Source organism: Sus scrofa, chromosome 14 (genome assembly GCF_054392235.1).
Source record: "Sus scrofa isolate SSC_HxYL_T2T_F1_AM1 chromosome 14, Sscrofa_HxYL_maternal_Yorkshire_Landrace_v2.0, whole genome shotgun sequence".
NCBI lineage: Eukaryota > Metazoa > Chordata > Mammalia > Artiodactyla > Suidae > Sus > Sus scrofa.
In genome coordinates this window covers 72,910,098-72,979,422 of record NC_139396.1, presented here as the reverse complement: position 1 = coordinate 72,979,422, position 69,325 = coordinate 72,910,098, and the positions used below count along the sequence as shown (strand labels likewise).

At 58.2% G+C, this 69,325-nt stretch overlaps 2 protein-coding genes and 1 long non-coding RNA gene across 4 annotated transcripts; 1 reads left to right on the top strand and 2 right to left on the bottom strand.

The window, feature by feature from the left end:
- Nucleotides 1-30,820: 30,820 nt before the first annotated feature.
- Nucleotides 30,821-32,210, bottom strand: LOC146396689 (uncharacterized). The gene is made up of 2 exons (XR_014827782.1): nucleotides 32,036-32,210; nucleotides 30,821-31,938 (listed from the first exon to the last, which is right to left on the bottom strand). It is a non-coding gene; the product is annotated as an uncharacterized LOC146396689 (long non-coding RNA).
- Nucleotides 31,414-43,857, top strand: LOC110256627 (protein DGCR6). Of its 2 annotated transcripts, none has more exons than XM_021072536.2 (5): nucleotides 31,414-31,549; nucleotides 31,634-31,794; nucleotides 42,018-42,118; nucleotides 42,750-42,890; nucleotides 43,385-43,857. In XM_021072536.2, exons 1-5 carry the CDS (start codon nucleotides 31,440-31,442, stop codon nucleotides 43,466-43,468), a joined length of 597 nt encoding a protein of 198 aa, XP_020928195.1. In that variant the 5' UTR covers nucleotides 31,414-31,439; the 3' UTR covers nucleotides 43,469-43,857. The 2 variants fall into 2 exon arrangements, with proteins under 2 accessions (XP_020928195.1, XP_020928196.1); XM_021072537.2 differs by having other exon boundaries at nucleotides 43,228-43,857.
- Nucleotides 43,858-44,236: 379 nt separating this feature from the next.
- Nucleotides 44,237-63,757, bottom strand: PRODH (proline dehydrogenase 1). Its single transcript, XM_021072532.2, has 14 exons — nucleotides 63,481-63,757; nucleotides 59,444-59,652; nucleotides 55,515-55,549; nucleotides 54,988-55,137; nucleotides 53,340-53,404; nucleotides 53,023-53,139; nucleotides 52,592-52,671; nucleotides 51,522-51,603; nucleotides 50,393-50,485; nucleotides 50,155-50,301; nucleotides 49,462-49,637; nucleotides 48,430-48,528; nucleotides 44,836-44,924; nucleotides 44,237-44,763 (listed from the first exon to the last, which is right to left on the bottom strand). The coding sequence occupies exons 1-14, from the start codon at nucleotides 63,751-63,753 to the stop codon at nucleotides 44,576-44,578; spliced, it is 1,803 nt and encodes a 600-aa protein (XP_020928191.1). The 5' UTR covers nucleotides 63,754-63,757; the 3' UTR covers nucleotides 44,237-44,575.
- Between the last annotated feature and the right edge of the window lie 5,568 nt (nucleotides 63,758-69,325).

Genomic DNA, 69,325 nt, shown 5'->3' with positions numbered 1-69,325 from the left:
GAGGCCCTTTGGGCCACGGGGCGAGAGGCCCGTGTACCCAAATGCAAGTGTCTGGGAACCTCCCCGGGTTCCTTGCACGCAGCCACCTCCCGCTGGGCATCGCAGCCTGGAGACAGGGCGCCCTGGCACCTTCGTGCAGGCGATGGCTGTGACAGAGACCCTCGGCCATCCTCCGCCTCCCACGGCACAGGCCCGGCTCCAAACCGAGCCTGGGGCTCATGCCAGCGCGACCCCCTCACCCCTCTCCCGCTGCGCACTGAGGTGCGCTGCAACCGGGGCTGAACCGGCCCCTAGGTCAGCCGGGCCACGCACCCCACCCGACACCAGCCCACTTCCCGATACCAGCCACCCCACTCATTCGCCCATGCACACGCCGCCTTGGAATCAGCCCCCTTCATCGCTGTGACTCAGCTTGAAACGATGACCAGCCAGCCACGACCCCCCTTTCCTGGTTCCAGCGAGGTTCCTTCTGATGGGGGTCCCCGCCCAGGCTGAGGCGGCTCAGGCGCCGAAGGAAGGAGCGGGTTCGGCGAGCCCTGGCCACACAGAGCCAGGGGTGCCAGCACGGCCCGCGGCCCGCGGCCCGCGGCCCCCAACCGCATGGCCCCACCGCACTGACACACTGCATTCACCCCCTGAAGCCCGGCACTCCAGAGGCCCCACGCCCCGCCAGGCTGATTCTGGAAACCCTCACGCCCCACCTTCGACATCGGTGTTTCTTTCTGGGGCCAGACAGGCAAAGGGCACCCGGACCCCGCACAGCCTGTCAAACTCTCTCCCTCTCCTGTCCGGACGCGAACTGAACTGGCCCTGTGAGGCGGAACCATGTGCCCTCCCCGAGGGGAGCCAAACCGGCCCACCGGGCCGGCGGCACCACGTGCGCGGGCACCAGGCTCCGGGCACCTCCTGGGGGTTGCATCAGTCCAGGGCCAATCCCCTCCTCAGCCCAGAGGTGCAGCCAGGCAGGTGCGGAGGCAGCGCAGCTCCGCTGGCGCTTTGGCGCCGTCTGGCGGACATGTCCTGGGACAGCAACCCTCAGCCCTTCCTTCCTTTCACTCCTGGACTCAGACACCCCGCCCCACCCGCTTGTTAAGGCCAGAGACAGGGGGGCCCGGGCCTTCAGCACCCATCCGCCCTGGCCCCCAGCCGGAGATCCAGGACCTCCCGGGCCTTGCCCACTCGCCCCTGAGGCAGGTTAGGTTCCTTGACACACGTATGCAGCAGGGGAGGAACGGGCTCAGGGGGAGCGGGAAGCAGGAGGACGTGGGGACCTCTGGACGGAAGGAGCACAGGCACAGGCTCAGCCGGCCCTCCACACCGGCCCCCACCGCCCCCCACCCCCCACACCCCACCCCCACGAAAATACCGCCCCCGCGCCCGCACGCACGCACGCACGCACGCCCTGCGCTCACGACCAAGGGCCCAGCTCTCAGGAAGGCCAATGCCATGCCGGCCTGCTTGGGAAAACAGAAACAAAGAAACAAACCAAAAACGGCACGTCCAAGAGTCACGGCGGATAATCCCGGGCCCGGTGTCCTGCCTCCGACCACCACGAAAGCCGCCCTCGGGCCCCAGACCGCCCTTCAATCTCTGCAGGCATGCCACCTGCCCACCAGGCAGGAGGGGAAGCGCAGGGGCGCCGGCAGAACCTTGTCCCTGGTCTCCGTGGAGGCCCTTTGGGCCACGGGGCGAGAGGCCCGTGTACCCAAATGCAAGTGTCTGGGAACCTCCCCGGGTTCCTTGCACGCAGCCACCTCCCGCTGGGCATCGCAGCCTGGAGACAGGGCGCCCTGGCACCTTCGTGCAGGCGATGGCTGTGACAGAGACCCTCGGCCATCCTCCGCCTCCCACGGCACAGGCCCGGCTCCAAACCGAGCCTGGGGCTCATGCCAGCGCGACCCCCTCACCCCTCTCCCGCTGCGCACTGAGGTGCGCTGCAACCGGGGCTGAACCGGCCCCTAGGTCAGCCGGGCCACGCACCCCACCCGACACCAGCCCACTTCCCGATACCAGCCACCCCACTCATTCGCCCATGCACACGCCGCCTTGGAATCAGCCCCCTTCATCGCTGTGACTCAGCTTGAAACGATGACCAGCCAGCCACGACCCCCCTTTCCTGGTTCCAGCGAGGTTCCTTCTGATGGGGGTCCCCGCCCAGGCTGAGGCGGCTCAGGCGCCGAAGGAAGGAGCGGGTTCGGCGAGCCCTGGCCACACAGAGCCAGGGGTGCCAGCACGGCCCGCGGCCCGCGGCCCCCAACCGCATGGCCCCACCGCACTGACACACTGCATTCACCCCCTGAAGCCCAGCACTCCAGAGGCCCCACGCCCCGCCAGGCTGATTCTGGAAACCCTCACGCCCCACCTTCGACATCGGTGTTTCTTTCTGGGGCCAGACAGGCAAAGGGCACCCGGACCCCGCACAGCCTGTCAAACTCTCTCCCTCTCCTGTCCGGACGCGAACTGAACTGGCCCTGTGAGGCGGAACCATGTGCCCTCCCCGAGGGGAGCCAAACCGGCCCACCGGGCCGGCGGCACCACGTGCGCGGGCACCAGGCTCCGGGCACCTCCTGGGGGTTGCATCAGTCCAGGGCCAATCCCCTCCTCAGCCCAGAGGTGCAGCCAGGCAGGTGCGGAGGCAGCGCAGCTCCGCTGGCGCTTTGGCGCCGTCTGGCGGACATGTCCTGGGACAGCAACCCTCAGCCCTTCCTTCCTTTCACTCCTGGACTCAGACACCCCGCCCCACCCGCTTGTTAAGGCCAGAGACAGGGGGGCCCGGGCCTTCAGCACCCATCCGCCCTGGCCCCCAGCCGGAGATCCAGGACCTCCCAGGCCTTGCCCACTCGCCCCTGAGGCAGGTTAGGTTCCTTGACACACGTATGCAGCAGGGGAGGAACGGGCTCAGGGGGAGCGGGAAGCAGGAGGACGTGGGGACCTCTGGACGGAAGGAGCACAGGCACAGGCTCAGCCGGCCCTCCACACCGGCCCCCACCGCCCCCCACCCCCCACACCCCACCCCCACGAAAATACCGCCCCCGCGCCCGCACGCACGCACGCACGCACGCCCTGCGCTCACGACCAAGGGCCCAGCTCTCAGGAAGGCCAATGCCATGCCGGCCTGCTTGGGAAAACAGAAACAAAGAAACAAACCAAAAACGGCACGTCCAAGAGTCACGGCGGATAATCCCGGGCCCGGTGTCCTGCCTCCGACCACCACGAAAGCCGCCCTCGGGCCCCAGACCGCCCTTCAATCTCTGCAGGCATGCCACCTGCCCACCAGGCAGGAGGGGAAGCGCAGGGGCGCCGGCAGAACCTTGTCCCTGGTCTCCGTGGAGGCCCTTTGGGCCACGGGGCGAGAGGCCCGTGTACCCAAATGCAAGTGTCTGGGAACCTCCCCGGGTTCCTTGCACGCAGCCACCTCCCGCTGGGCATCGCAGCCTGGAGACAGGGCGCCCTGGCACCTTCGTGCAGGCGATGGCTGTGACAGAGACCCTCGGCCATCCTCCGCCTCCCACGGCACAGGCCCGGCTCCAAACCGAGCCTGGGGCTCATGCCAGCGCGACCCCCTCACCCCTCTCCCGCTGCGCACTGAGGTGCGCTGCAACCGGGGCTGAACCGGCCCCTAGGTCAGCCGGGCCACGCACCCCACCCGACACCAGCCCACTTCCCGATACCAGCCACCCCACTCATTCGCCCATGCACACGCCGCCTTGGAATCAGCCCCCTTCATCGCTGTGACTCAGCTTGAAACGATGACCAGCCAGCCACGACCCCCCTTTCCTGGTTCCAGCGAGGTTCCTTCTGATGGGGGTCCCCGCCCAGGCTGAGGCGGCTCAGGCGCCGAAGGAAGGAGCGGGTTCGGCGAGCCCTGGCCACACAGAGCCAGGGGTGCCAGCACGGCCCGCGGCCCGCGGCCCGCGGCCCCCAACCGCATGGCCCCACCGCACTGACACACTGCATTCACCCCCTGAAGCCCAGCACTCCAGAGGCCCCACGCCCCGCCAGGCTGATTCTGGAAACCCTCACGCCCCACCTTCGACATCGGTGTTTCTTTCTGGGGCCAGACAGGCAAAGGGCACCCGGACCCCGCACAGCCTGTCAAACTCTCTCCATCTCCTGTCCGGACGCGAACTGAACTGGCCCTGTGAGGCGGAACCATGTGCCCTCCCCGAGGGGAGCCAAACCGGCCCACCGGGCCGGCGGCACCACGTGCGCGGGCACCAGGCTCCGGGCACCTCCTGGGGGTTGCATCAGTCCAGGGCCAATCCCCTCCTCAGCCCAGAGGTGCAGCCAGGCAGGTGCGGAGGCAGCGCAGCTCCGCTGGCGCTTTGGCGCCGTCTGGCGGACATGTCCTGGGACAGCAACCCTCAGCCCTTCCTTCCTTTCACTCCTGGACTCAGACACCCCGCCCCACCCGCTTGTTAAGGCCAGAGACAGGGGGGCCCGGGCCTTCAGCACCCATCCGCCCTGGCCCCCAGCCGGAGATCCAGGACCTCCCAGGCCTTGCCCACTCGCCCCTGAGGCAGGTTAGGTTCCTTGACACACGTATGCAGCAGGGGAGGAACGGGCTCAGGGGGAGCGGGAAGCAGGAGGACGTGGGGACCTCTGGACGGAAGGAGCACAGGCACAGGCTCAGCCGGCCCTCCACACCGGCCCCCACCGCCCCCCACCCCCCACACCCCACCCCCACGAAAATACCGCCCCGCGCCCGCTCGCACGCACGCACGCACGCACGCCCTGCGCTCACGACCAAGGGCCCAGCTCTCAGGAAGGCCAATGCCATGCCGGCCTGCTTGGGAAAACAGAAACAAAGAAACAAACCAAAAACGGCACGTCCAAGAGTCACGGCGGATAATCCCGGGCCCGGTGTCCTGCCTCCGACCACCACGAAAGCCGCCCTCGGGCCCCAGACCGCCCTTCAATCTCTGCAGGCATGCCACCTGCCCACCAGGCAGGAGGGGAAGCGCAGGGGCGCCGGCAGAACCTTGTCCCTGGTCTCCGTGGAGGCCCTTTGGGCCACGGGGCGAGAGGCCCGTGTACCCAAATGCAAGTGTCTGGGAACCTCCCCGGGTTCCTTGCACGCAGCCACCTCCCGCTGGGCATCGCAGCCTGGAGACAGGGCGCCCTGGCACCTTCGTGCAGGCGATGGCTGTGACAGAGACCCTCGGCCATCCTCCGCCTCCCACGGCACAGGCCCGGCTCCAAACCGAGCCTGGGGCTCATGCCAGCGCGACCCCCTCACCCCTCTCCCGCTGCGCACTGAGGTGCGCTGCAACCGGGGCTGAACCGGCCCCTAGGTCAGCCGGGCCACGCACCCCACCCGACACCAGCCCACTTCCCGATACCAGCCACCCCACTCATTCGCCCATGCACACGCCGCCTTGGAATCAGCCCCCTTCATCGCTGTGACTCAGCTTGAAACGATGACCAGCCAGCCACGACCCCCCTTTCCTGGTTCCAGCGAGGTTCCTTCTGATGGGGGTCCCCGCCCAGGCTGAGGCGGCTCAGGCGCCGAAGGAAGGAGCGGGTTCGGCGAGCCCTGGCCACACAGAGCCAGGGGTGCCAGCACGGCCCGCGGCCCGCGGCCCGCGGCCCCCAACCGCATGGCCCCACCGCACTGACACACTGCATTCACCCCCTGAAGCCCAGCACTCCAGAGGCCCCACGCCCCGCCAGGCTGATTCTGGAAACCCTCACGCCCCACCTTCGACATCGGTGTTTCTTTCTGGGGCCAGACAGGCAAAGGGCACCCGGACCCCGCACAGCCTGTCAAACTCTCTCCATCTCCTGTCCGGACGCGAACTGAACTGGCCCTGTGAGGCGGAACCATGTGCCCTCCCCGAGGGGAGCCAAACCGGCCCACCGGGCCGGCGGCACCACGTGCGCGGGCACCAGGCTCCGGGCACCTCCTGGGGGTTGCATCAGTCCAGGGCCAATCCCCTCCTCAGCCCAGAGGTGCAGCCAGGCAGGTGCGGAGGCAGCGCAGCTCCGCTGGCGCTTTGGCGCCGTCTGGCGGACATGTCCTGGGACAGCAACCCTCAGCCCTTCCTTCCTTTCACTCCTGGACTCAGACACCCCGCCCCACCCGCTTGTTAAGGCCAGAGACAGGGGGGCCCGGGCCTTCAGCACCCATCCGCCCTGGCCCCCAGCCGGAGATCCAGGACCTCCCAGGCCTTGCCCACTCGCCCCTGAGGCAGGTTAGGTTCCTTGACACACGTATGCAGCAGGGGAGGAACGGGCTCAGGGGGAGCGGGAAGCAGGAGGACGTGGGGACCTCTGGACGGAAGGAGCACAGGCACAGGCTCAGCCGGCCCTCCACACCGGCCCCCACCGCCCCCCACCCCCCACCCCCACGAAAATACCGCCCCCGCGCCCGCACGCACGCACGCGCGCACGCCCTGCGCTCACGACCAAGGGCCCAGCTCTCAGGAAGGCCAATGCCATGCCGGCCTGCTTGGGAAAACAGAAACAAAGAAACAAACCAAAAACGGCACGTCCAAGAGTCACGGCGGATAATCCCGGGCCCGGTGTCCTGCCTCCGACCACCACGAAAGCCGCCCTCGGGCCCCAGACCGCCCTTCAATCTCTGCAGGCATGCCACCTGCCCACCAGGCAGGAGGGGAAGCGCAGGGGCGCCGGCAGAACCTTGTCCCTGGTCTCCGTGGAGGCCCTTTGGGCCACGGGGCGAGAGGCCCGTGTACCCAAATGCAAGTGTCTGGGAACCTCCCCGGGTTCCTTGCACGCAGCCACCTCCCGCTGGGCATCGCAGCCTGGAGACAGGGCGCCCTGGCACCTTCGTGCAGGCGATGGCTGTGACAGAGACCCTCGGCCATCCTCCGCCTCCCACGGCACAGGCCCGGCTCCAAACCGAGCCTGGGGCTCATGCCAGCGCGACCCCCTCACCCCTCTCCCGCTGCGCACTGAGGTGCGCTGCAACCGGGGCTGAACCGGCCCCTAGGTCAGCCGGGCCACGCACCCCACCCGACACCAGCCCACTTCCCGATACCAGCCACCCCACTCATTCGCCCATGCACACGCCGCCTTGGAATCAGCCCCCTTCATCGCTGTGACTCAGCTTGAAACGATGACCAGCCAGCCACGACCCCCCTTTCCTGGTTCCAGCGAGGTTCCTTCTGATGGGGGTCCCCGCCCAGGCTGAGGCGGCTCAGGCGCCGAAGGAAGGAGCGGGTTCGGCGAGCCCTGGCCACACAGAGCCAGGGGTGCCAGCACGGCCCGCGGCCCGCGGCCCGCGGCCCCCAACCGCATGGCCCCACCGCACTGACACACTGCATTCACCCCCTGAAGCCCAGCACTCCAGAGGCCCCACGCCCCGCCAGGCTGATTCTGGAAACCCTCACGCCCCACCTTCGACATCGGTGTTTCTTTCTGGGGCCAGACAGGCAAAGGGCACCCGGACCCCGCACAGCCTGTCAAACTCTCTCCCTCTCCTGTCCGGACGCGAACTGAACTGGCCCTGTGAGGCGGAACCATGTGCCCTCCCCGAGGGGAGCCAAACCGGCCCACCGGGCCGGCGGCACCACGTGCGCGGGCACCAGGCTCCGGGCACCTCCTGGGGGTTGCATCAGTCCAGGGCCAATCCCCTCCTCAGCCCAGAGGTGCAGCCAGGCAGGTGCGGAGGCAGCGCAGCTCCGCTGGCGCTTTGGCGCCGTCTGGCGGACATGTCCTGGGACAGCAACCCTCAGCCCTTCCTTCCTTTCACTCCTGGACTCAGACACCCCGCCCCACCCGCTTGTTAAGGCCAGAGACAGGGGGGCCCGGGCCTTCAGCACCCATCCGCCCTGGCCCCCAGCCGGAGATCCAGGACCTCCCAGGCCTTGCCCACTCGCCCCTGAGGCAGGTTAGGTTCCTTGACACACGTATGCAGCAGGGGAGGAACGGGCTCAGGGGGAGCGGGAAGCAGGAGGACGTGGGGACCTCTGGACGGAAGGAGCACAGGCACAGGCTCAGCCGGCCCTCCACACCGGCCCCCACCGCCCCCCACCCCCCACCCCCACGAAAATACCGCCCCCGCGCCCGCACGCACGCACGCACGCACGCCCTGCGCTCACGACCAAGGGCCCAGCTCTCAGGAAGGCCAATGCCATGCCGGCCTGCTTGGGAAAACAGAAACAAAGAAACAAACCAAAAACGGCACGTCCAAGAGTCACGGCGGATAATCCCGGGCCCGGTGTCCTGCCTCCGACCACCACGAAAGCCGCCCTCGGGCCCCAGACCGCCCTTCAATCTCTGCAGGCATGCCACCTGCCCACCAGGCAGGAGGGGAAGCGCAGGGGCGCCGGCAGAACCTTGTCCCTGGTCTCCGTGGAGGCCCTTTGGGCCACGGGGCGAGAGGCCCGTGTACCCAAATGCAAGTGTCTGGGAACCTCCCCGGGTTCCTTGCACGCAGCCACCTCCCGCTGGGCATCGCAGCCTGGAGACAGGGCGCCCTGGCACCTTCGTGCAGGCGATGGCTGTGACAGAGACCCTCGGCCATCCTCCGCCTCCCACGGCACAGGCCCGGCTCCAAACCGAGCCTGGGGCTCATGCCAGCGCGACCCCCTCACCCCTCTCCCGCTGCGCACTGAGGTGCGCTGCAACCGGGGCTGAACCGGCCCCTAGGTCAGCCGGGCCACGCACCCCACCCGACACCAGCCCACTTCCCGATACCAGCCACCCCACTCATTCGCCCATGCACACGCCGCCTTGGAATCAGCCCCCTTCATCGCTGTGACTCAGCTTGAAACGATGACCAGCCAGCCACGACCCCCCTTTCCTGGTTCCAGCGAGGTTCCTTCTGATGGGGGTCCCCGCCCAGGCTGAGGCGGCTCAGGCGCCGAAGGAAGGAGCGGGTTCGGCGAGCCCTGGCCACACAGAGCCAGGGGTGCCAGCACGGCCCGCGGCCCGCGGCCCGCGGCCCCCAACCGCATGGCCCCACCGCACTGACACACTGCATTCACCCCCTGAAGCCCAGCACTCCAGAGGCCCCACGCCCCGCCAGGCTGATTCTGGAAACCCTCACGCCCCACCTTCGACATCGGTGTTTCTTTCTGGGGCCAGACAGGCAAAGGGCACCCGGACCCCGCACAGCCTGTCAAACTCTCTCCATCTCCTGTCCGGACGCGAACTGAACTGGCCCTGTGAGGCGGAACCATGTGCCCTCCCCGAGGGGAGCCAAACCGGCCCACCGGGCCGGCGGCACCACGTGCGCGGGCACCAGGCTCCGGGCACCTCCTGGGGGTTGCATCAGTCCAGGGCCAATCCCCTCCTCAGCCCAGAGGTGCAGCCAGGCAGGTGCGGAGGCAGCGCAGCTCCGCTGGCGCTTTGGCGCCGTCTGGCGGACATGTCCTGGGACAGCAACCCTCAGCCCTTCCTTCCTTTCACTCCTGGACTCAGACACCCCGCCCCACCCGCTTGTTAAGGCCAGAGACAGGGGGGCCCGGGCCTTCAGCACCCATCCGCCCTGGCCCCCAGCCGGAGATCCAGGACCTCCCGGGCCTTGCCCACTCGCCCCTGAGGCAGGTTAGGTTCCTTGACACACGTACGCAGCAGGGGAGGAACGGGCTCAGGGGGAGCGGGAAGCAGGAGGACGTGGGGACCTCTGGACGGAAGGAGCACAGGCACAGGCTCAGCCGGCCCTCCACACCGGCCCCCACCGCCCCCCACCCCCCACACCCCACCCCCACGAAAATACCGCCCCCGCGCCCGCACGCACGCACGCACGCACGCCCTGCGCTCACGACCAAGGGCCCAGCTCTCAGGAAGGCCAATGCCATGCCGGCCTGCTTGGGAAAACAGAAACAAAGAAACAAACCAAAAACGGCACGTCCAAGAGTCACGGCGGATAATCCCGGGCCCGGTGTCCTGCCTCCGACCACCACGAAAGCCGCCCTCGGGCCCCAGACCGCCCTTCAATCTCTGCAGGCATGCCACCTGCCCACCAGGCAGGAGGGGAAGCGCAGGGGCGCCGGCAGAACCTTGTCCCTGGTCTCCGTGGAGGCCCTTTGGGCCACGGGGCGAGAGGCCCGTGTACCCAAATGCAAGTGTCTGGGAACCTCCCCGGGTTCCTTGCACGCAGCCACCTCCCGCTGGGCATCGCAGCCTGGAGACAGGGCGCCCTGGCACCTTCGTGCAGGCGATGGCTGTGACAGAGACCCTCGGCCATCCTCCGCCTCCCACGGCACAGGCCCGGCTCCAAACCGAGCCTGGGGCTCATGCCAGCGCGACCCCCTCACCCCTCTCCCGCTGCGCACTGAGGTGCGCTGCAACCGGGGCTGAACCGGCCCCTAGGTCAGCCGGGCCACGCACCCCACCCGACACCAGCCCACTTCCCGATACCAGCCACCCCACTCATTCGCCCATGCACACGCCGCCTTGGAATCAGCCCCCTTCATCGCTGTGACTCAGCTTGAAACGATGACCAGCCAGCCACGACCCCCCTTTCCTGGTTCCAGCGAGGTTCCTTCTGATGGGGGTCCCCGCCCAGGCTGAGGCGGCTCAGGCGCCGAAGGAAGGAGCGGGTTCGGCGAGCCCTGGCCACACAGAGCCAGGGGTGCCAGCACGGCCCGCGGCCCGCGGCCCCCAACCGCATGGCCCCACCGCACTGACACACTGCATTCACCCCCTGAAGCCCAGCACTCCAGAGGCCCCACGCCCCGCCAGGCTGATTCTGGAAACCCTCACGCCCCACCTTCGACATCGGTGTTTCTTTCTGGGGCCAGACAGGCAAAGGGCACCCGGACCCCGCACAGCCTGTCAAACTCTCTCCCTCTCCTGTCCGGACGCGAACTGAACTGGCCCTGTGAGGCGGAACCATGTGCCCTCCCCGAGGGGAGCCAAACCGGCCCACCGGGCCGGCGGCACCACGTGCGCGGGCACCAGGCTCCGGGCACCTCCTGGGGGTGGCATCAGTCCAGGGCCAATCCCCTCCTCAGCCCAGAGGTGCAGCCAGGCAGGTGCGGAGGCAGCGCAGCTCCGCTGGCGCTTTGGCGCCGTCTGGCGGACATGTCCTGGGACAGCAACCCTCAGCCCTTCCTTCCTTTCACTCCTGGACTCAGACACCCCGCCCCACCCGCTTGTTAAGGCCAGAGACAGGGGGGCCCGGGCCTTCAGCACCCATCCGCCCTGGCCCCCAGCCGGAGATCCAGGACCTCCCAGGCCTTGCCCACTCGCCCCTGAGGCAGGTTAGGTTCCTTGACACACGTATGCAGCAGGGGAGGAACGGGCTCAGGGGGAGCGGGAAGCAGGAGGACGTGGGGACCTCTGGACGGAAGGAGCACAGGCACAGGCTCAGCCGGCCCTCCACACCGGCCCCCACCGCCCCCCACCCCCCACACCCCACCCCCACGAAAATACCGCCCCCGCGCCCGCACGCACGCACGCACGCACGCCCTGCGCTCACGACCAAGGGCCCAGCTCTCAGGAAGGCCAATGCCATGCCGGCCTGCTTGGGAAAACAGAAACAAAGAAACAAACCAAAAACGGCACGTCCAAGAGTCACGGCGGATAATCCCGGGCCCGGTGTCCTGCCTCCGACCACCACGAAAGCCGCCCTCGGGCCCCAGACCGCCCTTCAATCTCTGCAGGCATGCCACCTGCCCACCAGGCAGGAGGGGAAGCGCAGGGGCGCCGGCAGAACCTTGTCCCTGGTCTCCGTGGAGGCCCTTTGGGCCACGGGGCGAGAGGCCCGTGTACCCAAATGCAAGTGTCTGGGAACCTCCCCGGGTTCCTTGCACGCAGCCACCTCCCGCTGGGCATCGCAGCCTGGAGACAGGGCGCCCTGGCACCTTCGTGCAGGCGATGGCTGTGACAGAGACCCTCGGCCATCCTCCGCCTCCCACGGCACAGGCCCGGCTCCAAACCGAGCCTGGGGCTCATGCCAGCGCGACCCCCTCACCCCTCTCCCGCTGCGCACTGAGGTGCGCTGCAACCGGGGCTGAACCGGCCCCTAGGTCAGCCGGGCCACGCACCCCACCCGACACCAGCCCACTTCCCGATACCAGCCACCCCACTCATTCGCCCATGCACACGCCGCCTTGGAATCAGCCCCCTTCATCGCTGTGACTCAGCTTGAAACGATGACCAGCCAGCCACGACCCCCCTTTCCTGGTTCCAGCGAGGTTCCTTCTGATGGGGGTCCCCGCCCAGGCTGAGGCGGCTCAGGCGCCGAAGGAAGGAGCGGGTTCGGCGAGCCCTGGCCACACAGAGCCAGGGGTGCCAGCACGGCCCGCGGCCCGCGGCCCCCAACCGCATGGCCCCACCGCACTGACACACTGCATTCACCCCCTGAAGCCCAGCACTCCAGAGGCCCCACGCCCCGCCAGGCTGATTCTGGAAACCCTCACGCCCCACCTTCGACATCGGTGTTTCTTTCTGGGGCCAGACAGGCAAAGGGCACCCGGACCCCGCACAGCCTGTCAAACTCTCTCCATCTCCTGTCCGGACGCGAACTGAACTGGCCCTGTGAGGCGGAACCATGTGCCCTCCCCGAGGGGAGCCAAACCGGCCCACCGGGCCGGCGGCACCACGTGCGCGGGCACCAGGCTCCGGGCACCTCCTGGGGGTTGCATCAGTCCAGGGCCAATCCCCTCCTCAGCCCAGAGGTGCAGCCAGGCAGGTGCGGAGGCAGCGCAGCTCCGCTGGCGCTTTGGCGCCGTCTGGCGGACATGTCCTGGGACAGCAACCCTCAGCCCTTCCTTCCTTTCACTCCTGGACTCAGACACCCCGCCCCACCCGCTTGTTAAGGCCAGAGACAGGGGGGCCCGGGCCTTCAGCACCCATCCGCCCTGGCCCCCAGCCGGAGATCCAGGACCTCCCAGGCCTTGCCCACTCGCCCCTGAGGCAGGTTAGGTTCCTTGACACACGTATGCAGCAGGGGAGGAACGGGCTCAGGGGGAGCGGGAAGCAGGAGGACGTGGGGACCTCTGGACGGAAGGAGCACAGGCACAGGCTCAGCCGGCCCTCCACACCGGCCCCCACCGCCCCCCACCCCCCACCCCCACGAAAATACCGCCCCCGCGCCCGCACGCACGCACGCACGCACGCACGCCCTGCGCTCACGACCAAGGGCCCAGCTCTCAGGAAGGCCAATGCCATGCCGGCCTGCTTGGGAAAACAGAAACAAAGAAACAAACCAAAAACGGCACGTCCAAGAGTCACGGCGGATAATCCCGGGCCCGGTGTCCTGCCTCCGACCACCACGAAAGCCGCCCTCGGGCCCCAGACCGCCCTTCAATCTCTGCAGGCATGCCACCTGCCCACCAGGCAGGAGGGGAAGCGCAGGGGCGCCGGCAGAACCTTGTCCCTGGTCTCCGTGGAGGCCCTTTGGGCCACGGGGCGAGAGGCCCGTGTACCCAAATGCAAGTGTCTGGGAACCTCCCCGGGTTCCTTGCACGCAGCCACCTCCCGCTGGGCATCGCAGCCTGGAGACAGGGCGCCCTGGCACCTTCGTGCAGGCGATGGCTCTGACAGAGACCCTCGGCCATCCTCCGCCTCCCACGGCACAGGCCCGGCTCCAAACCGAGCCTGGGGCTCATGCCAGCGCGACCCCCTCACCCCTCTCCCGCTGCGCACTGAGGTGCGCTGCAACCGGGGCTGAACCGGCCCCTAGGTCAGCCGGGCCACGCACCCCACCCGACACCAGCCCACTTCCCGATACCAGCCACCCCACTCATTCGCCCATGCACACGCCGCCTTGGAATCAGCCCCCTTCATCGCTGTGACTCAGCTTGAAACGATGACCAGCCAGCCACGACCCCCCTTTCCTGGTTCCAGCGAGGTTCCTTCTGATGGGGGTCCCCGCCCAGGCTGAGGCGGCTCAGGCGCCGAAGGAAGGAGCGGGTTCGGCGAGCCCTGGCCACACAGAGCCAGGGGTGCCAGCACGGCCCGCGGCCCGCGGCCCGCGGCCCCCAACCGCATGGCCCCACCGCACTGACACACTGCATTCACCCCCTGAAGCCCAGCACTCCAGAGGCCCCACGCCCCGCCAGGCTGATTCTGGAAACCCTCACGCCCCACCTTCGACATCGGTGTTTCTTTCTGGGGCCAGACAGGCAAAGGGCACCCGGACCCCGCACAGCCTGTCAAACTCTCTCCATCTCCTGTCCGGACGCGAACTGAACTGGCCCTGTGAGGCGGAACCATGTGCCCTCCCCGAGGGGAGCCAAACCGGCCCACCGGGCCGGCGGCACCACGTGCGCGGGCACCAGGCTCCGGGCACCTCCTGGGGGTTGCATCAGTCCAGGGCCAATCCCCTCCTCAGCCCAGAGGTGCAGCCAGGCAGGTGCGGAGGCAGCGCAGCTCCGCTGGCGCTTTGGCGCCGTCTGGCGGACATGTCCTGGGACAGCAACCCTCAGCCCTTCCTTCCTTTCACTCCTGGACTCAGACACCCCGCCCCACCCGCTTGTTAAGGCCAGAGACAGGGGGGCCCGGGCCTTCAGCACCCATCCGCCCTGGCCCCCAGCCGGAGATCCAGGACCTCCCAGGCCTTGCCCACTCGCCCCTGAGGCAGGTTAGGTTCCTTGACACACGTATGCAGCAGGGGAGGAACGGGCTCAGGGGGAGCGGGAAGCAGGAGGACGTGGGGACCTCTGGACGGAAGGAGCACAGGCACAGGCTCAGCCGGCCCTCCACACCGGCCCCCACCGCCCCCCACCCCCCACCCCCACGAAAATACCGCCCCCGCGCCCGCACGCACGCACGCGCGCACGCCCTGCGCTCACGACCAAGGGCCCAGCTCTCAGGAAGGCCAATGCCATGCCGGCCTGCTTGGGAAAACAGAAACAAAGAAACAAACCAAAAACGGCACGTCCAAGAGTCACGGCGGATAATCCCGGGCCCGGTGTCCTGCCTCCGACCACCACGAAAGCCGCCCTCGGGCCCCAGACCGCCCTTCAATCTCTGCAGGCATGCCACCTGCCCACCAGGCAGGAGGGGAAGCGCAGGGGCGCCGGCAGAACCTTGTCCCTGGTCTCCGTGGAGGCCCTTTGGGCCACGGGGCGAGAGGCCCGTGTACCCAAATGCAAGTGTCTGGGAACCTCCCCGGGTTCCTTGCACGCAGCCACCTCCCGCTGGGCATCGCAGCCTGGAGACAGGGCGCCCTGGCACCTTCGTGCAGGCGATGGCTGTGACAGAGACCCTCGGCCATCCTCCGCCTCCCACGGCACAGGCCCGGCTCCAAACCGAGCCTGGGGCTCATGCCAGCGCGACCCCCTCACCCCTCTCCCGCTGCGCACTGAGGTGCGCTGCAACCGGGGCTGAACCGGCCCCTAGGTCAGCCGGGCCACGCACCCCACCCGACACCAGCCCACTTCCCGATACCAGCCACCCCACTCATTCGCCCATGCACACGCCGCCTTGGAATCAGCCCCCTTCATCGCTGTGACTCAGCTTGAAACGATGACCAGCCAGCCACGACCCCCCTTTCCTGGTTCCAGCGAGGTTCCTTCTGATGGGGGTCCCCGCCCAGGCTGAGGCGGCTCAGGCGCCGAAGGAAGGAGCGGGTTCGGCGAGCCCTGGCCACACAGAGCCAGGGGTGCCAGCACGGCCCGCGGCCCGCGGCCCCCAACCGCATGGCCCCACCGCACTGACACACTGCATTCACCCCCTGAAGCCCAGCACTCCAGAGGCCCCACGCCCCGCCAGGCTGATTCTGGAAACCCTCACGCCCCACCTTCGACATCGGTGTTTCTTTCTGGGGCCAGACAGGCAAAGGGCACCCGGACCCCGCACAGCCTGTCAAACTCTCTCCCTCTCCTGTCCGGACGCGAACTGAACTGGCCCTGTGAGGCGGAACCATGTGCCCTCCCCGAGGGGAGCCAAACCGGCCCACCGGGCCGGCGGCACCACGTGCGCGGGCACCAGGCTCCGGGCACCTCCTGGGGGTTGCATCAGTCCAGGGCCAATCCCCTCCTCAGCCCAGAGGTGCAGCCAGGCAGGTGCGGAGGCAGCGCAGCTCCGCTGGCGCTTTGGCGCCGTCTGGCGGACATGTCCTGGGACAGCAACCCTCAGCCCTTCCTTCCTTTCACTCCTGGACTCAGACACCCCGCCCCACCCGCTTGTTAAGGCCAGAGACAGGGGGGCCCGGGCCTTCAGCACCCATCCGCCCTGGCCCCCAGCCGGAGATCCAGGACCTCCCAGGCCTTGCCCACTCGCCCCTGAGGCAGGTTAGGTTCCTTGACACACGTATGCAGCAGGGGAGGAACGGGCTCAGGGGGAGCGGGAAGCAGGAGGACGTGGGGACCTCTGGACGGAAGGAGCACAGGCACAGGCTCAGCCGGCCCTCCACACCGGCCCCCACCGCCCCCCACCCCCCACCCCCACGAAAATACCGCCCCCGCGCCCGCACGCACGCACGCACGCACGCCCTGCGCTCACGACCAAGGGCCCAGCTCTCAGGAAGGCCAATGCCATGCCGGCCTGCTTGGGAAAACAGAAACAAAGAAACAAACCAAAAACGGCACGTCCAAGAGTCACGGCGGATAATCCCGGGCCCAGTGTCCTGCCTCCGACCACCACGAAAGCTGCCCTCGGGCCCCAGACCGCCCTTCAATCTCTGCAGGCATGCCACCTGCCCACCAGGCAGGAGGGGAAGCGCAGGGGCGCCGGCAGAACCTTGTCCCTGGTCTCCGTGGAGGCCCTTTGGGCCACGGGGCGAGAGGCCCGTGTACCCAAATGCAAGTGTCTGGGAACCTCCCCGGGTTCCTTGCACGCAGCCACCTCCCGCTGGGCATCGCAGCCTGGAGACAGGGCGCCCTGGCACCTTCGTGCAGGCGATGGCTGTGACAGAGACCCTCGGCCATCCTCCGCCTCCCACGGCACAGGCCCGGCTCCAAACCGAGCCTGGGGCTCATGCCAGCGCGACCCCCTCACCCCTCTCCTGCTGCGCACTGAGGTGCGCTGCAACCGGGGCTGAACCGGCCCCTAGGTCAGCCGGGCCACGCACCCCACCCGACACCAGCCCACTTCCCGATACCAGCCACCCCACTCATTCGCCCATGCACACGCCGCCTTGGAATCAGCCCCCTTCATCGCTGTGACTCAGCTTGAAACGATGACCAGCCAGCCACGACCCCCCTTTCCTGGTTCCAGCGAGGTTCCTTCTGATGGGGGTCCCCGCCCAGGCTGAGGCGGCTCAGGCGCCGAAGGAAGGAGCGGGTTCGGCGAGCCCTGGCCACACAGAGCCAGGGGTGCCAGCACGGCCCGCGGCCCGCGGCCCGCGGCCCCCAACCGCATGGCCCCACCGCACTGACACACTGCATTCACCCCCTGAAGCCCAGCACTCCAGAGGCCCCACGCCCCGCCAGGCTGATTCTGGAAACCCTCACGCCCCACCTTCGACATCGGTGTTTCTTTCTGGGGCCAGACAGGCAAAGGGCACCCGGACCCCGCACAGCCTGTCAAACTCTCTCCATCTCCTGTCCGGACGCGAACTGAACTGGCCCTGTGAGGCGGAACCATGTGCCCTCCCCGAGGGGAGCCAAACCGGCCCACCGGGCCGGCGGCACCATGTGCGCGGGCACCAGGCTCCGGGCACCTCCTGGGGGTTGCATCAGTCCAGGGCCAATCCCCTCCTCAGCCCAGAGGTGCAGCCAGGCAGGTGCGGAGGCAGCGCAGCTCCGCTGGCGCTTTGGCGCCGTCTGGCGGACATGTCCTGGGACAGCAACCCTCAGCCCTTCCTTCCTTTCACTCCTGGACTCAGACACCCCGCCCCACCCGCTTGTTAAGGCCAGAGACAGGGGGGCCCGGGCCTTCAGCACCCATCCGCCCTGGCCCCCAGCCGGAGATCCAGGACCTCCCAGGCCTTGCCCACTCGCCCCTGAGGCAGGTTAGGTTCCTTGACACACGTATGCAGCAGGGGAGGAACGGGCTCAGGGGGAGCGGGAAGCAGGAGGACGTGGGGACCTCTGGACGGAAGGAGCACAGGCACAGGCTCAGCCGGCCCTCCACACCGGCCCCCACCGCCCCCCACCCCCCACCCCCACGAAAATACCGCCCCCGCGCCCGCACGCACGCACGCGCGCACGCCCTGCGCTCACGACCAAGGGCCCAGCTCTCAGGAAGGCCAATGCCATGCCGGCCTGCTTGGGAAAACAGAAACAAAGAAACAAACCAAAAACGGCACGTCCAAGAGTCACGGCGGATAATCCCGGGCCCGGTGTCCTGCCTCCGACCACCACGAAAGCCGCCCTCGGGCCCCAGACCGCCCTTCAATCTCTGCAGGCATGCCACCTGCCCACCAGGCAGGAGGGGAAGCGCAGGGGCGCCGGCAGAACCTTGTCCCTGGTCTCCGTGGAGGCCCTTTGGGCCACGGGGCGAGAGGCCCGTGTACCCAAATGCAAGTGTCTGGGAACCTCCCCGGGTTCCTTGCACGCAGCCACCTCCCGCTGGGCATCGCAGCCTGGAGACAGGGCGCCCTGGCACCTTCGTGCAGGCGATGGCTGTGACAGAGACCCTCGGCCATCCTCCGCCTCCCACGGCACAGGCCCGGCTCCAAACCGAGCCTGGGGCTCATGCCAGCGCGACCCCCTCACCCCTCTCCCGCTGCGCACTGAGGTGCGCTGCAACCGGGGCTGAACCGGCCCCTAGGTCAGCCGGGCCACGCACCCCACCCGACACCAGCCCACTTCCCGATACCAGCCACCCCACTCATTCGCCCATGCACACGCCGCCTTGGAATCAGCCCCCTTCATCGCTGTGACTCAGCTTGAAACGATGACCAGCCAGCCACGACCCCCCTTTCCTGGTTCCAGCGAGGTTCCTTCTGATGGGGGTCCCCGCCCAGGCTGAGGCGGCTCAGGCGCCGAAGGAAGGAGCGGGTTCGGCGAGCCCTGGCCACACAGAGCCAGGGGTGCCAGCACGGCCCGCGGCCCGCGGCCCGCGGCCCGCGGCCCCCAACCGCATGGCCCCACCGCACTGACACACTGCATTCACCCCCTGAAGCCCAGCACTCCAGAGGCCCCACGCCCCGCCAGGCTGATTCTGGAAACCCTCACGCCCCACCTTCGACATCGGTGTTTCTTTCTGGGGCCAGACAGGCAAAGGGCACCCGGACCCCGCACAGCCTGTCAAACTCTCTCCATCTCCTGTCCGGACGCGAACTGAACTGGCCCTGTGAGGCGGAACCATGTGCCCTCCCCGAGGGGAGCCAAACCGGCCCACCGGGCCGGCGGCACCACGTGCGCGGGCACCAGGCTCCGGGCACCTCCTGGGGGTTGCATCAGTCCAGGGCCAATCCCCTCCTCAGCCCAGAGGTGCAGCCAGGCAGGTGCGGAGGCAGCGCAGCTCCGCTGGCGCTTTGGCGCCGTCTGGCGGACATGTCCTGGGACAGCAACCCTCAGCCCTTCCTTCCTTTCACTCCTGGACTCAGACACCCCGCCCCACCCGCTTGTTAAGGCCAGAGACAGGGGGGCCCGGGCCTTCAGCACCCATCCGCCCTGGCCCCCAGCCGGAGATCCAGGACCTCCCAGGCCTTGCCCACTCGCCCCTGAGGCAGGTTAGGTTCCTTGACACACGTATGCAGCAGGGGAGGAACGGGCTCAGGGGGAGCGGGAAGCAGGAGGACGTGGGGACCTCTGGACGGAAGGAGCACAGGCACAGGCTCAGCCGGCCCTCCACACCGGCCCCCACCGCCCCCCACCCCCCACCCCCACGAAAATACCGCCCCCGCGCCCGCACGCACGCACGCACGCACGCCCTGCGCTCACGACCAAGGGCCCAGCTCTCAGGAAGGCCAATGCCATGCCGGCCTGCTTGGGAAAACAGAAACAAAGAAACAAACCAAAAACGGCACGTCCAAGAGTCACGGCGGATAATCCCGGGCCCGGTGTCCTGCCTCCGACCACCACGAAAGCTGCCCTCGGGCCCCAGACCGCCCTTCAATCTCTGCAGGCATGCCACCTGCCCACCAGGCAGGAGGGGAAGCGCAGGGGCGCCGGCAGAACCTTGTCCCTGGTCTCCGTGGAGGCCCTTTGGGCCACGGGGCGAGAGGCCCGTGTACCCAAATGCAAGTGTCTGGGAACCTCCCCGGGTTCCTTGCACGCAGCCACCTCCCGCTGGGCATCGCAGCCTGGAGACAGGGCGCCCTGGCACCTTCGTGCAGGCGATGGCTGTGACAGAGACCCTCGGCCATCCTCCGCCTCCCACGGCACAGGCCCGGCTCCAAACCGAGCCTGGGGCTCATGCCAGCGCGACCCCCTCACCCCTCTCCCGCTGCGCACTGAGGTGCGCTGCAACCGGGGCTGAACCGGCCCCTAGGTCAGCCGGGCCACGCACCCCACCCGACACCAGCCCACTTCCCGATACCAGCCACCCCACTCATTCGCCCATGCACACGCCGCCTTGGAATCAGCCCCCTTCATCGCTGTGACTCAGCTTGAAACGATGACCAGCCAGCCACGACCCCCCTTTCCTGGTTCCAGCGAGGTTCCTTCTGATGGGGGTCCCCGCCCAGGCTGAGGCGGCTCAGGCACCGAAGGAAGGAGCGGGTTCGGCGAGCCCTGGCCACACAGAGCCAGGGGTGCCAGCACGGCCCGCGGCCCGCGGCCCGCGGCCCCCAACCGCATGGCCCCACCGCACTGACACACTGCATTCACCCCCTGAAGCCCAGCACTCCAGAGGCCCCACGCCCCGCCAGGCTGATTCTGGAAACCCTCACGCCCCACCTTCGACATCGGTGTTTCTTTCTGGGGCCAGACAGGCAAAGGGCACCCGGACCCCGCACAGCCTGTCAAACTCTCTCCCTCTCCTGTCCGGACGCGAACTGAACTGGCCCTGTGAGGCGGAACCATGTGCCCTCCCCGAGGGGAGCCAAACCGGCCCACCGGGCCGGCGGCACCACGTGCGCGGGCACCAGGCTCCGGGCACCTCCTGGGGGTTGCATCAGTCCAGGGCCAATCCCCTCCTCAGCCCAGAGGTGCAGCCAGGCAGGTGCGGAGGCAGCGCAGCTCCGCTGGCGCTTTGGCGCCGTCTGGCGGACATGTCCTGGGACAGCAACCCTCAGCCCTTCCTTCCTTTCACTCCTGGACTCAGACACCCCGCCCCACCCGCTTGTTAAGGCCAGAGACAGGGGGGCCCGGGCCTTCAGCACCCATCCGCCCTGGCCCCCAGCCGGAGATCCAGGACCTCCCAGGCCTTGCCCACTCGCCCCTGAGGCAGGTTAGGTTCCTTGACACACGTATGCAGCAGGGGAGGAACGGGCTCAGGGGGAGCGGGAAGCAGGAGGACGTGGGGACCTCTGGACGGAAGGAGCACAGGCACAGGCTCAGCCGGCCCTCCACACCGGCCCCCACCGCCCCCCACCCCCCACCCCCACGAAAATACCGCCCCCGCGCCCGCACGCACGCACGCACGCACGCCCTGCGCTCACGACCAAGGGCCCAGCTCTCAGGAAGGCCAATGCCATGCCGGCCTGCTTGGGAAAACAGAAACAAAGAAACAAACCAAAAACGGCACGTCCAAGAGTCACGGCGGATAATCCCGGGCCCGGTGTCCTGCCTCCGACCACCACGAAAGCCGCCCTCGGGCCCCAGACCGCCCTTCAATCTCTGCAGGCATGCCACCTGCCCACCAGGCAGGAGGGGAAGCGCAGGGGCGCCGGCAGAACCTTGTCCCTGGTCTCCGTGGAGGCCCTTTGGGCCACGGGGCGAGAGGCCCGTGTACCCAAATGCAAGTGTCTGGGAACCTCCCCGGGTTCCTTGCACGCAGCCACCTCCCGCTGGGCATCGCAGCCTGGAGACAGGGCGCCCTGGCACCTTCGTGCAGGCGATGGCTGTGACAGAGACCCTCGGCCATCCTCCGCCTCCCACGGCACAGGCCCGGCTCCAAACCGAGCCTGGGGCTCATGCCAGCGCGACCCCCTCACCCCTCTCCCGCTGCGCACTGAGGTGCGCTGCAACCGGGGCTGAACCGGCCCCTAGGTCAGCCGGGCCACGCACCCCACCCGACACCAGCCCACTTCCCGACACCAGCCACCCCACTCATTCGCCCATGCACACGCCGCCTTGGAATCAGCCCCCTTCATCGCTGTGACTCAGCTTGAAACGATGACCAGCCAGCCACGACCCCCCTTTCCTGGTTCCAGCGAGGTTCCTTCTGATGGGGGTCCCCGCCCAGGCTGAGGCGGCTCAGGCGCCGAAGGAAGGAGCGGGTTCGGCGAGCCCTGGCCACACAGAGCCAGGGGTGCCAGCACGGCCCGCGGCCCGCGGCCCGCGGCCCCCAACCGCATGGCCCCACCGCACTGACACACTGCATTCACCCCCTGAAGCCCAGCACTCCAGAGGCCCCACGCCCCGCCAGGCTGATTCTGGAAACCCTCACGCCCCACCTTCGACATCGGTGTTTCTTTCTGGGGCCAGACAGGCAAAGGGCACCCGGACCCCGCACAGCCTGTCAAACTCTCTCCATCTCCTGTCCGGACGCGAACTGAACTGGCCCTGTGAGGCGGAACCATGTGCCCTCCCCGAGGGGAGCCAAACCGGCCCACCGGGCCGGCGGCACCACGTGCGCGGGCACCAGGCTCCGGGCACCTCCTGGGGGTTGCATCAGTCCAGGGCCAATCCCCTCCTCAGCCCAGAGGTGCAGCCAGGCAGGTGCGGAGGCAGCGCAGCTCCGCTGGCGCTTTGGCGCCGTCTGGCGGACATGTCCTGGGACAGCAACCCTCAGCCCTTCCTTCCTTTCACTCCTGGACTCAGACACCCCGCCCCACCCGCTTGTTAAGGCCAGAGACAGGGGGGCCCGGGCCTTCAGCACCCATCCGCCCTGGCCCCCAGCCGGAGATCCAGGACCTCCCAGGCCTTGCCCACTCGCCCCTGAGGCAGGTTAGGTTCCTTGACACACGTATGCAGCAGGGGAGGAACGGGCTCAGGGGGAGCGGGAAGCAGGAGGACGTGGGGACCTCTGGACGGAAGGAGCACAGGCACAGGCTCAGCCGGCCCTCCACACCGGCCCCCACCGCCCCCCACCCCCCACCCCCACGAAAATACCGCCCCCGCGCCCGCACGCACGCACGCACGCACGCCCTGCGCTCACGACCAAGGGCCCAGCTCTCAGGAAGGCCAATGCCATGCCGGCCTGCTTGGGAAAACAGAAACAAAGAAACAAACCAAAAACGGCACGTCCAAGAGTCACGGCGGATAATCCCGGGCCCGGTGTCCTGCCTCCGACCACCACGAAAGCCGCCCTCGGGCCCCAGACCGCCCTTCAATCTCTGCAGGCATGCCACCTGCCCACCAGGCAGGAGGGGAAGCGCAGGGGCGCCGGCAGAACCTTGTCCCTGGTCTCCGTGGAGGCCCTTTGGGCCACGGGGCGAGAGGCCCGTGTACCCAAATGCAAGTGTCTGGGAACCTCCCCGGGTTCCTTGCACGCAGCCACCTCCCGCTGGGCATCGCAGCCTGGAGACAGGGCGCCCTGGCACCTTCGTGCAGGCGATGGCTGTGACAGAGACCCTCGGCCATCCTCCGCCTCCCACGGCACAGGCCCGGCTCCAAACCGAGCCTGGGGCTCATGCCAGCGCGACCCCCTCACCCCTCTCCCGCTGCGCACTGAGGTGCGCTGCAACCGGGGCTGAACCGGCCCCTAGGTCAGCCGGGCCACGCACCCCACCCGACACCAGCCCACTTCCCGATACCAGCCACCCCACTCATTCGCCCATGCACACGCCGCCTTGGAATCAGCCCCCTTCATCGCTGTGACTCAGCTTGAAACGATGACCAGCCAGCCACGACCCCCCTTTCCTGGTTCCAGCGAGGTTCCTTCTGATGGGGGTCCCCGCCCAGGCTGAGGCGGCTCAGGCGCCGAAGGAAGGAGCGGGTTCGGCGAGCCCTGGCCACACAGAGCCAGGGGTGCCAGCACGGCCCGCGGCCCGCGGCCCCCAACCGCATGGCCCCACCGCACTGACACACTGCATTCACCCCCTGAAGCCCAGCACTCCAGAGGCCCCACGCCCCGCCAGGCTGATTCTGGAAACCCTCACGCCCCACCTTCGACATCGGTGTTTCTTTCTGGGGCCAGACAGGCAAAGGGCACCGAGACCCTGCACAGTGGCGGGAGAGATTAAGACTTGTTCCTATAACCCCACAGGATCCTGCTTGGTTTCAGTACTAACAAACAGTGAACGGAAATATCTTGGTTTGACAAAGGTTTCTGAGGCGGATAATGAGACCAGATTGAGAGAAGAATGGGAGGAGGGACAAAACAATGGCCTGATGGTCGTCAACAAAGTCTCTCGTCCCTTACCCAGTGGGGGCACTCTGGCCAGGCGTCCGCATCCAGACGACACCACGGATATAAAGGGTTCTGGCAGCAACCACTCGTCTGGCCTGTGGGTGCACAAGCTGGTCTCCAAGTGCCCCAAGTGGTCGGGATGTCGGTCATAGCAAAGTAGGTACCCCGAGTCACCAGCTCTTGCAGGAAGGGGGACCCCTTCCAGGGCCCGAGCGAGGGCTGCTGTCTTACCCTCAGAAATGAATTGTCCGAGGAGACACACATGCTAACAGAGGAAGATGCTTCATTGGGAAGTGGTGCCCGGGCGGAGGGCAGTAGGGTGAGAGAACCCAGGAGAATTGCTCTGCCACATGGCTCGCAGCCTCTAGTTTCATGGGAATGGGGGCCGTCCTTACTGGCGAACACACCTCTCAGCCAAGATGGAGTCCAGCGCCAAGGATCCTGGGAGGTCATTGGTCTCCTCCCTCCTACTGCCCCTCCTATATCTTCTCCACTGGTCTTCAGGGAAGCACCACCAGTCCTCCTCAGGGCCTCCTGCTGTGAGACAACTCTGGCAAGCAGCTGTTATCCTGCTGGGCCCAGGTGGGCGATTTCAGTGTTTCAGTCAATGGTGTCCTAACATAAGTGCAAATGAAATATCCTACAGATGGGGACATGGCTTTCTCAAAGTCAGCCAGGACACTCACCCCCTCTGACACCACCCGACAGCCCGACATCACAGCTGTTCTGCTTTTTAATTCACGTGAGCAGGCTTTAAATCCATCAGCACCCTTCAGCCCAGGGACCCAGCTTTAAATCAATAACCCTCAGCCTTTATTCATGCCACCGGGTTTTAGGTATTTTCCCCCTAACAGGAGTTGAGTAGAGGAGGATGAAGTTCAGATGGAAGGAAAAAAGGAAGTTGAGAATTTTCTAGAGAAAGGGCACCAGGGATGAGCACAGCCCCCCCCCCCACCAAAACACCATAGATACCCAACCACAAGCCCAGCTTTCCAGATGCCAAAGCACATTCAAGCCTCATTCTAGAAAACGGCACACCCAAGTTTCAAGCCAGTATTTCTGGGTCTAGAGTTCTGCCTCTGGACAGTCAAAGGGCACTTAGACCCTAGAGAGCCTTCCCAATTGTCAGGCCAATGGGCCACCCAACCAGGCTGGAAGTCACCCAGAAGGCAGAACTATGTCCCCTCTGTGAGGGGAGGCAGTTTGGGCCAGAGTGTCAGAGTCTTACTGGTACCAAACCCTTTTCTCTGGGCACATTCTTGGGATTCTGTTCATGCCATGTCCATCTCCAATTATAAGCCTGGAGGGGCCTCCAGAAAGCAGCAGGTGGGCTCTGCTGGTGATGTGATGCCCTCTGGAGCCACCCCCTCAATCAACAACTCAGAGCCCCTCCTGCCTCCCTGCCCACATCCGGGGGAGGCCCTGGGCTGGAGCACCTGACACCTTGATGTCTTTCCTCCTCTCTCTCTAAGCACAATTCAGTGCCTTACAGAGGGGGCATTTCTCTGTCAAAGTCTCCCAGGGCACTCACCCCTCCCTATCCAACACCACTACTTAGCCAATCAGCTGAAGTCACTTGAGGTCACGTACCTGGCTTTAAATTGATCAGACCCCCTGAATTTGCGACACCTTGTTCTAGGTCAGCTTCTTTCAGCAGGGTCCATGTTTGAGGCCAGAGGCTCAGACGGGGAGCTCCCACTGTGGCTCAGTGGGTTACACGAACCAACTAGTATCCATGAGGATATGGGTTCAATCCCTGGCCTCACTCAGTGGATTAAAGGATCTGGTGTTGCTGTGAGCTATGGTATAGGTTGCAGACGTGGCTTTGATCTGATGTTGCTACACCTGCAGCTTTGATTCAACCCCTAGCCTGGGAACTTCCTTATGCCACAGGTGTGGCCCGAAAAAGAAAAAGAAAAGAGGCTCAGATGGAATAAGGAAAAGGAACAGTGAGAGTTCACAGGGATGGACACAGCCTGCCCACCAAAGTACCATAGTTATTGCACACTCCATTAACACCACTAGCCCAGCTCTCCAGATGCCAAACCCCACTCAATCCTTATTCTACAAAACTGCATGTCCAAGATTCAATCCTGGCATTTCTGGATCTACAGTCTTGCCTCTGAAACATCAAAGGGCAGTCAGAACTTGAAAGACTGGCACACTGGCTGGCCACTAGGTACTAGACTGGTTCTAGGCTGGAAGTACCTAATCAGATGCTTAATTCAGAACTATATACCCTCTGTGTGAGGTGGGGCCATTTGGGCCAGAGAATCAAAGGCACCATGTAACTAGCTCTTCATCTCTGTATGTGGTTTGGGGGTTCTGAAAACTCCATCTCCAATCCCACCTGTGAGCCTGGATGTGCGGCCAGGGGGCTACAGATAGGCTGGCTTGTGTTCCAGCAGCCATCCCCTCTAACACCAACCCTTAGCCCTTCCTTTTTTCTCACTCCCCAGCTCCAGAGTCTGCACTGGCCCTGGGCAATTGTCAGCCTGATCTATCCTCCTCTCCCTCAAAGTGAAATCAAGTTCCCTAAGAAGCCAGGTTGGGGGGGTGCTGTTACTTTTCTTTCCAAGCCTTCCAGGGCACTCACCCTTTCCTACCCCACCCCACTAGTTGAAATCAGCACCCCCCCCTTTATTTACATGACCTGACTCTGGGTGAGGTTCCCCCAGCAGGGGTCAAAGTCAGGGCTCAGACGGAAAAAAAAAAAAAAAAAAAAAAAAAAGGATCTTTGAGGAGAACTCAAAGAAAGGGCACACAGTTGAGCACAGCCCGCCCACCAAACACTATTGCTTCTACACACTCCATTCACAACAGCCAGCCCTACTTCCCAGATGCCAAACCCCATCCAAGCCTGATTCAAAAAATCTCCAAGCCAAAGATGTAAGCCAGGTATTTCTGGTCCAGAACCCAGCCAAGGCAGAAACAAAGAACCCTCAGGCCCAAAGAGATTCAAACTGTCTTGCAACTGTGCCACCAGACCAGGCTGGAAGTGACCCATCAAACGCTGATGGCACACACAAGTGCCCTGTGTGAAGTCAGCAAACTTGGGCTAGAAAGTCAGAGGTACACTGTAACCAATGCCTCTTCTCTTGGGACCTCACAACCACATCTGAAACCCCTTCTAGAGCCTCTTTGGCCAGGGTGCTGCAGGTGTGTTCTACTGACCCTCTGCCGTCCTCTAGCGGCCGCCTGCTCTAACACCAACGCTCAGCCTTTCCTCCTGCCTCCTTTCTCTGTCCCAGGGGCTGAACTGGCCTTGGGCACCTGCCAGACTTACTTTGTTCCTCCTGTCCTACTAAAGCCAGTGAAATGTCATACAAAGGGGGTATTTTTCTCTCATAGTCTCCCAGGGTACACACCCTTCCATACCCACCTCACTATTTTAAGTCAAAACACTTTATGTCACAAGACTGGCTTTAAATCAATCAGCCCCAGCCCCCCCTTAATTCACGTGATGTCGCTTTAGGTCAGTTTCCCCTGGCAGGGATCCAGGACAGAAGGAAGAAGATCAGATTGAATAAGAAGGGTTTTTTGAGATAACCTCCAGAGAAAGGGCACAGGGATGAGCACAGCCTGCCCACCAAAGTACCACCACTTCTTCACAGTCTGTGGTCAACACCACCACACCTTTTCCCAGATGCCAAAGCCCACACAAACCCGAAGCTTGAAAACTGTGAGGACAAGAGTCTAGCAGATATTTCTGGAGCCAGAGTCCTGCCTCTGGATACAAAGGCAATCGGACCACAGAATGACTGTCAAATTGTCAGGCCACAGAGCCACTCGACATGTCTGGAAGTCCCATCAGATGCTTAAGGCAGAAATATGTCTCCTCTGTGAGGGGAGTCAGAGGTGCCCTGTAACTAACCATTTATTTCTGGGCACGTCTGGGGGTTCCACCAACCCAATGAAAACCCCATCTCTGATCATGGAGGTGCATCCAGGGAGCTGCAGAGGGATTCTGCTGGTGCTCTAGAACTGACTGGCAGCCATCAGTTCTAACATCAACTCTCAGCCCTTCCTCCTGGCTCCCTTACTGTTATTGATGGGGCAAATGGTGTTGGCCTCAGTAACTTTGGAAATGAACAGAATGCATAGATTAAAGGCAAAATGTGCTGTATATAAACAGTGGATTCCACTTTGGAAAGGTCTTTCCCATGTGGGTAGGAGCTAAGAATGCCGATGTCTGTGATCTGGAATGGAGAACAATAAATTAAATAGCTGGAAAGATGGTGGGAACCAGGTTTCTCACTGTCTGAGTGGGAAGTTACAGATAAGCAAGCGGAGAAGTACACATCCATATGATATTGGAGACATTCACATAAACTCATTCTTAGCTTAATATGGATACAGACAGTTCCACATAGAAATCTTCCTAATTTTGTGTGTATACTATTGGGAGGGAAATTTTCTCCCTCTATTCCTCTTGAGTTCTTATGGCTGGACTCAAAATAAAATTGACACAAGGCAGATCAACAGGAGAAAAAGAAACAAATTTAATTCCAGCACACAGAGGTCTCCTAGAAACTGGAACTAAGAAGGAATTAAACCAGGTGGGGGAAAAAAAACCCTGAAGATGAAATAATGTCAAAAGAAACAGAAGGGACAGGAAAGTGGTATCAACAGCCAAAGCAGAATAAACTGAGCAACCAAATGCTATATCCGGATAATAACCAAAGGCTTAAAGTAACTATCCAGGGGACCACACTGGTAAAAATGCATGATTGTATTCCCTCATATGATTCCAGAAAAATGGCCAACTGAAGTAAAAGCAGCAGCACGGGGCTCTCTGTAATATAATCCATCACCAAAAGGGTGCCGTCACACTCCCAAGCTGGTACCCTGATGCAGACTTCTGGCCTCCACCATAAGGATCTATATATACCTTTCTATTGTTCATAAGCTACCTAAAATACCTAAATGGAGCTTTGTTATAGCACCCCAGGGATTATATAAGGAAAAGGGGAAGGGGCTACATGCTTGGGAGAAGGTGATCTTCAATTTTCAGGGATGACCATACCAATCATGGTTCCAAGCAGCTTTCGGGTATTGCTTGTGGTTGGAACATTATCTGAGCCATGAATCTCTGGTCAGCTGGGAGGATCTCAGAAGGTCCTGCTCAGTTTCATCAGCACTCTAATTTGGGGTTTGTTGATTGCAAAAAAAAAATTGCACAATGTGAGAATTTTAAGTTGAGTTTTATGGGAAGCAAAATGAGGACTATAGCCCGGAGGCAGCATTTCAGACAGCTCTGAGAAACCACTCTGAAACTAGAAGGAAAGGTCAGCATGTATGTGATTTTCATGAAAGGGGTTGGTACATCCAACCAAGCACACATTTTGCAGAAGGTTGCTGTTAGTCACAAGGGACAAATGTCACTATGGAGGATTTTAGTGCTTTCCTAGATATGAGGAGATGGAAAAACTGGGCTCATTAAATCTTCTTCTGAAAATATCTAACTATCTAAAGACCTGTTCTTCCAGTTTTTCCTGGACCACAGAGAGCATCACTCCTGATCTCCACCCTGAGCTCCTCACAGAGGGTTTTGAAGGTCAGTGGCTTGTGACTTAATCCTTATAGAGGCAGATGGCAAGTGCCAGTTTTTAGTACTAGTTGTTGGGTAAAATTGAAAAGTCTGAAAAGAACCAGTGTCACTCGTAAACATCCTGCCACCTGACAGGATGGCTTTTCTTCTAGACCATGACTGGAAAACCCAACACAGAAGGCTGAAGAAGATGGATTTCACAAGTCACTGTGAGTTACTGTTCCAATGCAATGGAGCTACTAAATACGTGTTTGTTCTTAAGAAAAACTATAAAATTAATAAATCCGTTTCTCTAGATATAAAAGATAAAATCTTTTAATCAATACTGTAATTTTTTACTTTTTTTTTTAGGGTCGAACCCATGGCATATGGAGTACCTAGGTTAGGGGTCCAATCGGAGCTACAGCTGCCAGCCTACGCCACAGCCACAGCAACGCCAGATCTGAAGTATGTCAGCGACTACACAACAGCTCACGGCAACGCCGGATCCTTAACCCACTAAGCAAAGCCAGGGATCGAACCCGCAGCAATCTCATGGTTCCTAGTCAGATTTGTTTCTGCTGCACCGCGACTGGGGACTCCAATACTGTAATTTTTTAAATCTACCATCTTAGATGTTCCCGACGTGGTGCAGTGGTTAACGAATCCGACTAGGTTCGTTGAGGTTGTAGGTTCGATCCCTGACCTGAGCAAGTGGGTTAAGGATCCAGCATTGCTGTGAGCTGCGGTGCAGGTCGCAGACGCGGCTGGGATCCCGCATTGCTATGGCTCTGGTGTAGGCCAGCGGCTACAGCTCCAATTAGACCCCTAGCCTGGGAACTTCCATATGCCGCGGGAAGCGGCCCTAGAAAAGGCAAAAAGACAAAAACAAAACAAAAAACTACCATCTTATCCGTTTTTAAGTGTACACCTGACATTAAATATATTCACATCATTGTGCAGCCATCACCATTATCTCCAGAATTTCTTTGTAACTCCAAAATAAACCCCCCTCGTTTTAAAATGACAGCTATGTTGAGATAGAATTCACATAACACACAATTAATCTCTCTGAAGTTTACATGTTAATGGTTTTTAATCCTGCACAATCAGTATTACAATCAAGTCAAAAACATTTCATCATCCCTTCCATTAGACTTCTCTTACCCATCCTCCACGCAGTTCCCCACCTTAGCCAACCACCAAGCTACGTTGTCTTTATGGATTTGCCATTTCCGGACATTGCATATACATGGAATCACGCAATATGTGGCCTTCTGTGTCTGGCTTTTTTTTTTTTTTCCCTAGCATAATGCTTTCAAGAAGTACTGTAATTTGATTCCAGGAAAAATAACTGAGCCCGCCCCCCTAAAAAAAAAAAAAAAGCCACACAGCCTCCGTAAACAGCCGAGAACCACGGTGGGGGAGCCTCGGCCCACGCCCACTGCGCGGACTCCGGAGCTTCTTCGAAATCTCGCGATTTTAGGCTGGGGCGATCTGCCTTCGAGGTCTTGTGGGAGGGGAAGCAGTGTAAGGGGTGGGGACAATGCGGAGGGGCGGAGCTAGCCTTCTGGATTGTGCAGAAGGCCGGCCGTGCACTTTCAGAACTGTCGTGAAAGGGGGCGGGGCGCGTCAGGCTAGAGCCAACGCCAGAGGCCCACGACGCTCCCGGGGCGGCTAGCTGGCTGCTGGCGCCATGGAGCGTTACGCTGGCGCTTTGGAGGAGGCGATGGACGGGGCCCGGCAGCAGGAGCGGCACTACCAGCTGCTCTCTGCGCTGCAGGGCCTAGTCAAGGAGCTGCCCAGGTGCGTGGCCGCGGGGCGGGTGGGGCGGGCGGTCCCTCGAGGCGGCCGCGCCCTGTCCCCGCTCACTGCACCTTCTGCCTGCAGCTCTTTCCAGCAGCGCCTGTCTTACACCACGCTCAGCGACCTGGCCCTGGCGCTCCTCGACGGCACCGTGTTCGAAATCGTGCAGGGGCTGCTGGAGATCCAGCACCTCACCGAGAAGAGCCTGTACAACCAGCGCCTGCGGCTGCAGAACGAGCACCGAGGTGCGCTGGGGTGGCGGAACGATGCAGTTCCCCCTGCGGGAAGTCAGCCTGCCGGGGCAGCTCCGATCTCCGGGCTGAGCCTGTTCCGGGTATCTCTTGGAATAAGTCCCTGAATTGATCGGATCAAGGGCGCAGGGCCTGTGGCTACAAATGGGTCAAGTCAGTATTACTTTGTCAGTTGCACGGTCATCATTCGCAGGACATCCAGAACCTCCCTGCTCGAGCTCCCATGTGCCCTCACCCGCTTCCAGGCAGGATGGCCTAAAGCTTCTATGCTTGATCAGCCTACGGGCAGGTCCTGGTAGTGGTGGTTGGCCACCCGCAGTAATGTCCCACAGTGTTGACAGCTCTGAAGTCCTCTTTGGCGTCACTTCTATTTCTGCTGCGCATTGTGTCCAGTGGCACCCTCCGGAAACAGAAAGCTTTTCCACTTGAGCCACGTGTAAGGCCAAAGCCTCCTGAGCCTTGCCCCTCCCTGCCATCCCTGCTGGTGTGGGAGGGGCTTCAGAGCCCCTTCCTGCAAGACATGCTGGGCGGCTCTTCCTGCCCATCTCAGATTTCCACCTCTTTTATTTTTCCCCAACTTTTTTTTTTAATTTTTCCTATTTATTTATTTATCTATTTATTTTATTACTTAAATGAATTTATCACATCTGTAGTTGTATAATGATCATAACAATCTGATTTCACAGGATTTCCATCCCACAGCCCAAGCACATCCCCTCAACCCCCAAACTGTCTCCTCCAGAGACCATAAATTTTTCAATGTCTGTGAGTCAGCATCTGTTCTGCAAAGAAGTTAAGTCTGTCCTTTTTTTCAGATTCCACATGTCAGTGAAAGCATTTGATGTTGGTGTCTCATTGTATGACTGACTTCACTTAGCATGATAATTTCTAGGTCCATCCATGTTGCTAAAAATGCCAGTATTTCATTCCTTTTAATGGCTGAATAATATTCCATTGTGTACGTGTACCACATCTTCTTGATCCATTCTTCTGTCGATGGACATTTAGGTTGTTTCCATGTCTTGGCTATTGAAAAGACTGCTTGAACATCATATTACATATGTCTTTGCAAGTTGTGGTTTTCTCTGGATAGATGCCCAGGAGTGGATTGCTGAATCAAATGTTACTTCTATGTTTAGCTTTCTGAGGAATCTCCATACTGCTTTCCACAGTGGTTGCACCAATTTACAATCCCACCAACAGTGTAACAGGGTTCCTTTTTCTCCACACCCTCTCCAGCATTTATTGTTTGTAGACTTTTTGATGATGGCCATTCTGGCTGGTGTAAGGTGGTACCTCATAGTGGTTTTGATTTGCATTTCTCTAATAATGAGTGATGTTGAACATCCTTCCATGTGTTTTTTTGGCCATGCATATGTCTTTTTTGGAAAATTGTCTCTTTAGATCTTCTGCCCATTTTTCGTGTAGGTTAGGGTTTCCTTTGCTGTGCAGAAACTTCTAAGTTTGATTAGGTCCCATTTGTTTATTTTTGTTTTTACTGTCAATACTCTAAAAGGTGGATCTGAGAAGATGTTGCTGTCATTTTTGTCAGAGAGTGTTTGGCCTATGTTTTCCTCTAAGAGTTGTATAGTGTCTGGTCTTATATCTAGGTCTTTAATCCATTTGGAGTTTATTTTTGTGTATAGCATTAGGGAGTGTTCTAATTTCATTCTTTTCCATGTGGCTGTCCAGTTTTACCAGCACCACTTATTGAACAGGCTGTCTTTTCTCCCTTGTGTATTCTTGCCTGCTTTGTCATAGATTAGTTGGCTGTAGGTGCATGGGTTGAATTCTGGGCTTTCTATCCTTTTCCACTGATCTCTATTTCTGTCTTTGTGCCAGTACCATACGGTTTTGACGATTGTTGCTTTGTAGTACAGTCTGAAGTCCAGGCGCCTGATTCCTCCAGCTCCATTTTTCTTTTTCAGGATGTCTTTGGCTTTTCTGGGTCTTTTGTGCTTCCAAACAAACTTTAAAATATTTTGTTCGAGTTCTGTGAAAAATGTTACCTTGGTAATTTGATAGGGATTGCATTGAATCTGTAGATTGCCTTGGGTAGTATAGTCATTTTGATAATATTAACTCTTCCAATCCATGAGCATGGTGTATCTTTCCATCTATTTGTGTCATCTTTGATTTCTTTCATTGGTGTCTTAAAGTTTTCAGAGTACAGGTCTTTTGTCTCTTTAGGTAGGTTTACTCCTAGGTATTTTATTCTTTTGGATATGATGGTAAACGGGATTGCTTCCCTAATTTCTCTTTCTGATCTTTCATTGTTAGTGTATAGAAATGCCGTCAATTTCTGTGTATCACTTTTGTATCCTGCAACTTCGCCAAATTCATGGATGAGCTCTAACAGTTTTCTGGTAGAGTCTTTAGGGTTCTCTAGGTATAGTATCATATCATCTGCAAATAGTGATAATTTTACTTCTTCCTTTCCAATTTGGATTCCTTTTCTTTCTTTTACTTCTCTGATTACTGTGGCCAGGACTTCCAAAACTATGTTGAAGGGTAATGGCAAGAGTGGACATCCTTGTCTTGTTCCTGATCTCAGTGGGAATTCTTTGTGCTTTTCACCATTGATAATGATGTTCTCTGTGGGTTTGTCATATATGGCCTTTATCATGTTGAGGTAGGCTCTCGTTATGCCCACTTTCTGAAAGGCTTTTATCAGAAATGGGTGTTGGATTTTGTCAAAGGCTTTTTCTGCATCTGGTTTTTCTTCTTCAGTTTGTTAATGTGGTGTATCACACTAATGGATTTGCAGATATTGAAGAACCCTTGCATCCCTGGGATAAATCCCACTTGATCATGATGTACAGTCCTTTTAATGTATTGTTGGATGCTAGTATTTTGTTGAGGATTTTTGCATCGATGTTCATCAGTGAAATTGGCCTGTAGTTTTCTTTTTTTGTGGTATCTTTGTCTGGTTTTGGTATCAGGGTGATGGTGGCCTCATAGAATGAGTTTTGGAATACCTCTTCCTCTTCAATTTTTTGAAATAGTTTCAGAAGGACAGGTGTTAGCTCTTCTCCAGATGTTTGATAGAATTCGCCTGTGAAGCCATCTGGTCCTGGACTTTTGTTTGTTGGAAGTTTTTAAATCACAGTTTCAATTTCAGTTCTTGTGATTGGTCCCTTCGTCTTTTCTATTTCATCTTGGTTTAGTCTTGGAAGATTGTGCTTTTCTAAGAATTTTTCCATTTCTTCTAGGTTTTCCGTTTTATTGGCGTATAGTTGCACATAGTAGTCTCTTACGATCCTTTGTTTTTCTGTGATGTCCATTGTTACTTCTCCTTTTTCATTTCTAATTTTATGGATTTGAGTCCTGTCTCTTTTTTCTTGATAAGTCTGGCTAAGGGTTTATCAGTTTTGTTGATCTTTTCAGAGAACCAGCTTTTCATTTCATTGATCTTTTCTATGGTTTTCTTTGTTTCTTTTTCATTGATTTCTGCTGTGATCTTTGTGATTTCTTTCCATCTACTAACTTTAGGTCTTGTCTCGTCTCTCTCAAGCTGCTTAAGATGTAAAGTTAGCTTGTTTATTTGAGCTTTTTCTTGTTTCCTGAGGTGGGCTTGTATTGCTATAAACTTTCCTCTCAGAATGGCTTTTGCTGCATCCCATAGGTTTTGGAGTGTCGTATCTTCGTTGTCATTTGCTGCTAGGTATTTCTTAATTTCCTCTTTGATTTCTTCAGTGATCCATTGGTTGTTTAGTAGCATGTTGTTTAGTCTCCACGTGTTTGTGTTTTTTGCAGGTTTTTTCTTGTTGTTGATTTCTAGTCGTATAGCATTGTGGTCAGAAAAGATGCTTGATATGATTGCAATTTTCTTAAAGTTGCCGAGGCTGGATTTTTAGCCCAGGATGTGATCAATCTTAGAGAATGTTCCATGTGCACTTGAGAAGAATGTGTATTCTCTTGCTTTTGGGTGGAATGTCCTATAAATATTTATTAAGTCCATCTGGTTTAATGCATCATTCAGGGCCTGTGTTTCCTCATTGATTTTCTGTCTCGTTGATCTGTCCATTGCTGTAAGTGGGGTGTTAAAGTCCCCCACTATGATTGTGTTATTGTCAATTTGTCCTTTTAAGGTTGTTACCAGTTGCCTTATATATTGTGGTGAACCTGTGTTGGGTGCGTAGATATTTAAAATTGTTATATCTTCTTCTTGGATTGATCCTTTGATCATTATGTAATGTCCTTCTTTGTCCCTTAAAATATTCTTCATTTTAAAGTCTATTTTGCCTGATATGAGTATTGCTACTCCAGCTTTCTTTTGATTCCCGTTTCCATGGAATATTTTCTTCCATCCTCTCACTTTCAATTTGTTTGTGTCCCTAGAAGTGAAGTGAGTCTCTTGAAGACAGCATATATATGGGTCTTGTTTTTGTATCCATTCAGCCAGTCTGTGTGTTTTAGTTGGGGTGTTTAGTCCATTATCATTTAAGGTAATTATTGCTATGGATGTTCTTATTGCCATTTTATTAATTGCTGTGGATTTGTTTTTGTTGCTCTTTTTTCTTTCCTTCTTCTCTTGTTCTTTGGTGCCTAGAGAAGCTCCTTTAGTATTTGTGGTAAAGCTGGTTTAGTGTTGCTGAATTCTCTCAGCTTTTGCTTATCTGTGAAGGTTTTGATTTCTCCTTCAAGTCTGAATGAGAGCCTTGCTGGGTAAAGTCATCTTGGTTGGAGGTTTTTTCCTTTCATCACATTAAGTATATCATGCCACTCCCTTCTGACCTGCAGAGTTTCTGCTGAAAAATCTGCCAATAACCTTATCAGGATTCCCTTGTATGTTAATTGTTTCTTTTCCCTAGCTGCTTTCAAGATTTTCTCTTTGTCTTTAATTTTGGTCAGTTTGATTAATATGTGTCTTGGGGTGTTCCTCCTTGGGTTTATTTTATATGGTACTCGTTGTGCTTCCTGGATTTGAGTGAGTGGTTCCTTTCCCATGTTAGGGAAGTTTTTGGTGCTCCTTTTAAGAATGGGGTCTCCGTTTCACCCAGTCCCATGGAGTTCCTGCGCACAAGCCCCACTGGCCTTCAATGCCAGATGCTCCAAGGGTTCTTTCTCCCAGTGCCAGATCCCCACACGTGAGAGTTTGATGTGGGGCTCAGAACTCTCACTCCTATAGGTGAGTCTCTGTGAACCAGTTAGTTTCCAGTCTGTGGAGCTTCCCACCCAGGGGGTATGGGGTTGTTTATAACACGAAATAACCCCTCCTACCTCTTGATGTGTCCTCTTTTTCTTCTGGGGTAGGTATCTTTTTTAAGGTTTCCAGTCCATTTGGGTGAAGAATGCTCAGTCTTTAGTTGTGAATTTTGTTGTTTAGGAGAGAAGTTGAGCTCCAATCCTTCTATTCTGCCATATTAACCCCCTTCCTCCCCAGCTTTTTATTTATTAAAAAAAAAAAGTTCGAGGAGTACCTGTCGTCGCGCAGAGGAAACAAATCCCACTAGGAACCATGAGGTTGTGGGTGGGGTTCCATCCCTGACCTCGCTCAGTGGGTTAAGGATCTGGCGTTGCCATGAGCTGTGGTGTAGGTCTCAGGCTCAGCTCGGATCTGGTATTGCTGTGGCAGCAGCAACAGCTCCAATTAGACCCCTAGCCTGGGAACCTCCATATGCTGTGGGTGCAGCCCTAAAAAGACAAAAGACAAAAAAAAAAAAAAAAAAAAAAGCTTGAACATTTAGAAAAGTTGAAGGGTAGAGTTATGAATACCTATATATTCTGCAGCTACACTCAGTAATTAAAGTATTGACAAAGTGCTTTTATGTCTGTTAGTATGTGTGGCGCCACAGGACTTCACCAGGAGTCATCAGCCTTCCTCTAGGCCAGGGTCTTCAACAACAACAGTGTTGGCATTTGTGGTGGCTTGACAGGTCTTAATGGTGAGAATGTTTTGTGCATTGCAGAATATTTAACAGCATCCCTGGCTTCTAGCTACTAGATCTCAGTGACACCTTCCTCCAGTGGGGAGAACCAAAATGTCTCCAGACATCCTTTGGGGGGAGGGATCAACCTTGGCCCAGGATTGAGAACCAGTGATCTAGAAAAAAAACACTCCTGTATAACCACAATGGATAGAAATTAATCATTCCAGGGTGTGTTCTGACCTTCAGTCCACGGTCACATGCCATAACCTGTCTTAAATTGTCTGTCAGTTTATAAGAATCTGGTGTGTGGTTATGTGTAGCAATGGTTATTCTGGTTTCTACTTCTGGAACAGTACCCAATGTTTATTGTGGCACTGACTTTTTGAATAATCCAGGGCATTTTATCTGTAGAACATCTCCACTCTGGATGGGTTGCATTGCTTCCTCGTGCTAACGTTTTTCCTCTTTCTCCAACCCCTGTGTTTCCTGTAAACTGCATAGCATAACATTATGCTAGACGTTTTTGGCAAAGATTCCTCCTGGTAATGTAGGTATCTGCCCCAGGATTCGTGTGTTTCTATCAGGAATGGATGCTGGGTTTTGTCAAATCCTTTCTCTGCATCTCTTGAGATGATTGAGTGGCTTTTTGGTTACTATGGTGAATTATGCTAAATTTTTCTCTTGTAACATGTTTGGTTTGGGTGTCAGGATGATGCTTGCTTCATAGGATGCATTGGAAAGTGTTCTCTTTGGTTTTCCAGAAGATTCTTGTGTAGAATTGGTACTACCTCTTTCCTAAATGTGTGGGTGCTTGTTGTATTTGCTCACATTTTTATTGAGGTTTGAAATGCACACTCACAAATCCAAAAGTCCATCGCTTATTCTTTTTAATGCTCAAATAGTGCCACATTTGGCCACTGGGAGAACAGTGGACTGGCTCCTGTGTCCTTATGTGTCCCCATCTTTCTTTTCCTTTTTGTTTTTGTCTTTTTAGGGCCACACCCACAGCATATGGAGGTTCCCAGGCAAGGGGTCCAGTCGGAGCTGTAGTTGCTGGCCTACACCACACCCACGCCAGATTCGAGCTGCATTTGGGACCTACACCACAGCTCACAGCAACGCCAGATCCTTAACCCACTGAGTGAGGCCGGGGATTGAATCCACAACCTCATGGTTCCCAGTCAGATTCATTTCCACTGCGCCACGATGGGAACTCCTGTCCCCATCTTTCTTTCAGCATTTCCTTGCTTTCTGGTTGAGGCTCATCTTTTGTTCTTTCCCAATCTTCTGTCAGCCTGCTTCCAACTTACCCCCACTGATAACCTTCTATCAGGATGGACCTTTCCCTTTTGCCACCATAAAACTTCCACTCCTTCTGCCAGATGCCAGCCATCAGCAAGTAGTAGTAGCTCTCACTTTTGTTTATCTCCAGAGGATAGTAGTTCAGGAAGAAAATAAAGCACCCAGAGTAATTTTTTTTTTTTTGGTCTTTTTGTCTTTTTAGGACCGAACCCGTGGCATATGGAGGTTCCCAGGGTAGGGGTTGAATCAGAGCTACAGTTGCCTGCCTACACCACAGCCACAGCAACGCCAGCCAGATCCTTAACCCACTGAGCGAGGCCAGGGGTCAAACCTGCAACCTCATGGTTCCTAGTTGGATTCATTTCCACTGCACCATGACGGGAACTCCCAGAATAATTTTTTAAAGGGGGATGAGGCATCAATGAAACAAGCTCTTTATCCATGGAAACCTGGTTCCTTTTAGTGGGGAGTTCTGATAACTCTTCAGAGACTTTGCCTCTTGTCTTTTGGAAGGTTTTGTGCTGTCAGCAGTGGGAAGTGCCTGTGACTTTCTGCTTTTCCTTCCTCTGACTTAGCAGGTGGTGGTTAGCTGCCATTACTGAGGCCTGAGCTGTGAGCACACCTCTCTTTTTGCCTCTGGTTGCTCACCTAGTGGAATCTGGAAGTTGACCTGGGATTTGTAGCAATGTTTGATAAAGGCGGCCAAGGTGACATTTTCCTCCATTTTTCTGTTTCCTTGCATCCTGTCTCCATGCAGTGTAAATATTACCTACAGAGTGTCTTTCTCCTCTCTGTGTGTACACAGGGTGGCTCTCAGCCTCAGATTCACCTAGTGTGATAAATGCTGTAGCTGAGGTGTGCACACAGTGCTGAGAAACAGATCAGAGGCTTTGGGCACAAGGGGGGAACAAGGGAATTTCGGGGGGCCTCCAGAGGAAAGCTGTAATGTGAGGTCTCTGCCTGAGCTTCTGCCTCACAGCTGGGACCCCTCCTCACAGGGGAGACGTGCCACCTGACACTAGTCTAGGGTCTTGGCCCATAGTGTTGAGTACTGTTTTGTGATTGGTTTCTTTCCATCCCATGCCACCTTCCTACTCTTTTTAGTTCCGTACAGCTAGTGGGGATAACAGGAGCTTTGCTCGGTGGCCTTGGTGGGCCCTTCTTGGAACAATGCGGACTCCCCAGCACATGGCCTCTGTTGGCTCATCCCATCTGTCAAAAAATTGGTCAGTAGTCAATCTAAGAAAGTATTGGAAATTTTTAGTCAAGCCAACCTGAGGGTTATACCCTGGAGACAGTCTTTCAGAAAGCTCTGAGGACTGTTCCAAAGAGGTAAGGGTGGGAGGCCAGTATATGTGTGATTTTTGGCAAAGGGATACATGCAACCAAGCATGCATTCATCTTGTAGAAGGTCACTGCTGAGGAACAGAGACCTTAGTTAATGGTTTTAGTGTTTTTCTAAGTTTGGAAAGAGGCAAGAAACTGGGTTCATACAACATTCATTTCTCCTGGAAATATCTAACTATCTGAGGGCAGTTCTTTCCCTTTTCTAAGAAGACACAGTGTCTCATCCTGATCTTTGTCCTAATTCCTTGCAGGGTGGACTGTGAGTCAGTGACTGCAGTGGTTGGTGACTTCCCTTTTGTAGAACTGGGTCGTGGGCAACAGTCTTTATGTTACAAGCCACTCCCTTTTGGTCTTAATTTTGACTAAAGTTTGGGAGGCATTTAGTGACCATTTTGTCCCAAGGCCCTAGGAATGCTCATTCCCAGACCCGGTGAAGATTTTGTCGATAGGCCAGGCAATGTGCTGTTTTGTTACTGGATTAGGCCCTGTTAACAGTAGCCCAGAGCCTCTGGGCCACCTGTCTACTGGCCTGTTATGGCTTCCCTCCCACATCCAGAGTTACACTCTTACAATCACTGATCTTACAGAACTATGTCTTTGATCAGTTGTTTCAGGTCACCTAGTCATTATTTTTATCAGAGTCTGTGTCACACATTTGGTAATAAAAGAAACAGTAATCTTGTAAAATAGGCCAAATACAAAACATGGCTAGTGACATTAATAAGATCATAAGTAAGTATTTAAGCTAAGAACTTCCTTTAGATGCAGCTGGGTATTTCCCCAGGTCATCTGGCCAGTCTGTTCTGCATCAGTCACTGTCGTTAAAGAAAATGATACATTGGCACTGAATATAAAGTCCACCAAAGGTAATTGCATGTATGGCCAATAGTAGGTGATTTATGACCCCAAATAGGGTTGAGAAAAGAATACTCTCTCCTAAGGAATTACAGGGCTGGTGCCAGAAGAAAAATTGATCTTTGTGGTTGGGCAGGTATTTCTGCCATTGGGGAGGCAGGCAGGAGGTCCATAGGGCAGAGAAAAAATTTGTTTAAATTTTTCTTGTCTTACCTTACAATATGAAGTTATTTCATCACATCCTTGGGCCTTGTAGGGTCCAGACCCACCCTGCTACTTCTGGGAACTGTGGATAGGATGGTGCAGAGTGGCTCTGCCCACTCCCCCCGCCCACCACCAAGGGCAGCACTGAGGGGAGCGACACTGCCACCCCCAGGGCAGAGCCCACTCTTCTCATTCGCCTTCTCAGGCTTTTGCCTGGCTGGCCTCTTGGACATCTTGGTGGATGTCCCATGGGTGATGGGCAGGTCATGCTGGACTCCTGGACTCTAATCATCTGAGCCTAGAAATCTCCAGACTGCAGTCTTCTGAGCCCAGGCTTCACCCTGGGCAACCCCACACACACACCCCTCCCACACGCACACATGTCTGGCTTTACCCTGTAGTACCCTGGAGCCTGGTGGTTGGGGAAGGGCTGTATCCATGTGAGGGCAGGCCTGAGTGGGTGGGGGGCTGGAGGTCCCCTGAGTTCCACCCAGCTCCCAGGGCAGGCCTCTGTCATGTCCACATCTCTATCCAGCTGCCCTGTGGTGACGGGAACAGCTGGAGCGGGTACCAGTGTGGGAGGTGTTCACCGGCCCCTCTGCTGCCTGCTGATGCTCTGGTCTCGTCCCCTCCCAGTGCTCAGGCAGGCGCTGCGGCAGAAGCACCAGGAAGCCCAGCAGGCCTGCCGGCCCCACAACCTGCCCGTGCTCCAGGCAGCTCAGCAGCGCGAGCTAGAGGTAGAGGTTTGGGCAGGGTGGGCACCAGCTGGGCTCTGCTGACAGGGCCACAGTGGAACTGCTAGCGGCCTAGGCCACAGCCTGGGGTGGACGTGAAGAGTGTTGCCCTTCACTGTCGGGGGTTGGGGTGGGTGAGATTCCCCCCTTCTCCCTACCTGCTTCTTGAGAGGGCAACTCCTCATGAGCCGGGCCTGGGCAGGGCAGGGCAGGTATGAGTGGGGCCATTGTGTCTGAGGCCTTGGAAATGTGAGGGCAGTGGTGGGGTGATGGAGCCCGCCAGTAGGGGCCCTGCTCCCAGGTTGCTTACAAACAACCAGAGGCCTACACACAACCAAGAAGCCACAGGTGGTGGGGTGCATGCGGAGACGTGTGGGGTCCCGAGGCAGCCCCAAGCCAGGGCATGCAGGGAGTGGGTGCTGAGCTCCAATGGGAAGGAAACCTACGCCAAGGCCCAGAGAGTTCTGGGTGGCCAAGGAGGGAAGGATCTAGGTGCACTAAGGGCAACACCCAGGGTCTTGGAGCTGGAGCCACTAGTGAGGGGAGTGGGGCCAGAGGAGGTCGCAGGCCAGGAGTGTGTGTGAGGCATTGTTGAGCAGGAGACTCAGACCCTGAGCTGCCCTTACTGTGGCAGGCCGTGGAGCACCGGATCCGTGAGGAGCAGCGGGCAATGGACCAGAAGATCGTCCTGGAGCTGGACCGGAAGGTGGCAGACCAGCAGAGCACACTGGAGAAGGCAGGGGTCGCTGGCTTCTATGTAACCACCAACCCTCAGGTCAGTGCTATGGGCCTGCCTTGGGATGCCTGTCCCCAAAGGCCAGATCCCACCTGGGGTTTTAGCGGGTCGCTGTAGAGTCCAAGCCCAGGATGTGTGTGGGGAGAGGAGATGGGGAGTGAGTGAGGCTCCAGGAAGAGTTCTGCACTGCGCCAAGGGGTGCCTCTGCCACTGGAGGTTAAGCCAACTGGCTGCAGGACACAGCCCACCATCCCCAGGCTTGGTATACCTACAGGGCTCTGGTCTCTGGTTCCCTGCACACGCCTCCATTTGTGCTAAGAAAGGTAACTGCAAGCCAGGCCATGGGTAGAGTCCCAGCTTCTCCCCTTTCTGGCAGGTGGTGGCCAGGCTTCACTGGAAATCAGCCCTGAGGGCTCACTAGACTGGTCTCCAGGACCCAATATCTGCCCCAGGGCCATGAGGAAAGGAAGGCTGCTTCCTGGGACCTTTGCCAGGGATAAGGGGGACCTCACAGCAGCTCTGTGCATTCCCAGGAGCTGACACTACAGATGAACCTACTGGAGCTCATTCGGAAGCTGCAACAGAGGGGCTGCCAGACAGGCAAGGCGGCCCTGTGACCAGGCAAGGTTTTTGCCAGTGACTGCTGCTCTTGGTGGCTGGGAAGACAGCCCTGTCCCACAGTCACCTAAGGCAGCAGAAAGCTGAGTGGCACTTGTCTTCCTGAAGTCTGGCTGCCACCTTCCCAGCTGCCTGCAGGAGAGGTGCCCTGTAGGGAGAAGCTGGATGGACTTGGCTGCACCAGCCACCCACCTTCATTTGGGTTTTTTGTCCAGAGCTAGGGTGGTAAGGTGAGGGGAAGAGCGGGCCCGCCTTCTGGCTGTCTGCCCCAGGTTTCCCGTTTGTTCTGGTCTCAGGCTCTCCCTTGGCAGGTGCAGCCCCCACCTGGGAAAGGCTCCCAAGCTCTATGTGACCCCCAAGAAATAAAGACACCTCAGTATGGCCTGCACATGGCTTGTGTGACAGCTCTGTCCTAACTCGTGACCAGGACCCAGGTGGGGCCCATCTGTGAGCTCCATGATGCCTATGGAGGAATGGGCAGAGGATACCCCCGCCCCACATACCACAGAGGCCCCTTCCTGGGGCAAGTCCCAGGGCAGCTCGCTGTCTGCCTTGGTCTAAGCCCCGGTTGTGGGGCTAGGGTGGGGAGGGTGTCCAACCCCCTGCACAGCTGGGTCTGCAGTACAGCCTGAAGGTAGGTGTTGGTGAGTGGGGGCAAAGCCTGACCATTAGACTTCCCAGGCCATCGGCGCCCTTCCCTTGCCACTGACCACATGTGACCACTCTGCAGGAAGAGCATCGTGGGCACAGAGTCCAGGGCTCTTAGCTGCAGAAATAGTAGTTTATTGACAGGGCAGCTTTCCCAGCCTGCTGCTGCCCACCTGTGCTTGAGTTGGATCCTACAGAAAGCGGTTCTTCAGGTCCAAGTTCATGGGGGTGGGCAGAGATGCAGCCGTGCTCGCTCATTAAAAGACAGTTCCTAAGGATTCCTAGAGGCTCTGGCAGGTATTGGCTCAGCCACACCTGGGTGCCCACAACCTGGCCAGGGGCCACTGGGGTCTCACAGTTTTAGATGTGAAAGGTGAATCTGTGAGGCCGGGGTCAGCCTGGGGGCCCTTGGAGGTCACGGCCCAGGTGAGGAGGTGTCGAGAGGCAGGGACGCAGTGCTAGGCTGGACGGTGGAAGAGGCTGCCTGTCCAGAGCCTCCTCCTGAGCTCCTGCCACAGTAGCTGCCGCTCCCGCTGAGCACCCTTCATGACACCACTGTTCTCCTGGGCTCGGCGGGACAGGTAGGGCAGCACCTCCATCACGGGGCCATAAGGCACGTACTTGTACACGGGGAAGCCAGCCTGGCCTGCACACAGGAGCAGAGTGGTGAGTCCTGCCCCGGTGCCCCACCCACACCCCCCAGGGAGGCCCAGCTCACCCAACGGGAAGCTGATCTGGTCGCACATGCCCAGAAGCTGTCCAAAGTACACCTGGCGATCGGCGGGGTGCAGGCCCAGCTCCTCCATCCTGTGAACAGATGAGCTGGCGGTAAGTCCCTCTCTCCACTCCCCAGGTCACCACTTACTGGATAGATTGTAGATACACTCTGTCCTGCCTGGACCAGGGCTTTACCCTGCTGTCCTACCTCAGCCCATGGCCACCAAGTGCCCTCCTTCCCCAGCCAGCCGCCCCCTTTTGCTGTGCTTGCTCCCCAATGGCCCCTCCCCTGCTGCCCACCTTGACCCATTGAGGCCAACCCAGTGGCTGGCACTTGGTGTGGTCCCGGCAGGCTCTCAGCCCTCCCACCATCCCCTTCTCGATCCCTCAGTTCCACTGCCATCTTCTCAGTCCCCCACGGCTGACCCCGCCTCCAGCCACTCATCCTCCCCTTGCTGGCTGCCCTGTGCACAAGGCAGCCGCTAGCCACTAGTGGCCACTGAGCCTTTGGAAAGCGGCTGATCTGAACTGAGATGCGCTGCAAAGTATCAAACACATGTGGGCTTCTGAGGACTTCGTGTGAAAACCATGCAGAGTATCTCCCTGGTTTTCTGAAAACATCTTTAAAAGGTACTATTTTGGATATGCTAATTGAAATTATTTTTGAAACTAACTTCATCTCCTTTTATGTAACATGGCTATTGACACATTTGGAATTAATAGATGTGGCTCAGTGGAAACAAATCTGACTCTGTCCATGAGGACCCAGGTTCAATCCGTGGCCTCACTCAGTGGGTTAAGGATCCGGCATTGCCGTGAGCTGTGGTGTAGGTCACAGACGCAGCTCAGATCTGGCGTTGCTGTGGCTGTGGTGTAGGCTAGCGGCTATAGCTACAATTCGTCCCCTAGCCTGGGAACCTCCATATGCTGTGGGTGTAGCCCTAAAAAAAGACAAAAAAAAAAAAAAAATAGATGTGGCTCACATTTCTACTGGTGCTGCTCAGATGTTGGGATAGGGGCCCCCAACTCTGTCTGAACCCTCTCCAATCTCATGCCTCCCCTTATAGGATCCTTTAAAAATTTCCCAGTTTGAAATATCTATGTATTGATGATTCCTGCATTTTTATCTCTGGCTTCCCACATGCACATATCCACACCTGCACCAGCACTCTGCAGCCTGCCCTGTCCTTCCACCCCCAGGAGTGTGATCAGACTGGGACCTCCTCACACACACCCAGGTACAGGCTGCGCCAGTCCATCCCTGTCCCTGGGCCCCACCCCAGTCTCCCTGAGCACTGCATGCATCTCACACTGCACCTCCACACAAGGGCCGTCCCACAAACCATTTCTCTCCTTCCCCCAGGGCTGGGCTCCAGGGTTGGGGCCACAGTCTGCACCATGTATCCAGCTGATGGTCTCTGTCCCCCATGAGAATATGAACCCCATGAGAGCAGAGCTGCCACTGTCTTGGCACCTGCTGGCCATGGGGACATCACGTGGTGTCCTGCAAAGACTGCCCCTGCCCCTCCCCTGCCAGCCCACCCATGTGACTGCAGCTTCTCCCAGGAAAGAGGGAGGCTCTAACTATCCAGTCAGCGATATCCAGGCTGGGCACGACTTCCTTTGGCCAGCAGAACGATAGCAAATGTGATGTGGGCAGAGGCTGGCCCCCTCCAGGGCTTCTGGAAGCCTAAAACTGCTCTGTGGAGAAGCTGAGGCTGGCCTGTTGAACACCCAGCATGTCATGCAGTGCCCTTTGCTGCCTCAGCCACAAACAAGGCCATTTAGGGCCAGCCAGACTCCAGCTGACCACAGATGCAGGATGGGTCCCAGGCAAGGCCAGCAGAAGCAGCCTGAAGCAGAGCCCAACTCACACTTCTGGCTCACGGACTATACTGTGTTTAGGCCTCCGAAATGTCAATGGATTGTAACTCAGAGGTAACATAGGCTATCTGACCAAGGTCCCTGGTGTGAGGCATCAGAGGGCCACATGGCTTTCCCTGGGAAGACCAGCCTGAGCTGTTCGGGCTCTGCAGCCCCTGAAGCAGGTGCACAGGCCCTTGACCTGTGCAACCCAGCCCCTCCCAGGACAGCAGTAATTGTAGAGCCTGATGCGGGCCCTGGAGGCTACAAGAGGGGAGAGTGCTCAGCTGGCACTCAGGAAGGGGAGCTGTGTCCAAGGCAGGAGGCCCCCGCAGCCAAAAGGGGGAGGGCAGACATGCTCCCAGTGGTGAGATCTGGAAATCTGGGAGGCGGGAAAGAAGCCCTGAGGGCAGGTTATACCTTTAGACATTTCACTGTCCTCACCTAGTCAGTCTGAGTGGACTAGCCTCTGACCCAACTTTAAATGTGAGGTGACAACCACAGGCTGCTGAGATCAGGATCAAACCTAAAGAGGCAGGCACTGCCATGCAAGGGCAGGGGCAGGGGCCTCTGTGCACATCACCTGGGGAGGACCCTGGTACCAGAGGGACCAGCTTCATCAAACTTCCATCACAGGATTGTATTTGTAAGCCTAAGTGAAAGCCAGCTTTTTAAATGTGCAACTCAAGCCTGCTTTCCTTCAAAAGTCAAAGAAGCCAGAACTAGTCTTCCCTGAACGCAAAAGGTGGGAGATGAGTGCCCAGAGAGCACTCAGGGATAGAGAAGGACAGCAGAACATCCCACCCAGCCAGGTTGCCAGTTGGACCCATCCACCCCCAAAAGGAAACAGCCTGACCCTGACAGAGCACCTCCCTACAGCCTGCGCTCCACCTGGGCACCCCTGGGGCTTCCTGTTCCCAACAAGGATGGCTGTAAGTGCACAGCGGTAGAAATTGTGGCTTTCAGTTGCAGTTTCAGGCTGTAAAAAAGCAGCCCCAGCACAAGAAGGACAGGAGAGCATTAATGAATGGTTTGGAGACCAGAAGCAGCCCTCCAAGAGCCCGTGGGCAGCATCCCCTGCACCTTCACTACTTGGCTCAAGCCCAGGGCTCAGGGTGCCTCCCTTGCTCCTGGGAAAGGATAGGGCCAGCAAGGCTGCCACCAGCCCAGCTCCTCTGAGAGAGGGGGCGGTGGGGAGCTAGGACCCCTGGTGTGGTCCACTTTAGGTTAGGGTATGAGATAAAAGACTACTGGATATTTAAGAATTTATGTCACCTTATTCCTATATCTGACTTGTAAGGATGCTCCATGGGACAATTGTTTTTGAGGGTTTAGGGGGTTTTTTGTTGTTGTTGTTTTTGTTTTGTTTCTGTTTTTTGGTTTTTTTGTTTTGTCTTGTTTTTTTGCTTTTTAGGGCTGCACTCATAGCATATGGAAGTTCCCAGGCTAGGGGTCAAGTTGGAGCTGGGACTACTGGCCTACAACAATAGCAGCCCACAGCAATGCAAGATCTGAGCAGCATCTGCAACCTACACCACAGCTTATGGCAGTGAAGGATCCCCAACCCAATGAGTCAGATTCATTTCCACTGCACCACAATGGGAATTCCCACCATGGGACAGTTGTTTATAGAGAAAAGAGTATATTAAATTCCAAACACAGTTTAAAACATTATGAGAAACTGTTTATAAGTGAGGCGGCAACACATCAGGTGGGAAAGGGTGGGGCCTACCTGCGCAGCGTGAAGTACACAGTGTCCTCGTTGTGCGAGGCGACCATCACTGCTGCCCTGGCATTGTGCTTCAGCTCCTCAAGGACATAGTTGAGGCACCTGGAGAGAGTGACACGTGAGCTGGGCCTGGACAGCCCCTGCAGGGCAAAGGCCACAGGCAGGCCAGGTGGAGGGTCATCCAGCAAGCACTTCCACCACAGGGACCCACGGGGCAGGCGCAGGGCCTCAGAGGAGCACCTGACCCCTCAGCTGGGGCTGCACATCCAGCAGGACTGAGGCACAACATGAGTGTGCCCCCAGGCCATGCAAGGAAATGAAAGGCTTGGGGGGCAGGGCCTCCCTGTCATGGGGCTCAGCTGGCAGCGAGGACAGTTGGCAGGGTGTGTGTTCTCTGACCCACAAACTGCACCTCCAGGAACCTCTCCTGGGAGTACCACAGACAGGAATGAGGTCATGACCATGCAGGGCACCCCACCAGCGAGCTCAGAGCCAGCTTATGACCACGAGCACCCTTGCTGGCCCACAGGGTAACAGGGGTTGCACGCCGACCTACAGGATCCGGACCCAACGGTACATGGACATGTGGGCCCAGGGGCCCATGCACAGATGCACAAGGCCCTGGAAGGAAGCAGGGTATGGCCGGGAGCCCATGAGGGGAACACATGTTATCCCAGAAAATAGATGAGGTCTATCCCTGCTTGTGACACAACTGCTACTATTAACAACCAGGTGCACAACAGTGGGCAATCCTGGCGTGGGATTCAAAACCTGCCATGTAGGACGGGCTGCTGGGGCACAGCTGTGGTCCTCAGCATCACTAGAGCAGACTGGAGCCCCTGGACAGTTCAGTGTGGTTGAGTAGATTTTCTATATTTTGAAAACGCCTTAATGGTTTTGGAAAAAGTAAAACAAAGGCAGAGGAAGTACTGGTTCTGGCCCAGGGTGGTCCCCCCTTTGGTCAGCTTCAGTCCTTCACCTGAAAGGGCTCACTCCCCTCCCCAGAAAGCTCTGAGGCCAAAGAGGGCAGCGCACCTGTGGTACATGGCATTGGTGGCCTCATACGTGGGGTTGATAGGGTCCTCGTAGCCAATCTCTAGGGCGCGGGCACGTTCCTGGGCCATGTATGCACCACGCACCAGCTTGGCCCCAAAACACCACCCCTCTCGACGAGACAGCTCCACATCCAGGGTGACATTGTCATAGGCGTCCTGTGGGGCCCGGGCCAAAAGTTGAGGACAGCCAGGAAGGGCCCCTCCAGCCTGTGTCCCCTGGGGCTTCCCCAGTGTGTAATCAGCAGGGACACCAGGGCCAGCAGCTTGGAGACTCTGGTGTTGCCTCAGGCTGACTTGGGAGCAGGGAGCACTGTAAGCTGTCAGCACCTGCCTGGACCCCGACCTGCCCACTTCCCCTTGTCCCCATGGCCCCAAAACCCACCCCACCCCGAGTCCTCCAAACACCCTGCTGGTCCCCAAGCAGCCAGCCAAGGTTTGTGCTCAAGGATCCTTCCCCTGGGCTCCCTGAGGACCACACACAATTCTGGGGAGGGTCCCAGAGCCTTCATCACCTCCTTAGAAAAAACCAAGCTAAAAAAGGCCAGAGAAAATAGTCACTCTCAAAACCTGAGGATTATGGCACGTTTGGTGGATTCTAAGAAAGCTCCTTCATTTTCCTCCACCCCTTCAACACTGGCCTGGCCACAGGTCCCGGGACCACCTGGTGGCACACCTTCAGGTAGCACTGGTACGTGTTGAAGATGAGTGGCTTCTCCACGTTGAATCTGCGCTGCATCTCCAGAGTTAGGCGGCTGATGGCTGGCTGGAAGTATGTCTGCTCTGCGTCCACCATCAGCCGCACGCCTGCCTCGCTGGCTTTCTGAGGGGTGCAGGGGTAGGAGAGGAGGTTCGTCTGGGGCTTAGGTGAAACAGGTGCCCCCCCACCCCAGGCACATCCCAGGGTCCTTAACCTTGGCCAGGACATCCATCCTCTGCAGCATCCTCGTCATCTGCTGCTCCTCCTCCTCCGTGAACTGTGACAGCAGAGGTTCCAGCTGTCCCGTCTGAGGGGGGGAGGGCAGTCAGGCCACAGCAGGGCTCCAGACCTGGGCTCTCAGGGCCAGCACTCCCACTGCCCATGGGCATCCTCCCGCCCCCAGGTGCAGGGCCTACCAATGCCAGCAGCCAGGGCCCAGCACCAGCAGCCAGGGCCCACCCCTCCTCTGCCCTGTTTAAGGTCAGCATCCTGCCCAGAATCCGGCCAGCCACACAGCACCCCAGAACCACACTGCCCCCAGCGCACTCTCCTTCACGGGGCTGGCTGTCCCAGACCAGGCTTCCACCAGAGCCTGCTCCCACAGCTTCCCCAGGATCCACAGGATGGGTTCCCCTTCTGCTCCCACACAAAGCTCAGAAGTCACCCTGACCCATCCAATCAGCAGGGAAGCCTAGCCCCTGGCAGGGAGAGGACTGGAGGGAGATCTGTGCCTATAGTCAGACGGCACCAGCTGTGCAGCCCAGACATGCTACAGGGGTATGGAGGCATCAGCCCTAGATGGTAGCTTTTGGGGGGCTGGGTGGTCAGCAGTGGGTACCCACCCTGCAGGCCCATGTCGCACTGGGGCCTCGGGTCACCTGGCTGCCCCACTAACACTGCCCGGCACTCCCAGTAACCTTAAGCCCACCCCTCTCAGGGCCACAGTTGTCAGGCTGGGGTTTGCAGGAAGCAGCGCCTGTGGGATGCTTCTCAAGGCACCTCTCTGCTCCCTCTCATCCCAGCTCAGGGGTGGTTCCAGACACGACCACAGAGGCCCAGTCAGGCTCCAGGGGCAGGCGGAGCCCCCTTTTCTCCCCTGAACACAGCCTGGTCTCATGGCTCCCTTTTAAGAAATGGTACTGGCAGACATGGCAGCGTGGAACTTCTGAGACTCCACTAGGAAAGGGGACAGCTTCTGCCTGGCTTGTGGGGATACACATGCTGGGGACCCAGCACCACTCTGAGGAAGCCCTGGCCATGGGAGCGGGGAGCTGTGTGATATCCCTGCGAGAACTGTGAGGCAGGGGGACGGATACACTGATGCATGGCATGGGCAGCGTCACCTGCATGTTGGGGACTACCAAGTGCTTGGAGAGCTCGGTCCTGCTGTCGATGAGGCTGCCCCAGTCCAGCAGGTCCAGGGTGCTGCAGGAGAAGGCACATTAGTATGCTGGCCACAGCACTTCCCTGCACGGACACATGGTTTCCCGAGGCTGCTCGGATCTGCTTCAGGCCCAGGCCCCAAACCAACCCCTTCCCTGAAGGAGCACCCCCAAACCACCCCCCCTGCAAAGCCTGCCTCATGCTCAGTTCTGAAAGATGTAAAATGTGAACTTAGTCCTCTGTTTAAAAAATGGAGGAGTTCCCCATCGTTGTTCAGCAGTGATGAATCCGACTAGTATCCATGTGGGTGTGGCTTTGATCCCCGGCCTCACTCAGTGGGTTAAGAATCTGGCATTGCTATGAGCTGTGGTGTAGGTCACAGACGCGCCTCAGATCCCACACTGCTGTGGCAGTGGTGTACACTGGCAGCTATAGCTCCAATTCCGCCCCTAGCCTGGGAACTTCCATATGCCGAGGGTGCAGCCCTTAAAAAAAGGACAAAAAAATAAAAATAAAAAATGGAATCCAGAACACAAATATTACAACAGGGCGGCAGCAGCGATGAAAACCTGGGGCATGCACTGAGACCAGCACAGGCAATGTCAGGCTTGGGGAAGAGCAGAGCATGGGAGACCAGGCAGGAGAGGATGGCCCACTGCCACCAGTCCTCAGCCCCTCGCAATAAGATGGGGCTCCTCCAGGATCTCACTGCCTTTACCTTTCACCTGCCTTCCAGGGGGGCCTGGGGATGGCTAGGTATGGTACCCTTACTCCAGAACCCAAGTAATTCCGTAAGATGCCCCATGGTTTGAGGGTGCCCCCCCAGCTGCAGAGCTTGTCTGGACAACATCCAGCTCTGTCACCTCCCACTGGGCATCTCATGGGGGCAGGTCCCTTGGTCTGGTCATCCCAAGGCCCATGCCCTGGAGGAGGGTGACCAGGAAGAGAAGCAGCTGCTGGGGCTCAGCCAGAACCTTGGCTGAACCAGGGCAGCCATTCCTGAACTCTCTCAGCCAGGAGGTACTCTTACCCAGACACGCCCAGGGTCTCCACGGTGAACCAGTTCTCAATCTCAGTCCTGGGCGCGATGCCCATCTTCACCACACTTTCCTTCAGAAGTAAGAAGCGGCTGTCACCCACCCCACTGGTCTGTGACACTCTGCTGCTATTATTACCCAGTACGGAGACCAAGCTGCAGTTCTGCCTTGTGTTTCTGCTCCACGGATGGGTCTCTCCTGCCTCACCCCATTGCCCATCCCTGTAGCTCAGCAGTACCTGCTACCTGCAGGGGCACTCCCTCCACCACCCAGCAAACTCTCCACCTCGGCTCAGCCTCCTCCCCACCCACCCAGCAGCAGGCCCTAAGCAGCTCTGGAACCCACCTTGGACAGTCTGGCCAGTTCCTGAGCAGGGCTCCTCCCCAGCCTACCCACTTACACCCTCAGGGCAGGGCAGCCCTACCTGCAGTGCAGCCACCTCCAGCTTCGTGTCCATGGCATCCAGCCCTGCCTTGCCCTGCTCTGCAGCCATTTGGTGGAAGAACCTTCTCCACTTGGTCAGCACATCTGAGAACTGCAGCTGCAGATGGGGGCCTGAGCTGCCAACTCTGGAGCCCATAGCTCCCTACCCCCAGGGCCCTGGGCAGCCCATGCCTCTCCCCTCCCACCTGCCCGCCTGGCTCCCAGTGCCAAGGCACTGCCACACGCACCTTCACTTCATGCTCATAGCATCCCCATGTTCTTACAAACGCTCTGCAGGTGGAAGGTTCTGACACTTACCAGAAACTGAGGTCTCCCCAGCGCTGTGAGCTTAATGGCTGAGAAGCCATCCTCGCTGGCTCCACCTGTGAGAAGCCAGAAGAAGAGCCATCAGGGCTCCAAGAGGAAGGGGGAACCGGGAGCCTGCACCCCAAATCTGTTCTACTCAAGAGTGTGGACACGTCTGACCAGACGTGAGACAGATGACAGGTGGCTGGCAGAGGCCATTCTTCCCATCAGTTACCTACAACATACTGTACTGGGCCTACCTAGCAGACAGGCCACCAGGGAGGTTGAATGATCCTGTCACCAAAACAGATGGTGCAGTGGCTCCAGCACTTCCACTGCCTTCCCCAGCCAGGCCTGAGCAGGCCCATAATGACCATGCTTCCTGGGCAGGCTGCTTGGCTCCCAGCAGCAGCTCCTGTGGTTAGCTGGCAGTCTCAGTCCCAGGGGGTGGCAACAGGGGGAGAGAGCCCACCAAGAACCCTATGGTCCACCACAGGGCAGACTGCCTATGGGCAGAAGGACAATGAGCCTGCAAACGCCCTGCACGTAGCTGCTCCGGACACCTCACCAGGCGGGGGCCAGTGACTTGGCAGGCCTGTGTTTGCCATGAGGGTTTAGGAAGGCAGTGGGCAAAGGAGCTGGTGAGGCCTGCCCACTCTCCCCCTCCTGTTTCCTCTCCAATGCCACTGGCACCGGGGGCTGCCCCTGGGGGTCAGAGAACACAAACGCCCAGCAGAGCACAGGCTAGAGACAGAAGGCACTCAACCACCACACCCATCTCTCTCCTCTGGCTGCTAGAAGCCCAGGACGTACATCTTTGCTTCTGTGTGGGCCGTCCTGTGTATCTCCCCCAGGCAGAGCGGGCAGGAAAGCAAGACACCCCTTGCACTGGACGCTGGGCAGCCAAGCATCTGCCTGGCCACCTGGGGCATGCCCAGTGCTGCTCCTAGGAGGTGGCTTCCTGGCGCTGCTCACTCCCATTCCTAAAAGTGATCAGAAGGCCTGGGCCCCCCAATAGGTGGGCTGCTGGGGACCTGGAGGGTCTGAGACTAAAGGAGGCTGAGCCTCTGTGACCACCCCCCTCAGGTGCTCCCACCCAGAGGCCACATGGGAAGAATTCTCTGTGAAGGAGGATGGGGCACCAGCTCCCAATAGCATAGCCTTAGCAAGGGCAAGTGCTGGCTGGAGTGCCCATGTGGTGCAGCAGGTTAAGGCTCTGTTGTTGTCACTGCTGTGGCGCAGGTTTGATCCCTGGCCCAGGAACTTCCACATGCCACAGGTATGGCCAAAAACAAAAGCCAAGTGCTGGGTGACAAGAGACAAGCCCCTGCCTGGGACTGGGGGCTGCTCAGCTCACTGACGGGTCACATCTGGGCCCTAGTTCGTTGAGGGAGAGGGCTGCCCTCCTGGGGTCAGCGGGACCCCTCAGGACAGAGCTGGAAATGGTGTGACCCCAGCACAACCGAGCCCAGCCCATGGCTCTTGCATGTCACCCCAGGCCATCCTCACAACCATCCTGGGCCCCAAGATGGGGACAGAGCCCTGAGCAAACTCCCCTGCCCTCACCCAACCTCGCATTCGCCCTCTAGCGATTCCATGTGCTGGGGCTCAGCCCAGGCTGGGCCTGGCGGGTGGGGGCCAGAAACAAGCGGGGCCCCACCTGATGCCTCGATGCAGCGCAAGAACGTCTCCATGTGGCTGTCGCACCTGGCCTCGTTGGCGTAGAAGTAGGTGCGGGCACTGACGACGCCGTCCCTGCGGTCTCCAAACGCCCGGTGGGCCTGGAACTGCTTCTCCCTCTTACTGGTGCCTAGAGAAGGGGCACAGGCCTGAGCACCCACTCGGTCCCTTCTCCACCCTGACCCCAAGGCCACTGCCTGCACTACTTCCCACTCCCTGCTTCCCAAACCCATCTGCCCTAACCCCACTCTTTCTTCTGCCTGGCATGTGACAAACCCAGACCAGAACCCAGGTCCACTGAGGGCCAGGTGGACAGGGCCCCTGGGGAGAGCTGGGAGGATGTGGCAGCCACTCAGAATGATGGCCTGGGTGCTGGGGCACAGGAAAGAGCCACAGCAACATCCCTTGGTCCCAAGGATAGCCTGTGTCCCTGAAACCAGGTCTCCTGAGCCAGGGGTGCTCATGTGGTGGGGAGAGTTTGGTCCTGAATGGCTGCCTCTTACTCACCATGGCCATCCCTCTCCACTGCCGAGGTACAGGACCTGTGGGGGGACAAAGAAGGTGAGGGTCAGGGTCACACCACTTCGGGCACAAGTGACAAGCATGTCCCATGTAGGAGGCACAGGTGGGAGGAAGCTAGAGGCTGGGCCTTGACCCTGACAGAGGAGAGCTGATGAGGAGGACAGGGTCACCTGGCCAGGTAAGTGACTCCCCACCCCAGCAGTCCCAGGCCTCCAGGGTCACCTCCTCTGAGCCTTGCATCAGGACCCACCCTACAAGCCCTATACCCTGGAGAAGCCTGGGTCTGCCCACATGCCATCCCGGGGGGACCCCCTCCCTCCAGTGGGTGAGGAGGAATAAAGGCTACACAATCCGCTGTCGGGTACATCCTCTTTCTTGTGAGAAAAAGGCTGGGCCATGGCCAGTCAGGGCTGAGGATGCCAGAGACAGGAAGCCCCCTGTGCTCAAGATCCCCAAAGTCCAGGAGCAAGACCCCCTTGCTCCACCCTCCTCCTATATTCCGTTCCTGCCCTGGCACAGGGCCAGCCCCACCACCTCCTGGGCCCCTCAGGATTGATTGCAAATTGGCGAACAGAACATTTTTTTTTTTTTTTTTTTTTTTTTTTACTGCCCCATGACACATGGAGTTCTCGGGCCAGGGATCAGATCTGAGCTGCAGTTGCAACCTAAGCCTCAGCTGCGGCGACTCTGGATCCTTAACCCACTCTGCCCGGTCAGAGATTGAACCCATGTCCCAGTGCTCCCTCCCAAGAAGCCACCAATCCCGTTGCACCACAACAGGAACTCCTAGGATTTTCTTTTTTCCTTTTTTTCTTTTTGTCTTTTTTTAGGGCTGCACCCACAGCATATGGAAGTTCTCAGGCTAAGGATCCAATCAGAGCTGCAGCTGCCGGCCTACAGCATAGCAACAGCAACACCAGAACCAAGCAGCATTCACGACCTATACCACAGCTTGCGGCAATGCTGGATCCTCGACCCACTAAGCAAGGCCAGGGATTGAACCTGCATCCTCATGGATATTAGTTGGGTTCTTAACCTGCTGAGCCACAATAGGAACTCTCCCAGAATCTTTTTTAAATGCAAACCCAGCCCTGGCTATCAAACCCGAACAAACCCCAGTCAATCCGAGGCCACTTGGGGAGTGGGCATCTATAAGGCCAGGCCCAGGCCCCCCAGCTGTGGCCCACTGAGGTGAAGGCATGACAAGACACCCACTGCCTGCACTGAGGCAGGGGCTTGGTCCCAAGGCCCATATCTGGTAGGTAACGTCCTCCATGACAGGACACCATTATCAGGAAGCCCCCACAGCTGGCTCTCTACCGCCCCCAAGCCCCATCCAGGCTCCAAAGGCACAGGGAAGCCAGCCAGTCGCACGGCTGCATGGTTGGGGGGCAGGGGCCAATCCTAGAGCAGAAAGTACTTAGCAGGGACCAGGCCTGGCTAGTTGGTCACAAGGAGACAAAGATGGCAGTTACCAGACTCTGGGGGGAAGAGGGGGTCATCTCACTATGGAGAGAAGAAAAAGCACTCTGTTAACACACATGCGGACACATGTGCATGGCCCAAGACGAGGTGGGCATGGAGAACACCCAGGGGCAGAAGGGGGCAGTGGGAGCTAGCGGGGGGTTTGCAGAAGCAGCAGGAAGACCCTGACCATCCCCTCAGCTACCTCCAAGCTCAGCTCTGGGTCAGGCAATTTGTTGGCTGGACGCCTTTTAGAAAAAAGCGGAAAGAGAGGGGAGACCCTGCCAGCTGCCCTCACACCAGCTCTGCCCTAGTGAAATGCAGGAGACAGGAGGAGAGAGGCCAGAAAAGCCTGCTAGGCCCCCAAGGCCCTGGCCCAGAGCAGCACCCAAGATGCTTGTGCTGCCTTCAGTCTAGGGGAGCCATCTTCACCCTGGGAACCAAGGCCAAGGCTCCAACCAGCACTGGGATTGCACTGCCAGGACAGACACCCTGCCCTCCACGTTGAACCCAGCCCCTCATCACAGCCAATCACCAGGAGGAACCCTAGCCCCATTTCCCATCCCCTGGCTCTCAGCCTGCAGGGGCCCTCTGTGGGTCTCCTCTGCTAGAGTGGCCTCTGCCCTCTAACAAGTATCCTGGGAAACACTGTCTTACCCCATCCCTCCTGTGCCTTCAGCCTTCTGCCTCCTGCTTCCTACCCTGGGGAAGCCCTCCCGGGCCCTCCTCCCAAGGCCGCACCCTTGGGACACAAGCTGGGCCTCTTGCACATGCAGACGTGCCCATCTTTTCTGTGTCTCTTCCAGTCATGCCCAGGGAGCCCCCCCACCTGCACTCTCCCTTCCCCACCCCACTCCTGTGGCCTTAACTTGGGGCAGTGACCTCTGCATCATTTAACAGAGCAGGAATTAGGGGCCTGTGACCCTCCGTTCCCCACATGGGGGGCTCCTGATGGAGAATAACACACAGCATCTCGATGGCATGGGTGTTCAACCAGCACCTGTGAGCCTGGTTTTTCCCTTCAGGCAGGCCCCACCAGACACATGGGCTGCCTGGCAGCAGACCTGGGCATGAGTCCTCAACCAGCCACGGGCATCAGACGGCAGCCACCATGTTAGGATAGGAAGGGACTGCCACTCACGTCCCAAAGCCCACCAGGTGGGACTTCTAAGGCACCTGGGGTGGCCCAGGGTCACAGGCTCCACTGCCAGAGGCAGGGTGAGGCCAGCCTACTTCCCAACGCTCCCCTGCTAAGGAAGCCAGGCAGACTGCCCTGGGAAAGTCTTTTCATACCAGAGAGAGAAAATCCCATTGTGAAACCACCAGCTCTCACCCAGAGCCAATGGGGACACAGCGCATTAGTTATTCAACAAGCAGCCTCAGTGAAGGCTGAAGCCCAGCCCACCTAGGAACTCCAGGGTGCCCAGCAGGAGAACCCCGCCTTCCAGACAGCGAATCACCAGGCAGGGGCTTGGCTCCCAAGGCCAATCCACTGGCTGGCTCGGACGTTCTGTTCCCAGGCAGGAGCCCCATGTGATGCCTCTTCCTCCACCCCCCCACACCCCCCACCCCCCGCTGCCCTCCACTCTCCAGGCTAGAGCAAACACTAGAGCTTGAGGCAGGGCAGGTTACTCATCAAGTTTGTCCCAAGGCTCTGATGGTTGGGCACATCTGGGCTCTGATGGTTGAGCGCAAGCAAGGGCCCAGCCTGGAGGGTACAGATGCCAGCACAGGAACCAGGCCTTTTGCAAAGAAAGGGCTGGTCCTGCCTGGATCTCCCATGAGGCTGCTACCCAGGAAACACAAGGTGACCTGGTCCTTGAATTCTGTCCTATGGCCCAGGAGGGTAGGTAAGGGGGGGTTGCCCATCGTGTCCCCACACTCACTTCCCAGAGAACAGGTCCTGCAGCCAGTTGGTGACCTTAGCAGGAGCCACTGGGCTGGTCTGCCACATGCTCCTGACAGCACATTCCCTTCTCCTCAGACCCCCAGGCAGGCTCCACACCCACCAGGTGAGCCTACCTGCTCCAGGCAAGGGTGGGGGAGTGGGGCGAATCCAGTGGGTCAGGAATTCTGGAAGGGACGTTTCAGCAGAGCAGGAAGCCAGAGCACTTCCCATATCAGAGTTGGCAGTTGTATTTTGTAAACTATTTTGAATTTCAGATAGTTTTCTCAGGTCACAAAAAATTACTCTCGCTTTGTTTCAACCATTTAAAATACAACAGTGATCCTTAGCTTGTAGACTGTTCAAAACCAGGCAGGTTGGGCTGGGGACCACAGTCTGCCAACTCCATCCTCGCCTCTTCTCTGGCCTCCCGCACACAAGGCCATCCTTAGGGGCAAGAACACATCCCCAGGCAGGCCCAGGAGGGCTAAACGGGCTCTCCCGCCAGGCCTGGCCCACCCCCAACACGCTGGGGTTGTAGCAGGTGCACCTGCACAGGCCTTACTCCATCTCCTTGCGCTCAGCCTCCTCGGTGGTCAGGTCCTCCTCCACGCTGTAGTCCAGGATAGAGCCTACACCGAAGGCCCTATTATGCCGAATCAGGGGCCGGATGGACTCCTGGTCCTCGCCAGCCACAAACTGCCCATAGAAGGTCATCTTCATCAGTTTGTCAAACAGCCTTTGCCCCAGAAGCCTCCTGGTGAGATGGAGCAGCTGGAAGGTAAAGGGAAGTGCTGTCCTGGGCCACCCGCCTCCCTGACCACAGCAGCACACCCCTGCTTCCCCGCCCATCACAAAGCCTCTCCCCAGGGCCATATTTGGCTCATGGCTTTGGTTTTACAGTGACACCACCAGAAGCAGCTTGTTTCTCCACTCATTGCAACTGTCCATCACCCACTCCTCATGAGGGTGGCTGGTCCTAGGCGCCGCTCTTGCCTCCCTGCCCTGCATGCTCAGGGTGACTCCAGCAGCACAACACAGTTGCCTGAGCACCACTTGGTGGATAAAGAAGTGACCAGCAGGTCTCTCTGGGAAGAGCAATGGTGTGTTCATAACATCCTCTGCATCCACACCCCTGCGGGTTACACTGGAGAAGAGGAAGATTTGGTGTGACTTTCTAAAAGGCAAGCACCAAGAGTTACCACTGTGGCACAATGAGATCTGCAGTGCCTTGGGAGGGCCAGGAGGCAGTTCCAATCCCCAGCCGGGCTCAGTGGTTCAAGGATCTGGCATTGCCACAGCTGTGGCTTAGGTTGCAACTGTGGTTCAGATCTGATCCCTGGCCCAGGAACTTTATATGCTGTGTGGTGGCCAAAAAAGAAAACAAGAAATAGAAGGCAAGCACCCAGATTTTTCAATATTTGACTCACTGCTTATTCCAAGTCCCTAAACAGTGCCCAGCAAGGGGCCTACCCTCCAGTGGTTGTGCAACAGATGAACATGTGCAAAACTCAGAATGAATGTGAGTTCCACTGGAGCCAGGCCACCATCACCTGGACCAGCGGGGACTCAGCATAGTCACCCAGGCCGTAGCTGACCCGCAAGTCAAGCACATGTGTCCTCGGGAAAGACACTTAGCTTCGTCCTCCAATCATATCCCACCACACCCCAAATTTCTGCCATCCTTCACTCAAGTGTTCCAGGCAGCTGCCTCCTGCCCGGCATAATTCTAGGCTGAATGAAACAGACAAGGAGCTCACCTCCTAGTCAGAAAGAAGGAGGGGAAGGTAACTCCACAGTGATTCAAATGGAGGGTGAGGGGTGCTGGCCAGGGCAGGGTGAGACCTGTTTGCAAGGAGGTGACATGGAACACCTGTTCTGGGTGCAGCCAAGACAGGAGGAACAAGGACAAGGAGGGGCAAGGGAGCAGACCACTGGGAGGACACAGCCATCATGTGTCTGAGAATTCCCGGGTGGCCACTCTTGCCACCTCCAGTTCCAAGACAGGAAAAGCCTAAAGTGTCTCAAATGCAGTGAACAACAGAACCCCACCTCTTTTTGTGAGGACCATCTCTTGGGATCAGGGTCTTAGAGAACAATCTCTGACCTAAGCAAACACATGAGCGACTCACACACCTTTATCCGCCAAGAGTCCCCAGAGCCCACACCCGCTCAAAGGCAGACACACCAGAACTGTGGCTGGTGCTTCAATGAGATGCTTAGGGGCCACACCTATAGGAGCCACACCTATAGGAGCCACACGGTATCCCAGGGGTGAAGGTTTCCAGGCCATCGCTTCTGCCTCATTGCAGTCTCTGTGCAGCGTCTGGTTTTACCGCATCTCATTATTTTTATAAAGAAGAGCAGAAATGGAAAGTGAAAGTGCCAACCTGGGAGACGGCCAGGCCTATGTTGCCTTATAGGAGGTCTGGCCAGAAGTCAGACTGAAGACAGAAAGAAGGAGGGGAAGGTAACTCCACAGTGATTCAAATGGAGGGTGAGGGGTGCTGGCCAGGGCAGGGTGAGACCTTCTTTCTGTCTTCTTTCTTTGCTCCAACAGGCCAGAGCAGCCTCACAGGAAGAAAAGCCAGGTCTTGGACACATCAAAGTTCACCCCAGAGGTAGGTGAGGTGAATCAAGGACCTGAAAACCATCCCTTAGCTCTGGAAAAGGCCTGAGGTCATACATGCCAGTTCTGCAGAAACCCACTGTGTGTGGAAGTGGGCCACTGTCTGCACTTGACCCAGCAAATTTTCCTGACCAGGGCCACATGGTAAATAATTTAGGCTGTGTGTCTGTTGTAACTACCCAACTAGCATGAAAACAGCCCTAGCCAATGCCCATCAAAGGTGGAGGAGCAAGGCTGATGCTGGGATGTGGTCCAGGGGTCATGGGCTGGCGACCTAATGATTCCCAAAGGGAGGCAGGGCTCAAAGGGAACCACAGCGAAGGCTACCGGAGTAACCTCTCACCCTCTCACCCTGGCTAAGGGGAGGCCAGCCAGTCACAGAGGGCTATGGAAGCACCTGGGGCAGGGCTGGCAGTTTTAAGCCAACTCCAGAGCAAAGCAGTCCCTGTAAAACCACCCCCGCATCAGGCATCCCCCAGGGTGGCACTAACTGAGGCCAGGGTGGTCCCACCTCTTCTCCAGAAAGGAGCATCCTTCATGAATTTAGTAACTTGAACTAGAAACACAAACACTCATTTTCATTATAAAAGGCTCCAAGAGATGCCTGCAGAGTGAGGAGGACGGGTAAAGCCGGTTCTCTCCTCCCTAAACCCCCCACCCCCCCAGGGCCCATCCCCCTCTCTCACACACTCCAGCACTGGCTCACACCCAAGCATAGAGCCTTTCATCCTGGAAGACCTGGATTTTCTAAACCCTTCTCAAAAAGAACAGCCTCCTGGCAAGTGCAGGCCCCCCACTGGGTCCTGAGCCAATGCCACAGCTCCAACTGGGCTCCTCCTGCAGGCTGACATTCCCCTGGGCAGGAGCTGCACAGACCTGCACTGACTCAGAAGGAGGAATTCTTGCTGCAGGCCAGAGTACAAGGAGGAGGTACTCTGGTAAGGGGCCCACAACACTGCAGCTGGCCTCTGTCCCAATCCCTCCAGCACCAGGCCCCAAGACCACTGTCACCAGTGGAACAGGTCCCACAGAGGGCAGGCAGAGGACCCAGCACAGTTACTGGGCTTCTTAAGGATGTCCCCAGGGCACACAGGACAGAGAGGAGCCTGGGAGGAGCCTCCTTGCTCCTCCAGGCACCCATGGCACTGGCACTTGTCCCAGGCAGGCACCCAAGGGACAGTGGAGCTGACATGTCCCTCCCACCATCTCCCACAGTACCCCAGGGCCCCAGCTCTGCTAGATTCTCTGATTTTGAACTTGGCCCCCTCAGAGCCACCCAACTTTAGACCTCACCACTCACCCACGTGGCCTCACATTCACCTATGCCCAAGGTGTGGCTCGTTGCTTCTTCCAGATGTCTCCAGAGCCTCTCCCTCAGCCCACATGCCCTCAGCACAGTCTCACTGAGAAGTCAACACCAATGCATGAAAAGCTTTCCAGACCCTCCACATCAACTGGACTCTGACTTTTAAACTGTTCCCAGGATCAGAAGTGACTAAGACACTTCTGCTTTTTACTTCCTCCCAAGCTCTCATACTTTTCTAAATACTGTATTAAAGTTTCAAAGGCTGCATATTCAGGAAAATTCCCAGTTTCCCTCAACACTGTTCAGAGTGGCCACTTCTGGGGATCCCTTGGGTCACGGCTTCCTAGAACTCTGGGGTCCTAGGCTATGAGTCCTTCAACACAACCAAGCTTCCCTGCGGGCGACATGGACAACACTCAATTTTACCTTTTAGGTGAAAATTTAAACTAGTCTTTGTTTGTAGTTGCTAGTAACTGACACAGTAAAATTTAAGGGCCTGAGAGGGAATGCAGGAAACACCTCCCTTCCTGACTTCCCGGCTACAAGCGATGCTCCAGCGACCCTGCTTTCCACTTCGAAACTTCATAGAGGCACCGAGAACCGGCAGAAACGCCCGCGGGGCCCTATCCGCGCGTCCCTCCTGCACACCCCCCCGCCCCCCGCGCACCTGCTCGTGGCGCGCCAGCAGAGCGGGAGAGGCGCAAAGGCGCAGCACCAGCAAGCTTCGCACCAGCTCCCAGCTGCGCCGGCTCCGGTACGCCTCCTGCGTGTTGCCGAAGTCTACAGCGGGTACTGGGGGCCGCGCGGCCTCGGCCGCCCCAAGTCCCCGCTCGGCTTCCGGGCCCGCGGCAGGCTGCTCGCGAGTCGCCGGCGCCGTAGACAGTGGGGCGCGGCGGGGGAGGCCGGAGCGCAGAACAGAGAGTACCCGCCTCAGACCCATGGTTGGGCTTGAGGGCAAGCCGCCGGCTGCTTAAGTACCCGCCGCCGGCCCCGCCCTGCGCTCGGCCCCGCCCCGGCTCTCAGCCCCGCCCGCGTCCTCTCCCTGCCGCACCCTGAGCTTCGAGCTACGCCCTCTACCCAGAGGCTTCATCCCGCGCCTTGCCCAACGGTGCGCATCCACTGGCAGGCCCCGCCCACCAAGGGGCGGCCACGTGCGCCCAGTACCCTGAAAGCCCCGCCTTCTCAGCTGGTGGCCGCACCCCCTAGGAGACCCTGCCTCCTTGGCTGACCGGCCTCCACCTGCACCACTGGAACTCCGCCTCCCACCAACATCGCACAAATGCACGCCTGGGTCTGACTGTAGGTGTGACCTCACTCGGAGCTGACCTCACCCCCCACCTTGCTCACCTGTTTCACCTCATTTGCTGGGTGCTCCACGCATCTCGGTGTCCTGGACACAGTAACCTGTTTGGCACTTTGGAGTGTATAATTGTGGGGTGGTCCTGTGTATGCAGGACGTTGATCAGCACCCCAGGCTTCTAACCGCTAGGTGCCAGGGGCATCTCTCTCCCAGACCTTGCTGATGTCTCCAGGGGGTACCATCTTCACACCCTGCATTGAGGAGGCTTCTAGACTTGGTCACAGGTTTCCTCCTGCCGCCCCCGCCTCCACCCCCGCCCCCCTCCCCTTTGAAGTTGAAAGGGAGACACAGGGGGCAGGTGGTTAAGACCCAGGAGCAGAACTTGGGGATCCCTTCAACAGTTCAGAAACCTAGTTTGCCAAGAGTAGGCCAGCCTTGGCAGCTGGCCATGGTCACCCCCCCATTTCCTTTTCTGGATGAACTTCCTCCTCCCGAAAGCCATTCAGGGACTCCTTGCTGCCACCTGGACAAGACTGTATGGCTCAGCCTGGCTCATCAGCCCTCTCAGCTAGGCCCTGCCTACACCCACCTTACCTCTCATTGTGTAGGTCAATCTGCTGTCCCTCCCCCTGCACCCAGCTCCTTCCCTCTTCCTCAGGGTCAGCTGGGCACCAACTTGACCTGACAGCTCCCTCTTTTTACACTTGTCTCTGCCTCCTGCTGTGTCCCTCCCCAAATGCCCCACGAGGTGTCTTTACTGAATGAAAGAAGGAGCACCTGTGACGTGGGAAGTTTGATGCCAGGCCCTAGGCTGGTGACTGGGTTGGAGACTCATCCTCCAGGCCCTGCCCTGAGCCCTGAGCCCCCTTGGATCATGCCCAGCCCACACCCGGCACCCTGGCTCCTGCTTTCTATGCAGACACCCCATTGGTGCCATGTCTCTTCTCTGCTGGACACATCAAGCTGGCCTGGGCTGCATTCCCTCAAGAGCATCTGCACCTGTTACCAGGATTGAACCCAGGTCCCCAGTCCTCAGCATTCCCCCCAGGAACACATGTCAAGACAAAGTGCAGCTGAGCAGTTTCGCAGGTACCTGGTGATATACACACCAGTCGGTGTGAGTCTGCGCTCCCAGCCAACACACAGGGCTGGAGCTGAACCCGACTCCAACCCTCCCCACCAGCCTGGTACCATGCTCAGCCCATTTCCAGGATAATCTGGATTTTGTCTGCCCCTGCCAGTGACATCACTCTAATGTGCTTGTTTTAGTGGCCAGAGTGGTGAGGGTACCGTGGCACCACCAGCTGTACCACGGTTCACTGCACTGATAATGAAGAAGGTTGATAATTGTCCACATTTGGCAAAATGATTGCACATGTGAAATGCCAGGTCAGCTCATGGGCTGAACTTCCCGCACATTGTCTCTCCATCTCTGCTCTGACTCAAGAAATAAAGGATAGAGTCTAAGGCAAAACACAGCTGACAAGGTCAAGGCAAGTTCCAGGCCAACCTCACAGAGGAGGCAGCACAGTCATGTGGTGGTCAGTCCACAGGAGTATGTTCAGCCCTGCCTCGTGCGGGGAGGTCGCACTGGGTTCCTCACCTCACGTCAGCCCTGGACCCCTGTCCTCCAGCTCAGGAGGTTGAGGCAGATCTGAGAGGGCCAGACCTCAGGGGACCTGGTCATGTGGCAGTCACTTGCTGGTCAACCCCCCTGAGGAGGGCCAGTCAGCAAGGCCAGGGGCTTCAAGGAAGAAGCAGCCAGGCCACAGACCCTGGTGAGTGGCCAGCCTGGCCATCTCAGGCCCCCCCCCTCTTTGCACATTCCTGTGGTCCAGCTCTTCCCAGAGAGCCTCCTTGAGTTCCTCCTGCGCCCCTTCTCCTACAGACATGCAGTGAAATGTTTGTTTTCATTTCATCCATGAACATGACATTGGCACTCTGTCAAAGTTATTATTTTGCCCTATGCCTCTTCCTGTATTTCCTGAAATATTTGCCTGAATTGTGGCTCCACGTCAGACTCATTGCAATTTATTACATTTTGCTGCTTGCTCTGTACCCATTTGTACTGATATATTTGCTCCATCTGCACACAGAGAATTTCATTCACATTTGTTTAATTTGGGGCTTGTCTTCCTATTATCGGCCTGCACCGAACACAGGCCAGTGTTTGCTCCCCCAGAGCGTAAATTCCCTCATTGGCACATTATCCCTTTATCCTACCCCCTGCCAGCGTTCACAGATTCTGTCCAAGCTCTATTTAACTCTGTGATTTTAGTCATTTTTTTTTCAGAGCTAGTAAAATATGATTGCATTTCCTGACATTAAGATTGCTCAGGCCTAGAACAAGCTACTGTGTTTACGTGAATGTCGTTACGCTTCACTACACTGGCTGCTTTGTGTGGTGACTTTCAATATGTGTGAGGAAAGGCACTCAGGTCCCCCCCGCCCCGTCCCAGATTCTTTCTCTGTGAAATCAAATTGTCTTCTACATGCTGACAAGCATGACAATCACACCCTTCCCCTCGGGGAGTTACGACTGCTGCTCCATTTTATGCAGAGAAAACTGAGGCTCAGAAGGGCAGGACCACCCGCCCAAGGGCCCACTGCAGGATTCGAAGCCAGGGTTACTGTCCCCAGAGTCCTCTTCCACCTTTTCCAGTTGTCAGACTCCATCTGTGGAGCTGGCTGGCACTAGGCGGGGCACCTGCAGGCCAGGGATGCAGGAATGTGGGCCTTGGCCCAGGCTCAGGCCTTGAAAGGGAACGAAGCCCGAGGGACCTGAAGCCTCTGGTGATGGAAGGGCAGGCATGAAGCAGGCTCAAGGCTGGTGGATACACGTGTGTGGCTGAGGTCAGTGAGATGGAGTCCTTCCCTCAAATAGGACAGTCAGCTCGGGGCTCCAGACACCTTTAACAGGACCAAGCACACACACAAAGACTGGAGTAACTTGGCAATGGTAATGGCAGCCCACGGCGACCCAGCTGTGGTTGTGTCCTAGACACACCCCACACGCTGGTACGGGGACTGCAGAGCGAGGACACAGACAGTGGCTTTGGGCCAGGTAGAGGTCCTCTCCCCAGGGTTTTTTGTTTTTGTTTTTGTTTTTGTTTTTTTTTTGTCTTTTTAGGGCTACACTCACAGCATGTGGAAGTCCCCAGGCTAGGGGTCGAATTGGAGCTGTAGATGCTGGCCTACACCACAGCCAAGCAACACAGCATCTGAGCCAAGTCTGTGACCTACGCCACAGCTCATGGCAATGCCCAATCCTTAACCCACTGAGCGAGGCCAGGGATCCAAACTGCATCCTCATAGATATTAGGATATTAGTTGGGTTCATTACCACTGCGCCACGACAGGAACTCGCTGGGACCTATCCCCTGGGGAAACAATAATAGCAACACTCCCTCAGGATTGCTGCCAAGATTCATTGGGCACTGGGGAGCATCCACTAAACACCTGACAAACCAGGTGTGCTCTTGTCACCTGCACAGGGCACCTTCAAGGTGCAGGGAAATTTCAGGAGACCAGGCCTCCTGCTGGTCAGGAGGGAGCCCCCAGGGACCTCAGCGTTCAGAGATGAGCAGGTTACAGGTGGGGAGTCCCATGTGGAAGGGGATACCCTTCTGGCACTAGTCCTGGAGACACAGACGTGGCAGTGTCCCCTACCCAGGCTTCCTACATGATGAATATTCCCCTGGGGGGTGCTGTCAGGTCACCAAGGACCTGGACCTTGTGGATAGCCAACAGGTCCTGGGCCAAGTCTCATAGGCAAGGCCATCCTGGGAAGCTGTGGCTTTGGTCTCCCTACCTGCAGTCCTCACTGGGTGACACACACACACTCTGTGAGCCTAGGAGGGATGTGAGAGACACACCACATGGTCTTCTGGGGTCACCCAAAAGCCAGGACTCTTGGTGACACTGGGCCAGCCATGCCCTCTCTGCTCCAGCCCGGTGACACCCCAGCCCAGATGGGAACCTCCCTGGGGAACATGACCCGGCTCCTCTAGGGGACCCAGTCGATACCTCCCCAAGGCCAGGGGGCAGGTGTAGGATGGTGCCTGTGATAGGCTGCTTGGGTGGTCTTTGCAGGTGCCCAGGGCCCCGAAATCTCTCAGGGAAGGTGCAGTAGGCAGATATAGGCACCTGTGCCTTTATACACCTGTCTTCTTTGAGCTTATTATTCCTTACAAGCATGTGTGACTTCTGTGATAAAAAAAAAATATATGTTTTAAGTGTGTGAATAATAGCCATAGAAAGAAAAGGCAAAGCAGGGGCTCTGGCTGACGTCCTGGACATTCCTGAGGAGCTGGCCCAAGTCAGGATTACATGACCAGCCCTTCGTGGCTTTGGACCCACATGGCAACTTGCACAGGTGGGACCCACAAGCTCCCTGTCCATGGCAGTCTCTCCCCAAGGAGGGAGGCCCCCAGTGTGTAGGGATTAGCTTGCCCAGAGTCCCCAGGGCCTGGCAGGGCTGTGTGTCCCAAGCCAGCCACTGGCAATGGCCTCGGCACTGGCTGTGCTTCCTGGGCACCTGTGTGGTGACTAGGCAGCTTCCTAAAGGCAACAGCTGAATTGAGATCAGGAAATGCTGGATTGGTACAGGAGAGCTGGGAATTCAGGGGGTGACAGCAAGACCTGGCCCAAGATGAGGAGGCTGGTGGTCCTGCTCTATCAGTGGTTGCAGCCTGAGCATCTTCCAGCCAGCAGGATACCTGGGGGGGAGGGGGCTTGCAGACTGTGCTTCTGACTTCTGACACTTCAGCATAGTGGCTCCCCGCCCTGGCCCCATCTCCCTCCAGCAGTACTGAGTTGTGCCTGGTTCCCCCTGAGCTCTTGTCCCTTACAGCTCCTGAATTGGGGGCACCAAACCACAGCCTCTCCTGGGGTCTGGGCCTGGGGAACCCTCAGGGGCTCCCTGCCCTGGCTGTCCCCCAACAGTAGTTACATCAGAACTTGCACTTGGGTCACTGAGATGGGTTCCCTAGGGTCAGGGACAGGTGGGGGCTGCACACCTGATGACTGAAGGTTCCTCTGCTGCCCCAGCACCTCTCAGGGACTGCAGAGCTGTCTCCCTGGGCTGCATAGAGGCTTTTCAGCCCAAGGTCTCACTGAAGGTCACCTGGCAGCAGGGTCAGTGCAGCACACTGGGTCCTTCGTGGGCTCAGTGTGATGGGGCTTCTGCCAGAGCCCCCTGATAAAGCAGATT

Coding starts and splice junctions, on each gene's coding strand:
- LOC110256627 (XM_021072536.2), top strand. CDS start 31,440: ATGGAGCGTTACGCTGGCGCTTTGGAGGAGGCGATGGACGGGGCCCGG. Junction 31,550..31,633: donor CTAGTCAAGGAGCTGCCCAG/GTGCGTGGCCGC, acceptor TTCTGCCTGCAG/CTCTTTCCAGCAGCGCCTGT. Junction 31,795..42,017: donor GCTGCAGAACGAGCACCGAG/GTGCGCTGGGGT, acceptor GTCCCCTCCCAG/TGCTCAGGCAGGCGCTGCGG.
- PRODH (XM_021072532.2), bottom strand. CDS start 63,753: ATGGGTCTGAGGCGGGTACTCTCTGTTCTGCGCTCCGGCCTCCCCCGC. Junction 52,672..53,022: donor TGGAGGTGGCTGCACTGCAG/GTAGGGCTGCCC, acceptor TTACTTCTGAAG/GAAAGTGTGGTGAAGATGGG. Junction 51,604..52,591: donor GAGACCCTGGGCGTGTCTGG/GTAAGAGTACCT, acceptor CTTCTCCTGCAG/CACCCTGGACCTGCTGGACT.